General features: G+C 43.3%; 3 protein-coding genes across 6 annotated transcripts; 2 read left to right on the top strand and 1 right to left on the bottom strand.

Annotated features, from left to right (window-relative positions):
- The first annotated feature begins 13,415 nt into the window (after positions 1–13,415).
- Positions 13,416–37,852, top strand: LOC139380428 (serine/threonine kinase 17b (apoptosis-inducing)). 2 transcript variants are annotated; one of them, XM_071123090.1, is made up of 8 exons: positions 13,416–13,676; positions 13,956–14,063; positions 32,631–32,843; positions 33,759–33,897; positions 35,766–35,892; positions 36,020–36,068; positions 36,225–36,404; positions 36,557–37,852. In XM_071123090.1, exons 2-8 carry the CDS (start codon positions 14,026–14,028, stop codon positions 36,804–36,806), a joined length of 996 nt encoding a protein of 331 aa, XP_070979191.1. In that variant the 5' UTR covers positions 13,416–13,676; positions 13,956–14,025; the 3' UTR covers positions 36,807–37,852. The 2 variants fall into 2 exon arrangements, with proteins under 2 accessions (XP_070979191.1, XP_070979190.1); XM_071123089.1 differs by having other exon boundaries at positions 13,639–13,676; positions 13,923–14,063.
- Positions 37,834–52,115, top strand: LOC139380429 (formiminotransferase cyclodeaminase N-terminal like 1). 2 transcript variants are annotated; one of them, XM_071123091.1, is made up of 7 exons: positions 37,834–38,048; positions 39,439–39,570; positions 47,532–47,650; positions 47,801–47,896; positions 48,201–48,356; positions 50,703–50,891; positions 51,166–52,107. In XM_071123091.1, exons 2-7 carry the CDS (start codon positions 39,515–39,517, stop codon positions 51,603–51,605), a joined length of 1,056 nt encoding a protein of 351 aa, XP_070979192.1. In that variant the 5' UTR covers positions 37,834–38,048; positions 39,439–39,514; the 3' UTR covers positions 51,606–52,107. The 2 variants fall into 2 exon arrangements, with proteins under 2 accessions (XP_070979192.1, XP_070979193.1); XM_071123092.1 differs by lacking the exons at positions 37,834–38,048; positions 39,439–39,570 and adding an exon at positions 46,737–46,835 and having other exon boundaries at positions 51,166–52,115.
- Positions 41,177–46,262, bottom strand: c22h2orf69 (chromosome 22 C2orf69 homolog). 2 transcript variants are annotated; one of them, XM_071123094.1, is made up of 4 exons: positions 46,131–46,262; positions 45,702–46,000; positions 44,579–44,808; positions 41,177–42,952 (listed from the first exon to the last, which is right to left on the bottom strand). In XM_071123094.1, exons 2-4 carry the CDS (start codon positions 45,993–45,995, stop codon positions 42,475–42,477), a joined length of 1,002 nt encoding a protein of 333 aa, XP_070979195.1. In that variant the 5' UTR covers positions 45,996–46,000; positions 46,131–46,262; the 3' UTR covers positions 41,177–42,474. The 2 variants fall into 2 exon arrangements, with proteins under 2 accessions (XP_070979195.1, XP_070979194.1); XM_071123093.1 differs by having other exon boundaries at positions 42,405–42,952; positions 45,702–46,254.
- Positions 52,116–68,249: the final 16,134 nt, after the last annotated feature.

Raw genomic sequence — 68,249 nt, 5'->3', positions numbered from 1 at the left:
CTTCTTATGCTAGACTACATGAGCAAGGCTCTAAAACTGGCACACACTAACTCACGATAACAAATACAATTGTAGGGTCACTCTTTTTCAAAATAAATGAGATGCACTTTCTCATACACATATGTAGCTCCACACACACACTGAGACATTGCCTAACATGGCTCTATTTCTCACTAATGATATTGCCTCCCATCCACAACTGATGAATGTATCACATAAAAGACTGAATGTATGAAACTTCAGCACCTCTGGCTTGCTGTAGTGGGAGGAGCCTTTGCAGCCAAAGACAAATAAACACCAGGAAGTGGATCACCTAAAATTTGTTGAATATGGAAGCCAAGGCTGAAAGTGGCACCGGACACGTGCCTTGTTATGACAGACACTTTCACTCAGTGTTTTGAGGAGGGTTGGTTGGGGACCCGATAGTGGGGCGCACCCATTTCTTCCTCTTGGGTCACAGCCGAAAAGTTGTAACGAGAGACTTTGTAATGTTTATTTGGTCGGTCAAAAGAACATTCAAATGGCTAGGTGTGTTACACACAACAAAAACAGAGCTACAACTCTTAATTATATTCTATAATAGTTCCAGGATACAAACACGAGGGCAGCACATGATATGGTACTTACTTCAGTATCGTACACACAGCTATGGAAGCATATATAAGCTCGGGACATACACTACACACCTACACAGATGCTTATGATCTCTTGAAAGCACGTGTTCATCCTGGTTTTGGACTTCTCAGTGCATATCCCCTACCCAACGGACTCATTCAGACACACACACACACGCGCACGTGTTCACAGACACACCCTTTTTATGTGTGTACGCATGATTACAACTACTGTACAGAGGTCTGTGCGAGCTAGACAGACCACTCGGGCTGGAAGCCCCACTGTGATGCATTGTGGAGGAAGCCTTCATATCTCAGCCTGGCTTGAAACTGCATGCAAGGTCCATCTCAGCAACTCTGTGAGCTGCACTGAGCCCGGGACCCCTAGATGGTGTTGTTATATCTCGATATTTGCATGCAGAAATAGTGCAACACAAGTCTGTCCTTAATAACTTTTGCATGAGGATATCGCTATCGATGTTGAGAAAAGGGCGGGAGGAGCCGGATAAGAACTGTAGGGTATGCTGCTATAATGCGTTATAAATGTGTCCTTGATGAGGTGGACGCGGTCAAATAAATATTTAGTTTTTGTGCCACATTGTTTATGGCTTCACAATTGTGAAATGTTATAAGCTTTATGTTTGTTTATATGAAGGGTTATGACTAATGTTAACGAAGTACTATGGCAACACACTTTAAGGGAATTGTTTTTGTTACATTCATGAGATCACCTGTCTTGATGATAGGTCAGAGGTTAGAGGTCATGGTTCATGGCTACACAGAGAACCACACGGTGTGTGCTGGTCCTGTATGTCTCATCCTTGTGTACATGTATGTCTGCACCTGTTGTGGGTGTGTGTAAATATATTTTTTGCACTGAATGTACCAAAGGTTTGGGGCTTGCATAGTCAACCATGTCTCCCTAATTTTGTCAGGTTGACAGAATTAGGAATGACCCCAGCCTCGGCCACACATCCCCTTGAGTTTAGAGGGGCAGTTTCATGGCATGCCCAGTAACCATTCACAACTGTTTTTAAATCATTTCTGCCAATCAATACATTTTCCACGCTAAGGATTTTTCTTCTGCTGCAAATGTCCAAATAAAAATAAAGTCAGTTTTCTCCTCACCCAATGAGGACCAAGCTCACCGCCACCACCACTCCCCATGGCTGATCCAATAGGATTGGACATCTGTGTCAGAACTACTCTATGCAAAAGCTCCTGTATCTCTCCATTTCACCACCATTATTGTATTAAAAGACAATGACAAATGTCAAGTTTTAATTGGTAAGTTTTAATTAGCGATACATGAATGCGTGTTTTCTTTCTGTGTATATTTTGAGAGATGAACCAGGGGCTCAGCTAGTGGGCCCAATGTTTAGAGAGCAGCAGATGAAGATCTACAGCATACAATGGACATGGTTTTCTGTTCTATAAGATAGAGAATATCTCTTCTTCTATCCTATATATTTCTTTCTGAAGAAATAAACAAACACATCTTATTTTAACTGTGCATTCCACAAACAACATATATAGGAACAAATTTAAATACCCAGGCCCAACTAATAAATTCAAAGGCAAAGTATGTTTTTTTGCTGATCAATGATTGTATTGATGGTTTCAGCTTTTTGTGCAATACATCAGAATGACCCGGTCCTAGGGAGACAATTGTTCTGTGATCAGATAACACAATGTTATTCTCTTTCAAGTAATCGTTTTGGTATTTCACTTATGGGATACGCCCCCAGCGTATTCTTCAGAAGCCTTTGCTAAACTACACCACCCATGATTGGCTGGACTTCGAGACGTGTGAGTTGGGGAAAGGTGTCCCTCCTAAAATTTTTAAAAAAAAAGTCAGACTGTCATTGAAACACCTCGTCTCGCTTCTCATCAGAAAGCTTACCTTGACACGGCTGCATTTTCCAGAGTTAGCTAAACTGTTCACAGACGTGAGCTTAGAACTCGCTCGCCAGGCCCGATTCTCTGGAATGTGCAGTGGTTGCAATTTTCCTTTTCCTTCACCATAGTTAGAGGAAAATTATTAGAGGGAGGACCGGGTATAGCTGTGACACGGCTACCTCGTTCACGACGAAGTTGGCTGTATCCCAACAGTGATTAGTCGTTAGCAAGCTAGCCACCACGCTAGCTAGCTTTTGTGGTTTTACTTAGCTATTAGTACATTTTTCTATCTTTTCTAATCTGTCATTTCGGAAACGGTATCCGGCCATTCGAGTGCCACAGAGTGAAAGCTAGAAATTTAGCATCCCAGCTATGGCAACAAAATAATCTCCCATTCCAAACGAAGGGAAGCTCCTGGCACGACTCTGTACCTGTGGAAACAAGATATCGGCCAAGGACACCCACTTGGTGTGCTCCGCTTGCCTTGGGCTGCAACATGGCCGGGAAGTGTCAGCCTCCATTGGCTTCTGTCCACACTGTGCCCTCTTCACTGTGACTATTCCATGTGAGAAATTGCCAATAAACTGAAGATCTCGTACAACGCTGTCTACTACTCCTTTCACAGAACAGCGCAAACTGGCTCCAACCAGAATAGAAAGAGGAATGGGATGCCCCGGTGCACAACTGAGCAAGAGGACAAGCACATTAGTGTCTAGTTTGAGAAACGGATGCCTCACAAGTCCTCAACTGGCAGCTTCATTAAATAGTACCTGCAAAACACCAGTCTCAACGTCAACAGTGAAGAGGCGACTTGGGATGCTGGCCTTCTAGGCAGAGTTGCAAAGAAAAAGCCATATCTCAGGCTGGCCAACAAAAATAAAATATTAAGAATGGCAAAAGAACACAGACACTGGACAGAGGAAGATCGGAAAAAGTGTTACGGACAGACAAATCTAAGTTTGAGGTGTTCGGATCCCAAAGAAGAACATTCGTGAGGCGCAGAAGAAATTACAAGATGCTTGGAGCAGTGCTTGACGCCATCTGTCAAGCATGGTGGAGTTAATGTGATGGTCTGGAGGGGTTTTGGTGGTGGTAAAGTGGGAGATTTGAACAGGGTAAAAGGGATTTTGAAGGGAGGCTATCACTGGATTTTGCAATGCCATGCCATACACTGAATTTGAGCCAGTTTCCTCCTACAACAGGACAATGACCCAAAGCACAGCTCCAAACAATGCAATACCGATTTATGGAAGAAGCAGTCAGCTGGCCAGCACAGTCACCGGATCTCAACCCTATTAATCTGTTGTGGGAGCAGCTTGACAGTATGGTACGTAAGAAGTGCCCATCAAGCCAATCCAACGCGTGGGAGGTGCTTCAGGAAGCATGGGGTGAAATCTCTTCAGATTACCTCAACAAACTGACAACTAGAATGCCAAAAGTCTGAAAGGCTGTAATTGCTACATATGGAGGATTCTTTGACGAAAGCAATGTTTGAAGGACACAATTATTTCAATTAAAAATCTTTACTTATAACCTTGTCAACATCTTGACTATATTTTCTATTCCTTTTTCATTGAAAACAAGGACATTTCTAAGTGACCCCAAACTTTTGAAGGGTAGTGTATGTATATTTGTAAACAGCTGGTGCATGAACTCTAAGGAAGTCTCAAGATTTTACTCTACCTCAGGCGAGGATCTCATGATAAGCTGTAGACCACAATATTTACCAAGACAGTATTCATCTATATTCTTTGAAACTGTCTATTTACCGCCATAAACTGATACTGGCACTAAGACCACACTCAATGAGCTGTATATGGCCGTAAGCAAACAGCAAAACGCGGCGGTGCTCCTAGTGACCGGGGACTTTAATGCAGGGAAACTATAATCCGTTTTACCATAATTCTACCAGCATATTAAACGTGTGACCAGAGGGGAAAAAAACTCTAGACCATCTTTACTCCACACACAGAGACGCGTACAAAGCTCTCCCTCGCACTCCATTTGGAAAATCTGACCATATCTTCCTGTTTCCTTCTTACATGCAAAAACGTTCCGGGATTTGTCCGAAGGCATTGAGGAGTACACCACATCTGTCACTGGCTTCATCAATAAGTGCATTGATGATGTCTTCCCCACAGTGACCGTAAGTACATACCCAAACCAGAAGCCATGGATGACAGGCAACATCTGCACTGAGCTAAAGGGTAACGCTGATGCTTTCAAGGAGTGGGACTCTAACCCGTAAGCTTATAAGAAATCCGACGAACCATCAAACAGCCAAAGCGTCAAAACAGGACTAAGATTGAATGGTACTATACTGGCTTCGACACTCGTCAGATGTGGCAGAGCTTGCAAACTATTACAGACTACAAAGGGAAGTTCCGGACGACGTTCTCTGTAGCCTATGTAAGACCTTTTAAACAGGTCAACATTCACAAGGCCGCAGGGCCAGACGGATTACCATAACGTGTACTCTGAGTATGCACAGACCAACTAGCAAGTGTCGTCACTGACATTTTCAACCTCTCCCTGACGGAGTCTAATACCAACACCCTGGACCCACTCCAATTTACATACCGCCCCAACAGATCCACATATGATGTAATCTCTATTGCACTCCACACTGCCCTTTTCCACCTAGACAAAAGGAGCACCTATGTGAGAATGCTATTCATTGACTACAGCTCAGCGTTCAACACCATAGTGCCCTCAAAGCTCATCGCTAAGCTAAGAACAATGGGACTAAACACCTCCCTCTGCAACTGGATTCTGGACTTCCTGATGGACTACCCCCAGATGGTAAGGGTAGGTAACAACGCATCCGCCACGCTGGTCCTCAACAGGGGGGCCCTTCAGGGGTGTGTGCTCAGTCCCCTCATGTACTCCCTGTTCGCTCATGACTGTGTGGCCAGGCACGACTCCAGCACCATCATCAAGTTTGTCTACCATACAACAGTGGTAGGCCTGATTACCCACAATGATGAGACAGCCTGTAGGGAGGAGGTCAGAGATCTAGCCGTGTGGTGCCAGGACAACAACCTCTCCCGCTATGTGATCAAGACAAAGGACATGATTGTGAACTACAGGAAAAGGAGGACCGAGCAGGACCTGTCGTGGCTGAATCAGAATTAGTTAGGTAACATTGATAAATAAGATGTAAATGAAACATAATCATGCTTATGTGAGATATGTCAATAGAATGTCTTCTTTTGGATAATACTGTTGGCAGTTTGCAGTTATCCCTTCTCTGCTAGGGCTTAGTCACTTGGGGCCCAGAGAGGGGAGAGGTCAGGCTTGTCTTCATATGTCAATGTATCTGTTAAACCATGTGATGCTATGAAGAATATCAGAAGGGGAGGAGGACAGAATGGAGGTTTGTCTTCTTATGGGAATGTGTCTAACTATTGTATGTCCCCTCTGAGGTTGCCCTTATCTTGCTTTAGTATATAACCTAAGAGGTTCACTGTCTTTTCTGATCTTGTCCAGGAGGGGGTGTATTTGAGATGGGAGTATCTAGAATTGACAATTCTGGATGAGGTAATGGTTTGGTACTATATTGTACCAAGAACAAGATAAGAACTTTGTTTAGGAGACCAAACTGAATGATAATTTATAGCTAATGCTATCTGACTATGGGATACTCCTCTTTCAAGTAAAAGGTTATTTGTGAACTGTTCCTGAGATCTGTGTTTCGTCATGTGAGTTGAGATGGGTGTGTCTTGGCTATAAATGATACTAAGAACTGTTTTGTAGGGACTGAGAATTCATTTATAGACACTGAATTGATCTGAGAGTCAAAAAGGGCTATGGTGAAGCTCATATTATTAAAGATGCACTTTCTAATATAACTCTGACTTGTGTGTGGTTTGCTCTCTCAATGTTTAGTAATACAGGAAATTACCACGACAGACCCCATTCTCCTCAACAGGGCTATAGTGGAGCAGGTTGAGAGCTTCAAGTTCCTTGGCGTCCACATCAACAAAAAACTATCATGGTCCAAACACACCAAGACCGCCGTGAATAGGGCACGACAAAGCCTATTCCCCTTCAGGAGACTGAAAAGATTTGGCAAAGGTCCTCAGATCATCAAATGGTTCTATAGTTGCACCATCGAGTGGTTGCATCACGGCCTGGTATGGCAAATGCTCGTCCTCCGACCGCAAGGCACTACAGAGGGTAGAGCGTATAGCCCAGTACATCACTGGGGCCAAGCTTCCTGCCATCCAGGACCTCTACCAGGCGGTGTCGGAGGAAGGCCCTAAAAATGGTCAAATATTCCAGCCACCCTAGTCATAGAATGTTCTCTCTGCTACCGCATGTGAAGCGGTCCCGGAGCGCCAAGTCTAGATATAAATACTTCTTAACAGCTTCTATCACCAAGCCATAAGACTCCTGAACAGCTAATCAAATGGCTACCCAGACTATTTGCATTTCACCCCCCCCCCCTTTACGCTGCTGCTGCTCTGTTTACTATCTATTCATAGGCACTTTAAGTCTACCTACATAACTAAATAAATAACTTCACAGATCTTCATTGTAAAGTGTTTAAACACTGTTTCCCATGATTGTTCAATGAACCATAAACAATTAATGAACATACACCTGTGGAACGGTTGTTAAGACACTAACAGCTTACAGACGGTAGGCAATTAAGGTCACAGTTATGAAAACATAGGACACTATGAGGCCTTTCTACTGACTCTGAAAAACACCAAAAGAAAGATGCTCAGGGTCCCTGCTCATCTGCGTGAACATGCCTTAGGCATTGCAATGTCCGTACTGTGAGACTCCTAAGCCAGCGCTACAGGGAGACCACGTGTGGCAGACCATGGCAGACCACGTGTAACAATACCTGCACAGGATTGATACATCCGAACATCACACCTGCGGGACAGGTACAGGATGGCAACAACAACTGCCCGAGTGACACCAGGAATGCACAATCCCTCCATCAGTGCTCAGACTGTCCACAATAGGCTGAGAGATTCTGGACTGAGGGCTTGTAGGCCTGTTGTAAGGCAGGTCCTCACCAGATATAACCAGCAACAACGTCGTCTATGGGCACAAACCCACCATCGCTGGACCAGATAGGACTGGCAATAAGTGCTCTTCATTGACGAGTCGCGGTTTTGTCTCACCAGGGGTGATAGTCGGATTTGCGTTTGTCGTCGAAGGAATGAGCATTACACCGAGGCTTGTAATGTGGTGCGGGATCAATTTGGAGGTGGACAGTCTGCCATGGTCTGGAGCAGTGTGTCACAGCATCATTGTACTGAGCTTGCTGTCATTGCAGAAAATCTAAACACTGCGTTACAGGGAAGACATCCTCCTCCCTCATGTAGTACCCTTCCTGCAGGCTCATCCTGATATGACCCTCCAGCATGACAATGCCACCAGCCATACTGCTCGTTCTGTGCATGATTTCCTACAGGACAGGAATGTCAGTGTTCTCCCATGGCCATCGAGGAGCCCGGATCTCAATCCCATTGGGCACGTCTCGGACCTGTTGGATCGGAGGGTGAGGGCTAGGGTCATTCCCCCCAGAAATGTCCGGGAACTTGCAGGTGGCTTGGTGGAAGAGTGGGTTAACATCTCACAGCAAGAACTGTCAAATCTGGTGCAGTCCATGAGGAGGAGACGCACTGCAGTACTTAATGCAGCTGGTAGCCACACCAGATACTGACTGTTACTTTTGATTTTGACCCCCCCCCCCCCCTTTGTTCAGGGACACATTATTCCATTTCTGTTAGTCACATGTCTGTGGAACTTGTTCAGTTTATGTCTGTTGTTGAATCTTGTTTTGTTCATACAAATATTTACACATGTTAAGTTGAGGACAGTGAGAAGATGTTACATCTTACCTCAATTGCCTTGACTAACCAGTTCCCCACACATTTGACTCTGTACTGGTACCCACTGTAAATAGCCTTGCTCCTGTTATTTTACTGCTGCTCTTTAATTATTTGTTACTTTTATTTTTTACTTGACACTTATTTTTCTTACCTGCATTGTTTGTTTTTCCCCACCCAAAATTGTATTTTTTGTTAAAATCTTTACCCCTATCCAATTGGTAGTTAGTCTTGTCTCATCGGCTGCAACTCCCGTACGGACTCGAAGGTCGAGAGCTGTGCGTCCTCTGAAACACAACCTAACGCACTGCTTCTGGACACAATGCCCACTTAACCTGAATTTGGCCCATGTGACAAGTAAATTTGACTTGATGTCCCACTACGAGGGTACCCAAAGTCCAACGGGCGGACATGCAATTACTACCAGTCTTTCAGAAGGCCTGGAGGAGGTTACCCATACCTGGAGTACACCTTTCTCCTCCAAGAACCCTATCCAAGGCGGGTCGGTGTTGGACTGTGTTGACATGGAAGGGATTGGGCTTGCCCACATGCCCCCCATCCAACCACTGGTGGCTTCCCATCAACACCCTAGCCAGAAGTCCTCCATGACCTCAACTGGCCCCACCTTACCAACCAAGTACAAGCACTTCCAGTCCTCCCCGACAGAGAAGGTCTACAAGTTAGTCACCACAGGGGTGAGGGATGTCAGTACCCAATGTCAGTTCACACTAAAAAGATGTTACCACTAGCGCAGCCAAGCTACAGGCCAAGTGCGCAGTCAGACATGTTTCTGACTAAATCAAAACAAACAGCGTGCCTGCCTACAACACCACCAGAGGGCACTACTGCTTTTTCTGTAGTGATAGGCCACATAAGCGTTTTCCCGCTGCAGACCAGCCGAGCATGCGCAGTGCGTTTTCTACTGTCAAATACCCTTCCCCTGACAGAGGGTGCTGCTGCAATTTGCAGTCACCCCACCTCGATTAGAGAGATTTATATACACTCGGGCTCCGGGGGAACCTGCGTGTGTCCTCTGGGAGCAAATCGCAACGCTACAGAACAGTCAGCTGCTCTTGGAACACCTGACATTTCTAGGTTTCAGAATAAACACAGCGAAGAGCATTCTAATTCCCACGAAAACTGTTTCTAGGTTTAACCCTAGATTAGGTATCATTCAAAGCTTGCCTTTCAGTGAAACGTATAAGAACATTCCAGAATTGCCTAGCACTGTTTCGCACAGGGTACCTGGTTTCTTTCAAAACATGCCTGAGGCTGCTAGGTTTGATGGCATCCGCTTTAGTAGTCATCCCATTAGGACGCTTGAAAATGAGAGGGTTTCAACGCTGAGTCTGAGCCCAATATGTCACAAACATCCGTGTACAAATCTCCATAAGTTGCACTGCACTCCTGGAGACACCCAACATTTCTTTAACAAGGTGTCCAGATGGGCACTGTTTATCCAGAAAAGTAGTCAAGATTGACTAATCTCTCTTGGGTTGGGGTGCGACCCTACTCGCTTGAGTAGCCTCGTTTCACTTACAAAAATTAAATTAAACCAATCTAGTGTTCAGCGAAATAACACAATGTCAAATACAGGTAACCTAGTCAAATAATTAACATTCAATCACATTAACCGTTACTCTCTCGCGGGAATTCCACTAATGGTCCATATGTAGCCAAACGTAGTTGCTGCTCATGTTGGTATCTGTACTGATGGCACAAAAGCCATGACAGGGAGACATAGTGGAGTGGTAACGTGCGTGCAAGCAGTTGCTCCCAACGCCACTTGGGTACACTGCAGCATCAACCGAGAGGCTCTTGCTTGCCAAGGAAATGCCTGACAGCTTGAAAGATGTTTTGGACACAACAGTAAAAATGGGTAACTTTGTTAAAGCAAAGCCCCTGAACTCTCGTGTATTTTCTACACTATGCAATTATATGGGCAGCAACCATGTAACGCTTTTTTTTTTTAATTGAGAGACGGAGCTTAAAGTTTTCTTTACTGACCATAATTTTCACTTGTCTGACCGCTTGCATGATGACGAGTTTCTCACACGACTGGCCTATCTTGGTGATGTTTTTTCTCGCCTGAATGATCTGAATCTAGGATTACAGGGACTCTCCGCAACTAGAGTGGGGCAAAAAAGTATTTAGTCAGCCACCAATTGTGCAAGTTCTCTCACTTAAAAAGATGAGAGAGGCCTGTAATTTTCATCATAGGTACACTTCAACTATGACAGACAAAATTAGGAAAAAAAATCCAGAAAATCTCATTTGATTTATTTGCAAATTATGGTGGAAGATAAACTTTTGTTATTGACCAAATACTTATCTCAATACTTTGTTATATACCCTTTGTTGGCAATGACAGAGGTCAAACATTTTCTGTAAATCTTCACAAGGTTTTCACACACTGTTGCTGGTATTTAGGATCATTCCTCCATGCAGATCTCCTCTAGAGCAGTGATGTTTTGGGGCTGTTGCTGGGCAACATGGACTTTCAACTCCCTCCAAAGATTTTCTATGGGGTTGAGATTTGGAGACTGGCTAGGCCACTCCAGGACCTTGAAATGCTTCTTACGAAGCCACTCCTTCGTTGCCCGGGCGGTGTGTTTGGGATCATTGTCATGCTGAAAGACCCAGCCACATTTCATCTTCAATGCCCTTGCTGACTCAAAATCTCACGATACATGGCCCCATTCATTCTTTCCTTTACACGAATCAGTCGTCCTGGTCCCTTTGCAGAAAAACGGCCCCAAAGCATGATGTTTCCACCCCCATGCTTCACAGTAGGTATGGTGTTCTTTGGATGCAACTCAGCATTCTTTGTCCTCCAAACACGACGAGTTGAGTTTTACCAAAAAGTTATATTTTGGTTTCATCTGACCATATGACAGTCTCCCAATCTTCTTCTGGATCATCCAAATGCTCTCTAGCAAACTTCAGACGGGCCTGGACATGTACTGGCTTAAGCAGGGGGACACGTCTGGCACTGCAGGATTTAAGTCCCTGGAGGCGTAGTGTGTTACTGATGGTAGGCTTTCTTACTTTGGTCCCAACTCTCTGCAGGTCATTCACTTGGTCCCCCCGTGTGGTTCTGGGATTTTTGCTCACTGTTCTTGTGATCATTTTGACCCCACGGGGTGAGATCTTGCGTGGAGCCCCAGATCGAGGGAGATTATCAGTGGTCTTGTATGTCTTCCATTTCCTAATAATTGCTCCCACAGTTGATTTCTTCAAACCAAGCTGCTTACCTATTGCAGATTCAGTCTTCCCAGCCTGGTGCAGGTCTACAATTTTGTTTCTGGTGTCCTTTGACAGCTCTTTGGTCTTGGCCATAGCGGAGTTTGGAGTGTGACTGTTTGAGGTTGTGGACAGGTGTCTTTTATACTGATAACAAGTTCAAACAGGTGCCATTAATACAGGTAACGAGTGGAGGATAGAGGAGCCTCTTAAAGAAGAAGTTACAGGTCTGTGAGAGACAGAAATCTTGCTTGTTTGTAGGTGACCAAATACTTCTTTCCCACCATAATTTGCAAATAAATTCATTAAAAATCCTACAATGTGATTTTCTGGATTTTTTTTTCTCATTTGGCTGTCATAGTTGAAGTGTACCTATGATGAAAATTTACAGGCCTCTCATCTTTTTAAGTGGGAGAACTTGCACAATTGGTGGCTGACTAAATACCTTTTTGCCCCACTGTATATTCAATATGCGGGACAAAATTGAAGCTATGATTGAGAAGTTGGAGCTCTTCTCTGTCTGCATTAACAAGGACAACACACAGGTCTTTCCATCCATTTATTAGATTTTTTGTGTGCAAATGAACTCAAGTTTGCGGACAATGCCAAATGTGATATAGTGAAGCACCTGAGTGAGTTGGGTGCGCAATTACGCAGCTACTTTACCCGAAACGGATGACCGAAACAACCTGGATTCAGTTATCCCTTTCATGCCCTGCCTCCAGTCCACTTACTGATATCTGAACACGAGAGCCTCATCATCATTAATAGTCTGGGTAGCTATTTGATTAGATATTCAGGAGTCTTTTGGCTTGGGGGTAAAAGCTGTTAAGAAGTCTTTTGGAACTAGGCTTGGCGCTCCGGTAACGCTTACCTTGTGGTCATAAGAGATGGTGGCAGAAACATTTATGTACAAAATAAGTTACAAATAACACAAAAAAGACACACACAATAGCACAATTTGTTAGGGGACCGTAAAACGGCAGCCATCTCTTCTGGCACCATTAAGTATTCCAGCGAGTTGGGACACTAAAAACTGTAATATTTTATGTTTCACCTAGTCGTGGCTGAACGACGACATGAATAACGAACAGCAGACAGGTTTACGCTTTTGTGGCAGGACAGAACAGCCGCCTCTGGTAAGATTAGATATGTGTATTTGTAAACAACAGCTGGTGTACGAAATCTAAGGAAGTCTCTAGGTTTTGCAAATACTGAAAAGCTAACTTTAGGTTACAACCGTAACCCCGGTTCTCTGATAGTATGAGTGAGGTATTTCACCAGACCACCCCCCTTGCATGAGTGAGGAAGAGCTGTTGCTAATTTTGAATTACTCAGACACTGTGTGGGACCTTTTTATAGGGTAGGAAGACACCCTTCCCCGATGCACACGTCCCGATGTCCAGTCAATCATGGCTGGTGTAGTGTAATAAAAGCTTCTGACAAATATGCTGGGGGCGTAGCCCACAAGTAAAATACCTCACTCATACTATAGAGAACCGGGGTTACGGTCGTAACCTAAGGTGTTTTACTTTGAATATAACCACCAGAGGGCATCAGGGGTCACAGGTTCACGTCGATGAGCCGTCTCTTTGACAACCTTTCCAAAAAATGTGTTAATACCTAACAAATGATTTAAATGAACACCCAGTCAAGTTAGAAGTATAAATTAAGTTACTACTGATGCATGGGTTAAAATATTTATTGTATTATTAAAATTGAGATTAAGTTGAAAAGGCGTAGACACGTCGCGCCTGCGCAGAACGAGGCGACAAAATGTCAAAACCGTCCGAACGAGATTGGTCGCAATCTAAATTTGAAGACGTGTTGCTCACATCAACGGGAGGAAGGATTTTATCCAGATGCTAGCTAGGCACTAAACTCGCTTATTAATGAACACAGTCAATAGGGAAAGTTTAAGTTGTTTGTCAATCAACCCGATAAGTGACAATTCGTGATGTATAGTTAGCTGTCTATTAAAGAAAAGTAAAAGGGAGCTAGTACGGTTGTTTAGATGGATAGCTAGCTAGCGAACGGTAGCCGTTGTTCTTCGTGACCTGTCTTTCAAGTAACTAACCAGCTGTTCTACTACTAACTAGTTATTATCCACAGCTAAAGCATCTCAAACTAGCTAGCTATTAGCTAGTAACTTAGTTAACGTTACTATGTAGCTATCCAGCTAATAGTTACAACATTGGCTAACTAAATAACTTTCAGCTAACTGGTTTAGCACTGGCTAAACACATTAGCTACTAGCTGGCTAGATAGTCTACGGCCTTGATTCGGCTTGACAGGTGCTAATTTATTGCCACAGTGAAGTCCGGCTAACAACAACGATGTCTCGCAGGCGGATTGACGGCCGCAATGGACCGACTGGGCTATTTGGAGAAATTCAAACCCATATCAATACGGAACCGATGGACAGTGTTTATGACATCACTGGCGAGTTGGGCAGGTGAGCCAATGTTACAATGTCCCCTTTTCAAACTTTCTCATTCCATCAACCCATTCTCTCAGTTCTTGTTATGACTCCAATGCATTCCATTGGCCTTTTGCATCCGAGAGAGCTAACGTTAGTGAGCTAATACTTACTCTCATCCTATCAAGGCTGGATACCATATTTAGCTATAACAACTATAAATCTAACTGTATTTGTTACATGCTTCGTAAACAACAGGTGTAGTATACTAACAGTGAACTGCTTATTTCCGGGCCCTTCCCAACAATGCATAGAGAGGGGGGGGGTGGGGGTGGTTGTGTGTGTGTGTTAAAATAAAATAATAAAAGAAGGAATAAATACACAAGGGGTAGCAGTACCAAGTCCATGTGCAGGGGTACAAGGTAATTGAGGTGTGTGTATGTATATACAGTGCCTTGCGAAAGTATTCGGCCCCCTTGAACTTTGCGACCTTTTGCCACATTTCAGGCTTCAAACATAAAGATATAAAACTGTATTTTTTTCTGACGAATCAACAACAAGTGGGACATAATCATGAAGTGGAACGACATTTATTGGATATTTCAAACTTTTTTAACAATTCAAAAACTGAAAAATTGGGCGTGCAAAATTATTCAGCCCCTTTACTTTCAGTGCAGCAAACTATCCAGAAGTTCAGTGAGGATCTCTGAATGATCCAATGTTGACCTAAATGACTAATGATGATAAATACAATCCACCTGTGTGTAATCAAGTCTCCGTATAAATGCACCTGCACTGTGATAGGCAAAACGTTATGTTTGGCGTAAAAGCAACACAGCTGAACACACCATCCCCACTGTCAAACATGGTGGTGGCAGCATCATGGTTTGGGCCTGCTTTTCTTTAGCAGGGACAGGGAAGATGGTTAAAATTGATGGGAAGATGGATGGAGCCAAATACAGGACCATTCTGGAAGAGAACCTGATGGAGTCTGCAAAAGACCTGAGACTGGGACGGAGATTTGTCTTCCAACAAGACAATGATCCAAAACATAAAGCAAAATCTACAATGAAATGGTTCAAAAATAAACATATCCAGGTGTTAGAATGGCCAAGTCAAAGTCCAGACCTGAATCCAATCGAGAATCTGTGGAAAGAACTGAAAACTGCTGTTCACAAATGCTCTCCATCCAACCTCACTGAGCTCGAGCTGTTTTGCAAGGAGGAATTACAATTTTTTCCCGTCTCTCGATGTGCAAAACTGATAGAGACATACCCCAAGCGACTTACAGCTGTAATCGCAGCAAAAGGTGGCGCTACAAAGTATTAACTTAAGGGGGCTGAATAATTTTGCACGCCCAATTTTTCAGTTTTTGATTTGTTAAAAAAGTTTGAAATATCCAATAAATGTCGTTCCACTTCATGATTGTGTCCCACTTGTTGTTGATTCTTCCCAAAAAAATACAGTTTTAATAATTTATGTTTGAAGCCTGAAATATGGCAAAAGGTCGCAAAGTTCAAGGGGGCCGAATACTTTCACAAGGCACTGTATGTAGGTGTATATATGTATGTGTGTATATTTTGCTGCATCTCAGGGCTTGAGGCTACAGACACCCTGGTTCATATTCAGGCTGTATCACAACCGGCCGTGATTGGGAGTCCCATAGGGCAGCGCAAAATGGCCCAGCGTCGTCCGGGTTTGGCTGGTGTAGGTCGTCAATGTAAATAAGAATTTGTTCTTAACTCAATTGCCTAGTTAAATGTAAAAATATACTGTAAGTAGGTATAAAGTGACTAGGCAACAGGATAGATAATGAACAGTAACAGCAACATATGTGATGAGTCAAAAGAGTTAGTGCAAAAAGGGGCAATGCAGATAGTCTGGGTAACCATTGGTTAGCTATTTAGCAGTCTTATGGCTTGAGGGTAGAAGCTGTTCAGGGTCCTGTTGGTTCCAGACTTGGCGCATCGCTAATGCTTGCCGTGTGGTAGCAGATAGAACAGTCTATGACTTGGGTGGCCGGAGTCTTTTGACATTTTTTTTGGGCCTTCCTCTGACACCGCCTGGTATAGAGGACATGGATGGCAGGGAGCTCGGCCCCAGTGATGCCAAGAAGTTGCTGTACCAAGCAGTGATGCAGCCAGTCGAGATGCTCTCAATGGTGCAGCTGTGTACTTTTTTTAATGTGGAACCTTGATGCTTATCACACTGTAAATGCAATTGTAGTAGGCCTATCTACAAACAGATTTGTGGGTTAAGGATTTTCTCCCAATATAATTTCTGTTATCAAATTTCAGGAAAATCCGAACTTTACATTTTTTGTTCCATATTCAAACAGGATGACCTCAGTCCTTTTGTAAGTAGATAGGTCACAAAGATGAGGCTATCCTCACAAAGAGATGTGACTATAAGTGCTGTATGTGTGCCTGTCCCAAACCTAGCATGTGTTGCCTACCATAAAGGACCCATTACTAGGTACACCCTAGCCCAAGAATGTACTCTTAAGGAGTGAAGGCAGTCCGACCGTTACTCCTTATGTTCCAAAGACCTTAAGGTATTTTCAGAGGTAGACTGGCTCTGGAAGACAAAACAGCCAAACACAGACATGAATTGATTATTAGTTGCGATACAGTTCTAGAAGCATAAAGCCCTTTACTTTCATATCACATCAAAACACTTACTGTGCACTGTTTTAGCCGGCTTCATCACAGTTGCAGCCAACAGTATTTCAGTTACAACACATTTCTGGCAGCTTTCTTCTGTTACACACGGGTGTTTGAAGCATGCCAGATAGGTAATTAGTACAGGTGGCCTCCTTTGTCTTCCAGTGAACACCTGCCAAATGCAGGTAGATTTTGTCATTGGTGGGTAAGAATGCCTTTTTCACCCAGCCACGTTGGCGGGTGGTCACACTGAGCATTTGGATATGCAAACATTCAATCTAAAGACCACATGAAGATGGTCGAATTGACAAGAAAGGCTACTAAAGTATGACTACTGTTGTGTTTCTTGGCCAGTTATATCGTTTTGTTCACAAGCTAGGTAGTTTGAGTTTGCTGCAACTGTCTGCTGCTAAGATGCTATCAGATTTTTTTTCTTCACAGACAAGACAGTGCCCAGTTACCGTGGTAACGGTCATCCCTTAAATGGGCAGGTGACATTTTTAAGGGTACATTGTGCTTCATTGACCATGGATCACTCCAAAAACATTTTTATTCATGAACTTTGAGCTGTTCCTTATCAGTAAAACTGAAATACTTTAATTGTTCTCTTTGATTTATTTGTATGCTTCTACATTTCTATTTAGGAATACATCATGTACTCCTTGTAAACAAATATCAGCATAGAGATCTGAACTTCTCTACTCCTTCCATGACAGATTGACCAGGTGAATTCAGGTAAAAGCTATGATCCCTTATTGATGTCACTTGTTAAATCCACTTCAATCAGTGTAGAGATGAAGGGGAGGAGACATGTTAAAATAAGGATTTTCAACCCTTGAGATGATTAAAACATGGATTGTGTATGTGCGCCATTCAATGGGTGAATGGGGAAAGACAAACTATTTCAGTGCCTTTAAACGGGGTATGGTAGTAGGTGCCAGGCACACCGGTCTGTGTCAAGAACTGCAACGCTGCTGGGTTTTTCATGCTCAACAGTTTCCTGTGTGTATCAAGAATGGTCCACCACCTAAAGGACAACTCTGGGCTGCGTTGGAGTCAACATGGGCCAGCATCCTTGTTGAACGCTTACGAGAACTTGCAGAGTCCATGCCCAACCAATTGAGGCTGTTTTTAGGGAAAAGGGGGGAGGGGGCTGCAACTTTATATTAGTAAGGTGTTCCTAATGTTTGGTATACTCAATGCAATATAATAAAAAGGTTTTTGTGGCAGTGCAGGCACTTTGTTGAACAGTTGTAGAACTGTTTATTTGTTTTTACTTTTCCATCTAAATTAGTGTTGTCACGATACCAAGATTTAATAATGATATGATACCAGGCGAAGTATCACTTTACTGAGTAGCCTAGCGCCCTGTTCGCCCACCCGCTTGTTCCCATTTTCTAAACGTTATGCTACACAAACTGATTCACTCTTCTATTCAATACAACAAATATTTAATTGAACCTCACTCTGTTCACTGTATAATAGAATGCTGCATAGGAAAAATAGCATAATTAAATTGTTGCCAGCAGCAGAGTTGGTCACCAACCCCCTGGAAAACATGAACACAGCATAACCAGCTTTGCTATAGGGTGAGTCAAATGGTCAGAGTGGGGTGTTCTCTCATTATGTGTCTGGAAGTAGCTAGCCAATATGGGGCAGTTAGCTTGGGTGCTTGACTGCAGTTGAGGTCAGAACGTTCGGATCAACCCGACTCATCGGCCAGAGCGTCCAGTGTGCTCTCTGAATGCGAAACATTCTGAATTTACAAATGGACAATCTGACAGCACAGTTGCAGTCACCAACGCTCTGAATAACATAATAGCCTAACCAGCTCTGCTAGGGTGAGTAATGTTCAGTGAGCTGTTGTCTCTCACTTAGATGTCTGGAAGTAGCTAGCAAGTTAGCTTGGATGCTTGACTGCTGCTGTTAGTACATTCGGATGAACCCTTAAAGAGATGGGTGGGGCTAAAGCTTAAGAGGGTGTGAACAATGTTGAATGGGTGTAGACAAAGAAGGGCTCTCCAATAGTAGTTTCAAAACATTCAAAGACCATTTTCTCAAACGTGAGTTTACAAGATTCACTATCAACGCATAATTACTTTCCACTTTGTTCCTCAACTGTAGTGTATGATGTACAATTTTGTAGCTCTGAGTCTACTTTTATCCCATGTAAAAAACGCAATATCAAAGTTTGCTATGTAAGACGGATTCAAATTTTTATTTTTTATAATAATAATTGAAGCCGGTCGTTCACATATAAGGTCCCACAGTTGACCGTGCATGTCAGAGTGAAAACCAAGCCATGAGGTCGAATGAATTCACCGTAGAGCTCCAAGACAGGATTGTGTTGGCACAGATGTGGGGAAGGGTACCAAAAAATGTCTGCAGCATTGAAGGTCCCCAAGAACAGAATGGCCTCCATTCTTAAATGGAAGAAATTTCGGAACAACTAAGACTTTCTAGAGCTTGGCCGCCTGGCCAAACTGAGCAATCGGGGGAGAAGGGCCTTGGTCCGGGAGGTGACCAAGAACCCGATGGTCACTCTGACAGCGCTCCAGAGTTCCTATGTGGAGATGGGAGAACCTTCCAGTAGGACAACAAGCACTCCACCAATCGGGCCTTTATGGTAGAGAGGCCAGACTGAAGCCACTCCTCAGTAAAAGGCACATGACCGCCCTCTTGGAGTTTGCCAAATGGCACTTAAAGGACTCTCTGACCATGAGAAACAATATTCTCTGGTCTGATGAAACCAAGATTGAACTCTTTGGCCTGAATGCCAAGCTTCACGTCTGGAGGAAACCTAGCACCATCCCTACGGTGAAGCATGTTGGTTGCAGCATCATGCTGTGGGGATGTTTTTCAGCAGCAGGGACTGGGAGACAAGTCCGGATCAAGAGGAAAGATGAACGGGGCAAAGTACAGAGAGATCCTTGATGAAAACCTTCTCCAGAGCGCTCAGGACCTCAGACTGGGGTGAAGGTTCACCTTCCAACAGGACAACGACCCTAAGCACACAGCCAAGACAACGCAGGAGTGGCTTCAAGACAAGTCTCTGAATGTCCTTGAGTGGCCCAGCCAGAGCCCGGACTTGAACCTGATCGAAAATCTCTGAAAATAGCTGTGCTGTGACGCTCCACATCCAACCTGACAGCGCTTGAGAGCATATGCAGAGTAGAATGGGAGATACTCCCCAAATACAGGTGTGCCAAGCTTGTGGTGTCATACTCAAGAAGACTCTTGGCTATAATTGCTGCCAAAGGTGCTTCAACAAGATATTGAGTAAAGGGTCTGAATGCTTATGTGAATGTGATATTTCAGTTTTGATTTAATACATTTGCTAAAATGATAACTGTTTATGCTTTGTCATTATGGGGTTTTGTCAATTAATCAATTAGGCTAACGTAACAAAGTGGAAAAAGTCAAGGGGTTTGAATACTTTTCGAATACATTGTACATGCATGTAAGGAGCCACATAAAGATTTATATTTTTTATACAGTTGAATATTTGAATCCTACCTCATGAGTAGCAGACCCTTTTCCTTTCTTCCTGTGCCAATCAAATTTGCTTAGACCTACTGTCAAGTCACCAGGTTGTTTGTTACTAGGCCAATTTTTTTAACCTTTATTTATCTAGGCAAGTCAGTTAAGAAATTCTTATTTTCAATGCACGTGAGAATCTCCAGATTCTGAACAAAAATACGTTAGGTGGCTTACTGAAAGATTCAATGGGATGGAGGACTTCAGTCGCTGTTCAAATCTTAATTTTCTTAGGTTTCCCTGAATGCTGTGGAATAACGGGAATGGAAGAATTCCTGGAAAAGGTAATACCACAACTACTGGGCCAGGAGAATTTTACACAGGCTCCCATAACAAACGAGCACATCCAACAGGTGACCCGAGAGGGGACACGATCAGTAAACCAAGGGGCATCATCGCCAAGTCCCTTAACTATAGGAACAAAGATAAAGTTCTGACTGGCCATCAAAGCCAAAAAGTCAGGAGTCAGACCTTTTGATGTATGGGGCCATCGGATCTATATCAACGCCGACATGAGCAGAGCCCTCTACATGAAAAAGCTATAAAGAAAAAGCTATGGGGAAAAATGAGTCCTGTTTTCTCTGGTGTACCCCACACAACTATGGGTCAAATGGCAGGGAAGAGACATCACACTGAAATCAGCTAAATAAATCGGGTTCCTGGATATAGAATGGTAGAAATAGCAATGAATGAACTGTATAGATTAGGGCAGCTTTTTAACAGATGATGTACGACAGATGCAATACTCGACTAAGCCTACTGAAATGAGGTGAAAGATGGACATTTACACCCCACCACATCAGATACAAAAGAAGGGTATGTGTTGTAAATCCCTTCACTTACAGGCCTAATTGAAAAAACAATCACAGCACCACTCGGGCAATCTGTCTAAATGAATAACACTTTAATGACAATTGGCTATGCAGCTTAATGACAACTCATTAATTGGTAGTCTATAGCCATAATCCATTTATTTAAGTAATGAACTGACGAGGGAATAGGACATGATTGCTATGATCTGGACAACAAAAAAAAAATGCTCCCCAGCTTATAGGCTACACTACATGGCCAAAAGTATGTGGATTTGGCTATTGCGGCCACACCCGTTGCTGACAGGTGTATAAAATCGAGCACACCGTCATGCAATCTCCATAGACAAACAAGTAGTAGAAGGGCCCATACTGAAGAGCTCAGTGACTTTCAACGTGACACCATAGGATGCCACCTTTCCAACAAGTCAGTTTGTACAATCTCTGCCCTGCTAGAGCTGCCATACAAGGAACTATTTCTGGGAACTTTGAATTGTCAAGAGGTGTAAAACAAGGTTGGCTATGTCACCATACCTATTATGGCCATTCAATTGTTTTCTTTAAAAATCAGATCTAATGATAACATCAAGGGGCAAAAAAATAAGGGTTTAGAGACAAGTATCAATGTACGCCGATGCTTAAAGTTTTCTCTTGAGTTAAACCTTGAAGGGCCTCATTGAGGACTTGGATAATTTCTCGAGTTTCTCTGGACTATAACCTGACTATGTTAAGTGTATATTGCAGATTGGCCTCTAAAAGATAAACTTTAAATTGTCATGTGGTCTCCCGATTTTAAATGGGCAGATGGTGAAGTCGATATGCTTGGTGTTCATATCCCTTGAAAAGTTCAGCGATCTTGCAACTTTGATCGAATATACTGAACAAAAATATAAACGCAACATGCAACAATTTCAACAATTTTACTGAGGTTACAAGAAAAGCGGTCAATTTAATTAAATAAATTAGGCCCCAATCTATGGATTTCACATGACTGGGCAGTGGCGCAGCCAGGCCCAGCCAATTAGAATATGTTTTTTTCTCACAAAAGGGTTTTATTACAGAGACAAGTACTATTCAGTTTCATCAGCTGTCTGGGTGGCTTGTCTCGGATGATCCCTCGGGTGAAGAAGCTGGATGTGGAGGTCCTGGGCTGGTGTGGTTACACGTGGTCTGCGGTTGTGAGGCCGGTTGGACGTACTGCCAAATTCTCTAAATTGGAGGCGCCTTATGATAGATAAATTAACATTCAATTCTCTGGGAACAGCTCCGGTGGACATTCCTGCAGTCAGCATGCCAATTGCACAATCCCTCAACTTGAGACATTGGTGGCGTTGTGTGACAAAACTGCACACCTATGTTAACTCATCACGGCTTTGCCACAAAATAATTAGTCTAAGGAAATGCCTATTCCAATTTTATCTGCCACCCATTGAAACATCTAATGGCTCAATGATTAGTATAAATCCAAAAATGTATCCATGTCTTACAGTAAAAATATTTGACAGCAATATCGTATAAAGTTTTTGATGTCCCAATACCTTGGTATCGGGTCTGAACTGACATATGACACAATTCAAATCAAATCAAATTTTATTTGTCACATACACATGGTTAGCAGATGTTAATGCGAGTGTAGCGAAATGCTTGTGCTTCTAGTTCCGACAATGCAGTAATAACAAGTAATCTAACTAACAATTCCAAAACTACTGTCTTGTACACAGTGTAAGGGGATAAAGAATATGTACATAAGGATATATGAATGAGTGATGGTACAGAGCAGCATAGGCAAGATACAGTAGATGGTATCGGGTACAGTATGTACAAATGAGATGAGTATGTAAACAAAGTGGCATAGTATAGTATAAAGTGGCTAGTGATACATGTATTACATAAGGATACCGTCGATGATATAGAGTACAGTATATACGTATGCATATGAGATGAATAATGTAGGGTAAGTAACATTTATATAAGGTAGCATTGTTTAAAGTGGCTAGTGATATATTTACATCATTTCCCATCAATTCCCATTATTAAAGTGGCTGGAGTTGAGTCAGTGTGTTGGCAGCAGCCACTCAGTGTTAGTGGTGGCTGTTTAACAGTCTGATGGCCTTGAGATAGAAGCTGTTTTTCAGTCTCTCGGTCCCAGCTTTGATGCACCTGTACTGACCTCGCCTTCTGGATGATAGCGGGGTGAACAGGCAGTGGCTCGGGTGGTTGATGTCCTTGATGATCTTTATGGCCTTCCTGTGACATCGGGTGGTGTAGGTGTCCTGGAGGGCAGGTAGTTTGCCCCCGGTGATGCGTTGTGCAGACCTCACTACCCTCTGGAGAGCCTTACGGTTGAGGGCGGTGCAGTTGCCATACCAGGCGGTGATACAGCCCGCCAGGATGCTCTCGATTGTGCATCTGTAGAAGTTTGTGAGTGCTTTTGGTGACAAGCCAAATTTCTTCAGCCTCCTGAGGTTGAAGAGGCGCTGCTGCGCCTTCTTCACGATGCTGTCTGTGTGAGTGGACCAATTCAGTTTGTCTGTGATGTGTATGCCGAGGAACTTAAAACTTGCTACCCTCTCCACTACTGTTCCATCGATGTGGATAGGGGGGTGTTCCCTCTGCTGTTTCCTGAAGTCCACAATCATCTCCTTAGTTTTGTTGACGTTGAGTGTGAGGTTGTTTTCCTGACACCACACTCCGAGGGCCCTCACCTCCTCCCTGTAGGCCGTCTCATCGTTGTTGGTAATCAAGCCTACCACTGTTGTGTCGTCCGCAAACTTGATGATTGAGTTGGAGGCGTGCGTGGCCACGCAGTCGTGGGTGAACAGGGAGTACAGGAGAGGGCTCAGAACGCAACCTTGTGGGGCCCCAGTGTTGAGGATCAGCGGGGAGGAGATGTTGTTGCCTACCCTCACCACCTGGGGGCGGCCCGTCAGGAAGTCCAGTACCCAGTTGCACAGGGCGGGGTCGAGACCCAGGGTCTCGAGCTTGATGACGAGCTTGGAGGGTACTATGGTGTTGAATGCCGAGCTGTAGTCGATGAACAGCATTCTCACATAGGTATTCCTCTTGTCCAGATGGGTTAGGGCAGTGTGCAGTGTGGTTGAGATTGCATCGTCTGTGGACCTATTTGGGCGGTAAGCAAATTGGAGTGGGTCTAGGGTGTCAGGTAGGGTGGAGGTGATATGGTCCTTGACTAGTCTCTCAAAGCACTTCATGATGACGGATGTGAGTGCTACGGGGCGGTAGTCATTTAGCTCAGTTACCTTAGCTTTCTTGGGAACAGGAACGATGGTGGCCCTCTTGAAGCATGTGGGAACAGCAGACTGGTATAGGGATTGATTGAATATGTCCGTAAACACACCGGCCAGCTGGTCTGCGCATGCTCTGAGGGCGCGGCTGGGGATGCCATCTGGGCCTGCAGCCTTGCGAGGGTTAACACGTTTAAATGTCTTACTCACCTCGGCTGCAGTGAAGGAGAGACCGCATGTTTTCGTTGCAGGCCGTGTCAGTGGCACTGTATTGTCCTCAAAGCGGGCAAAAAAGTTATTTAGTCTGCCTGGGAGCAAGACATCCTGGTCCGTGACTGGGCTGGGTTTCTTCCTGTAGTCCGTGATTGACTGTAGACCCTGCCACATGCCTCTTGTGTCTGAGCCGTTGAATTGAGATTCTACTTTGTCTCTGTACTGGTGCTTAGCTTGTTTGATAGCCTTGCGGAGGGAATAGCTGCACTGTTTGTATTCGGTCATGTTACCAGACACCTTGCCCTGATTAAAAGCAGTGGTTCGCGCTTTCAGTTTCACACGAATGCTGCCATCAATCCACGGTTTCTGGTTAGGGAATGTTTTAATCGTTGCTATGGGAACGACATCTTCAACGCACGTTCTAATGAACTCGCACACCGAATCAGCGTATTCGTCAATGTTGTTATCTGACGCAATACGAAACATCTCCCAGTCCACGTGATGGAAGCAGTCTTGGAGTGTGGAGTCAGCTTGGTCGGACCAGCGTTGGACAGACCTCAGCGTGGGAGCCTCTTGTTTTAGTTTCTGTCTGTAGGCAGGGATCAACAAAATGGAGTCGTGGTCAGCTTTTCCGAAAGGGGGGCGGGGCAGGGCCTTATATGCGTCGCGGAAGTTAGAGTAACAATGGTCCAAGGTCTTTCCTCCCCTGGTTGCGCAATCGATATGCTGATAAAATTTGGGGAGTCTTGTTTTCAGATTAGCCTTGTTAAAATCCCCAGCTACAATGAATGCAGCCTCCGGATAAATTGTTTCCAGTTTGCAGAGAGTTAAATAAAGTTCGTTCAGAGCCATCGATGTGTCTGCTTGGGGGGGGATATATACGGCTGTGATTATAATCGAAGAGAATTCTCTTGGTAGATAATGCGGTCTACATTTGATTGTGAGGAATTCTAAATCAGGTGAACAGAAGGATTTGAGTTCCTGTATGTTTCTTTCATCGCACCATGTCACGTTAGTCATAAGGCATACGCCCCCGCCCCTCTTTTTACCAGAAAGATGTTTTTTCCTGTCTGCGCGATGCATGGAGAAACCTGTTGGCTGCACCGCTTCGGATAGCGTCTCTCCAGTAAGCCACGTTTCCGTGAAGCAAAGAACGTTACAGTCTCTGATGTCCCTCTGGAATGCTACCCTTGCTCGGATTTCATCAACCTTGTTGTCAAGAGACTGGACATTGGCAAGAAGAATGCTAGGGAGTGGTGCGCGCTGTGCCCGTCTCCGGAGTCTGACCAGAAGACCGCCTCGTTTCCCTCTCTTTCGGAGTCGTTTTTTTGGGTCGCTGCATAGGATCCACTCCGTTGTCCTGTTTGTAAGGCAGAACACAGGATCCGCGTCGCGAAAAACATATTCTTGGTCGTACTGATGGTGAGTTGATGCTGATCTTATATTCAGTAGTTCTTCTCGACTGTATGTAATGAAACCTAAGATGACCTGGGGTACTAATGTAAGAAATAACACGTAAAAAAACAAAAAACTGCATAGTTTCCTAGGAACGCGAAGCGAGGCGGCCATCTCTGTCGGCGCCGGAAGTAACATATTCACACAATCAATCTGTTCTTTTCCATTTAAGCTATTATATAAAACACTTAATACAAAGGAGTGCTCAATATATGGGACATTGAACAGTCAGCCTTGTGCACGAGGAAACAGAATCAATAGAACATTTTATGGTACTGTCCATCGGTGGCTCGCTTTTGAAGTCAAGTCTAGGAATGGTTGTTATATCAGGATTCAGATGGACCTGCAAACTGTATTGTTAGGGGTTCTGAAAAACCACAATGGGTCAATTGGAAATATCATTATACTCTTGGGTAAAGTATTTATTTTTAGGGTATATTTGTAGAAATAGTACAAATAGGTAGGTCCAGGACTCTTCTATGAGTCCTATAGTAAAATGTAGGAATATATTGCAAAAGAAAATAGCAAAATTGCATTATACTGGGAAAGATGGGTTAATCTGTGGACATCGGTGGGTTGGAGTTAAGATCAGAATGACTGGTGGATTGGCTGCTGTGGGTTAAAATCCAGCATTTGGAGAAAGAGGAATTTATGTATCATTATTTAATTACAGGTAACTTAGATGTGAGTGACATAATAGCTTTAAGTAGAAGTATTGTAGTCCGAAGTGAGCGTCAATGAATGGCCTAGGGTACATCCCATCCCTGGTGTCTCATCTTACTAGTGCAATGCAGGACGAAGGAAGCAAGGATGTGTGGAAACTAGACTTGAGCTCAGCCACAGAGAGAGGAAATAGACTAAAATGGTCTTCTTCCTGTTTGTGTGTGTACAGGGTGGCAATTTGAGTTTTCCCTAGATTGTGAAATTGTCAATTCAATGTTAATTTACAGTACAAACTAGGTTTGGGCAGTATGCAGATTTTCATATTGTTATACCGTCCTTCTCTCATCCCGGGATTTACGGTATTATCATTTTAGTACACAAGGGGGTGCCCAAAAAACACAAAGCCCATTGGGCATCTATTACCAGAATGCTAACAAAATGAATAGAGAATTTCCATAAAGGCTGCTAGCTAAATAGGCTAGTGAGCACAAACGAAAATAAACTAATTGCAATGACAGGCAGTTATACATATCAGTATTAGCTACCGGATATAATTTTTGGTTAGTTTGGACATATACAAGCAAATGTGAACGAGAGACATTGTGCGAATGAACAAAATTTTGACACATGCTTGTGTGAAGGAAGAATAGTACTGGCTCTGGAGCAGCATGTGTACCTGTTTTGGTCAGAGAAGAGTGGAGAGGAGCAGACAGGCCGAGAACAGAGAGGATAAAAACGCAAGGAAATCAAGCAGTGGGAGCTGTACAGAACTCATTTTCAAACACTGCAGAAAGCGAACACTATATGATTCCCTGTCACCTTATTAATTCAGCCACTTGCTTAGATAACGCAAGCAGTCATTTTTACTTGCTAATTAATGTAGAATTCTGTGTTTTTGACGCAGGAGAAAACGGATCTAAAATGCCTCTTGTAATTTCTGCTCGGTATCAACCTTCATTTTGTGCTTTAGTTGCACTTCACGTGGATGAGAATTCACAAACAGTCATTCTATCAGTAGACAGTGCTTTTCTCCATTTAAAATTAAAGATTAACTTAAAGAAACCTTATGTTTCTTAGGTGTGTCCAAACGTTGGACTGGTACTGTACCTGTTGCTGCTAATGACCAAAAAGAGCTTCTGGGTATCAGAACAGCTATCACTCACCTCAAACTGGATGAAGATTTTTTTTTTCTATAATGAGTCCGACGTGAAGGATATACTCTTTCTCCAAGACCAAGCCAAAATCCCTATCATTTGATTGAAGAAAAGACAGAGGTACACGTGGAGGCAATCGGAGTGCCTTGTGAGAATTTTTCAGCAAGTGGATAACCCGCCTCAACAATTTTGAGACTGTCCTACCTACCATTTTTGAGACTGTCCTACCAACGGGACATTAATTAATACAGTGCCTTGCGAAAGTATTCGGCCCCCTTGAACTTTGCGACCTTTTGCCACATTTCAGGCTTCAAACATAAAGATATAAAACTGTATTTTTTTGTGAAGAATCAACAACAAGTGGGACACAATCATGAAGTGGAACGACATTTATTGGATATTTCAAACTTTTTTAACAAATCAAAAACTGAAATATTGGTCGTGCAAAATTATTCAGCCCCCTTAAGTTAATACTTTGTAGCGCCACCTTTTGCTGCGATTAGAGCTGTAAGTCGCTTGGGGTAGGTCTCTATCAGTTTTGCACATCGAGAGACTGAATTTTTCCCATTCCTCCTTGCAAAACAGCTCGAGCTCAGTGAGGTTGGATGGAGAGCATTTGTGAACAGCAGTTTTCAGTTCTTTCCACAGATTCTCGATTGGATTCAGGTCTGGACTTTGACTTGGCCATTCTAACACCTGGATATGTTTATTTTTGAACCATTCCATTGTAGATTTTGCTTTATGTTTTGGATCATTGTCTTGTTGGAAGACAAATCTCCGTCCCAGTCTCAGGTCTTTTGCAGACTCCATCAGGTTTTCTTCCAGAATGGTCCTGTATTTGGCTCCATCCATCTCATCAATTTTAACCATCTTCCCTGTCCCTGCTGAAGAAAAGCAGGCCCAAACCATGATGCTGCCACCACCATGTTTGACAGTGGGGATGGTGTGTTCAGCTGTGTTGCTTTTACGCCAAACATAACGTTTTGCATTGTTGCCAAAAAGTTCCATTTTGGTTTCATCTGATCAGAGCACCTTCTTCCACATGTTTGGTGTGTCTCCCAGGTGGCTTGTGGCAAACTTTAAACGACACTTTTTATGGATATCTTTAAGAAATGGCTTTCTTCTTGCCACTCTTCCATAAAGGCCAGATTTGTGCAATATACGACTGATTGTTGTCCTATGGACAGAGTCTCCCACCTCAGCTGTAGATCTCTGCAGTTCATCCAGAGTGATCATGGGCCTCTTGGCTGCATCTCTGATCAGTCTTCTCCTTGTATGAGCTGAAAGTTTAGAGGGACGGCCAGGTCTTGGTAGATTTGCAGTGGTCTGATACTCCTTCCATTTCAATATTATCGCTTGCACAGTGCTCATTGGGATGTTTAAAGCTTGGGAAATCTTTTTGTATCCAAATCCGGCTTTAAACTTCTTCACAACAGTATCTCGGACCTGCCTGGTTTGTTCCTTGTTCTTCAGGATGCTCTCTGCGCTTTTAACGGACCTCTGAGACTATCACAGTGCAGGTGCATTTATACGGAGACTTGATTACACACAGGTGGATTGTATTTATCATCATTAGTCATTTAGGTCAACATTGGATCATTCAGAGATCCTCACTGAACTTCTGGAGAGAGTTTGCTGCACTGAAAGTAAAGGGGCTGAATAATTTTGCACGCCCAATTTTTCAGTTTTTGATTTGTTAAAAAAGTTTGAAATATCCAATAAATGTCGTTCCACTTCATGATTGTGTCCCACTTGTTGTTGATTCTTCACAAAAAAATACAGTTTTATATCTTTATGTTTGAAGCCTGAAATGTGGCAAAAGGTCGCAAAGTTCAAGGGGGCCGAATACAGTGCCTTGCGAAAGTATATTATGTTTCACCGAGTCGTGGCTGAATGACGACATGGATAATATACAGTCGGCGGGACAAATTCTGCGTCTGGTAAGATGGGTGATGGGATGTGTCTATTTGTCAATAACAGCTGCTGCACGATATTTAATATTAAGGAAGTCTCTAGGTATTGCTCACCTGAAGTAGAGTACCTCATGATAAGCTGTAGACCACCCTATCTACCAGGATAGTTTTCATCTATATTTTTCGTAGCTGTGTATTTATCACTACATACCGATGCTGGTACTAAGATATCACTCAATGAGCTGTTTTAATGCCATAAGCAAACAAGAAAATGCTCATCCATAAGCGGCGCTCCTAGTGGTCGGGGACTTTAATGCAGTCAAACTTAAATCTGTTTGACCAGAATGTCACATGCAACTAGAGTGAAAAAAAACTCTAGACCACCTTTACTCCACACACAGAGACGCATACAAATCTCTCCCTCGCTCTCCATTTGGCAAATCTGACTATAAGTCTATCCTCCTGATTCCTACTTGCAAGCCAAAACTGAAGCAGGAAGTACCAGTGACTCGCTCAATACAGAAGATGTCAGATGCGGATGCTATGCTACAGGTCTGTTTTGCTAGCACAGACTGGAATATGTTCTGGAATTCATCCAATGTCATTGAGGAGTATACCACATCAGTCACTGGCTTCATCAATAAGTGCTTTGATGACAACGTCCCGAGCTACAGGCTAGAGCTATGCCCTCAGACGAACCATCAAACAGGCAAAGCGTCAATACAGGACTAAGATTGAATCCTACTAGAACTGCTCTGACGCTCGTCGGATGCAGGGCTTAAAATCGATTACGGAATGCAAAGGGAACCCAGCCACTAGCTGCCCAGTGACACAAGCCTTCCAGATGGGCTAAATGTTTTTATGCTGGTTTCGAGGCAAGCAACCCTGAAGCATGCATGAGAGCACCAGTTGTCCCAGACGACTGATCACGCTCGCCGTAGCCAATGTGAGTAAGATCTTCAAACAGGTCAACATTCACTAGGCTGCGGGGCCAGACGATTACCAGGATGTGTACTTAAAGCATGCGCGGACCATCTGGCAAGTGACTTCACTGACATTTTCAACCTCTCCCTGACCGAGTCTGTAATACCTACATGTTTCAAGGAGACCACCATAGTCCCTGTGCCCAAGAAAGCGAACGTAACCTGCCTAAATGACTACAGCCCCGTAGCACTCATGTTGGTAGCCATGACTTGCTTTGAAAGGCTGGTCATGTCTCACCAATACCATCATCCCGGAAACCCTAGACCCACTCCAATTCACGTACTGCCCCAACAGATCCACAGATGATGCAATCTCTATTGCACTCCACACTGCCCTTTCCCACCTGGACAAAAGAACACCTATATGAGATTGCTATTCATTGACTACAGCTCTGCGTTCAATACCATAGTGCCCACAAAGCTCATCCCTAAGCTAAGCACCCTTGGACTAAACACTTCCTTCCACAACTGGATCCTGGACTTCGTGACGGGCCGCCCCCAGGTGGTAAGGGTAAGCAACAATACATTTACCGTGCTGATTCTCAATACGAGGGCCCCTCGGGTGCATGCTTAATCCCCTCCTGTACTCCCTGTTCACCCACGACTGCATTGCCAGGCACGACTCCAACACCATCATGTCGTTTGCTGGTGACACAACAGTAGTAGGCCTGATCACCGACAACGATGAGACAGCCTATAGCAGGCCTGGGCTTCTCCAGTCCTCGGGGGCCTGATTGACCCCAATCTTTTGACCCAGCTAACACACCTGCCTCCAATAATCACCTAATCATGATCTTCAGTGTGATGCCAATCAGGCCCAGAGGACTGGAATTTGCCAGGCCTGGTCTATTGGGAGGTCAGCAGCGACGACAACAACCTCTACATCAATGTGAGCAAGACAAAGTAGCTGAAAAATCTACCAGCCACTCAGATTTTTTCAAATATTTTTTTTCAGCAGGAATTATAGCAAAACACCAAAAAGGCAGATGAGCATGCTTTGTAATGTTTCTAAAACAATAAATGTATTACTAGTAATAAGGAATGTGGTATATTGTTTAATTTCATTTTTTGTGACCATAGTCTTTTAACCAAACTATGAGACCATTTTCACCTGCCCCTTTACGCACAGGAGATTAAGTAGTAATGCAACTCGAGTTATGTTTGTGCCTGTGAGATAGCTGGCTAGCATTGTAGCATTGTCTTTTCCTTAGCAGTTGAAACGCAAACATTGAAAAACAACCTAACTTGTGAACAAAACAATGTAAAGAGCCAAGAAACACAAGGGCAATGTCTCACTTCAGTAGACTTTCGTTTCAAGTAAATTAGACTATCTTTCACTTAGCTCTTCATGTGCGCACATCCCCCAGCTAGGCAGTGTTGCAACGCAAGGTGCGATGGTCTATATAGGATTCGACTATTTGAGCAATTCATTTAACAACTATGAAACAAATACTTTGAAAACAGCTATTACAGTAGTTATTTCACTGCAAATGCTAAGGTGGCAGGTGAAATTGATTTTGGCATTGGCGGGTAAGATGTCTATCTGCATGTGGCAGGTGTTCATTTCAGATCCTGATTACCACAACTTGTTATAGTAGGGTGTGGGTATGGAGTGGCCTCATTTGAACCCTTTTCACACTACTAAACCAAGCTATAGGCTTACTGAGCTGGCCGGGTTATGCATCCACCGAGTTGCTGTAACGGTGCTTGACAAGACAATGTGAGAAAAAAATATCAAAGCCGCCACAGTACGGTTTGGTTGGCAGTGCACCGTGGTTGTTGACTATAAGTCACTCTGGATAAATAATATATGCAGACACATTTATCCAAAGCGAAATGTAATGTTTGTCTAAATGTAAATATTAACTGATGTCATATTGTAACAAAGTTGTCTCCTTCAGCGTAGACTAAAATGACGCAGATAGTGTGTGATGAATGACTCGGCCCTCCCTTCGTCCTCTGTGCCAGGGGGAAATTTGCGGTGGTGAAGCGGTGCGTGGAGAGGTCCACAGGGAAGGTGTTTGCCGCCAAGTTCCTTCGGAAGCGGCGGCGGGGCCGAGACTGCCGGGCCGAGGTGGTGCACGAGATGGGTGTGCTGGAGGCGGCCCGCAACAACCCTCGCGTGGTTAACCTGTACGCTGCCTATGAGACAGACCACGACATCATCCTGCTGCTGGAGTAGTGAGTTATGGCCAACTTTTAGATTGCACTCAATGCTATCAGTTCAATCAGTAGCAATTTTAAAGGTTTGTTGTTCACACATCCACCCCATCAGCTTCCTCCATTATATCTGTCAAGTCCTTAACCCATCTTTCAAATCCGCTATTTATGTATGTTTCTATTTTTTTTTTTAAATGTAAACCTATCTTTGTACTGTACAGAGGCTATTTAAGAAAGTTTCTCATATCTGAGACAGTATGTGTGATTATGCCTTGAACTTCATTGGAATCGGTACTAATTTACACTGAATCCAAAAAAACAGAAAGTAGAATGAAGAATGCAGATGGGCTGCAATCCACATTCTGTGCTTAAAGGGACACTTATGGATTTTGCCAATGAGGCCCGTTATCTACTTCCCTGGAGTCCGATGAACTCGTTGATACTATTATTTCTCTGCGTGCAGTTTGAAGAAAGTTACTAATTAGCGCGATACCCATAGACTTCCAGTCATGCGCTAACGTTAGTTAGCATTGGCTCGCAAATCTACCTCTATATTTCTTACTACCGGAGACAGACATAAAAATGATATCTACAAGTTCATCTGACACTGGGGAAGTAGATAAAGGGAAACCCCACCCTTAGCACTCTTGTGTATTCTGAGAGTCAATAGACATGTTTCCACCCTCCCTGTTTGTTTCATTGAGTTTTGAGAAAAGCCTTTCTAATCCTGCCCTGAAAGCAAAGTGCCTTTTAGAACTGAAAGGGGAAGGCTATTCCATTGGAAATACCCAATTATCTGTTGCCTGACCTGAAATTATATGAAACAAGCTTATACACTCAGCTGAGTCTCAACACCTAGGTTTTATGGATGCAATCATGCAACAAAGTTTTATGATAGTTTGTGTTAGACACTGTGACACTCTCTCTGTGTGACAGTGCGGCGGGGGGTGAGATCTTTGACCACTGTGACTGTGATGAGCTGCTCCCAGAGGGCCAAATCACACGGCTGATCAGACAGACGCTGGAGGGCGTCCACCTCCTCCACCAGACCAGCGTGGTGCACCTGGACCTCAAGGTCTATCCTTCCACACCTCTTAATATACAGTGCCTTGCGAAAGTATTCGGCCCCGTTGAACTTTGCGACCTTTTGCCACATTTCAGGCTTCAAACATAAAGATATAAAACTGTATTTTTTTGTGAAGAATCAACAACAAGTGGGACACAATCATGAAGTGGAACGACATTTATTGGATATTTAACTTTTTTAACAAATCAAAAACTGAAAAATTGGGCGTGCAAAATTATTCAACCCCTTTAAGTTAATACTTTGTAGCGCCACCTTTTGCTTTCGATTACAGCTGTAAGTCGCTTGGGGTATGTCTCTATCAGTTTTGCACATCGAGAGACTGACATTTTTTCCCATTCCTCCTTGCAAAACAGCTCGAGCTCAGTGAGGTTGGATGGAGAGCATTTGTGAACAGCAGTTTTCAGTTCTTTCCACAGATTCTCGATTGGATTCAGGTCTGGACTTTGACTTGGCCATTCTAACACCTGAATATGTTTATTTTTGAACCATTCCATTGTAGATTTTGCTTTATGTTTTGGATCATTGTCTTGTTGGAAGACAAATCTCCGTCCCAGTCTCAGGCCTTTTGCAGACTCCATCAGGTTTTCTTCCAGAATGGTCCTGTATTTGGCTCCATCCATCTTCCCATCAATTTTAACCATCTTCCCTGTCCCTGCTGAAGAAAAGCAGGCCCAAACCATGATGCTGCCACCACCATGTTTGACAGTGGGGATGGTATGTTCAGGGTGACATTGTTGCCAAAAAGTTCAATTTTGGTTTCATCTGACCAGAGCACCTTCTTCCACATGTTTGGTGTGTCTCCCAGGTGGCTTGTGGCAAACTTTAAACAACACTTTTTATGGATATCTTTAAGAAATGGCTTTCTTCTTGCCACTCTTCCATAAAGGCCAGATTTGTGCAATATACAACTGATTGTTGTCCTATGGACAGTCTCCCACCTCAGCTGTAGATCTCTGCAGTTCATCCAGAGTGATCATGGGCCTCTTGGCTGCATCTCTGATCAGTCTTCTCCTTGTATGAGCTGAAAGTTTAGAGGGACGGCCAGGTCTTGGTAGATTTGCATGGTCTGATACTCCTTCCATTTCAATATTATCGCTTGCACAGTGCTCCTTGGGATGTTTAAAGCTTTAAAGCTTTTTGTATCCAAATCCGGCTTTAAACTTCTTCACAACAGTATCTCGGACCTGCCTGGTGTGTTCCTTGTTCTTCATGATGCTCTCTGCGCTTTTGACGGACCTCTGAGACTATCACAGTGCAGGTGCATTTATACAGAGACTTGATTACACACAGGTGGATTGTATTTATCATTAGTCATTTAGGTCAACATTGGATCATTCAGAGATCCTCACTGAACTTCTGGAGAGAGTTTGCTGCACTGAAAGTAAAGGGGCTGAATAATTTTGCACGCCCAATTTTTCAGTTTTTGAATTGTTAAAAAAGTTTGAAATATCCAATAAATGTCGTTCCACTTCATGATTGTGTCCCACTTGTTGTTGATTCTTCACAAAAAAATACAGTTTTATATCTTTATGTTTGAAGCCTGAAATGTGGCAAAAGGTCGCAAAGTTCAAGGGGGCCGAATACTTTCGCAAGGCACTGTATATAAGCAGAAGTGCACTGTGCACATACAAACATATGTACATACACCTAAAATACACCTCTCAACCCTATTTGCTCTCTTATGCAAGTGGTGATGTAAAGATGAATATCTTTGCTGCAATCACAATCTCATGCATGAAGTATTGTGAATGACTGGACCAGCTGTATACAGCTGTATTATGACAGCTGTATTATGACTCTGCACAACTTTGTTACCCTTTTGGACTACTCACCCAATCCCTCCCTCTTTCTTTCAGCCCCAGAACATCCTTCTAACCAGCCTGGCACCGCTGGGGGACATAAAGATTGTGGACTTTGGCCTGGCACGCAAACTGGGCATGGTCGGAGAGCTCCGAGAGATCTTGGGCACGCCCGAGTACGTGGGTAAGGCAACGTCCATGTAACATGCACAATGTTCCTTCAACCAGCTGCAATTAAGTCTGACATTCTACAATAACAATGTTGTGATGTAATCATATGGCCTCTCTCGTTCTCCCTTTTCTCACCTTAGCTCCAGAGATCCTGAACTATGAACCTATTACAACGGCAACTGACTTGTGGTGAGTCATCAATATTAACACAATGACTGTGGATTTATGTCCGTGCCTGCCTAAGGCACTTGTGTGAAGTATGTATGTTTGCAGGTCAACACATGTGTGCACCCTCTGACGCATTTGTACTAACTGTATTCTGGGTGTGTGTTATGTGTTCTTCAGGAGTGTGGGAGTGATTGCCTACATGCTGGTGACGGGTGAGTCTCCATTTGCAGGGGATGACAAGCAGGAGACGTACCTGAACGTGTCCCAGGTCAATGTGGACTATAGCCAAGAGGCCTTCTCCAGGGTGTCGGAGCTCGCTGTCGACTTCATCCGCAAGCTGCTGGTCAAAACTCCAGAGTAAGTGGGACTATCACCAGCCAGTAAAGGTTCAGGGAATTCTAATGGTTAAATCACTGCTACTGACAGGAAGCATTGTAGCAAATGCTTTTGTGCTTTTCATTTCTATTAATTGGTTTTGACCTTGGTCCGTCTTCACCCTCTCCACACAGGGACCGGCCCAGTGCAGCCGACTGCATGACCCACCCTTGGCTGTGGCAGCAGCATCAATACCCAAGTACCGAGCCTGTCCTGCCACGAACCCCCCGTGAGAGGAGCAGCGGTACCAAGTGGGCTGCCCCAGCCGAGGACCCAGAGGACAAGGAGAACTTCACCTTGGACTCACCCCACACCCAGGCCAAGAGGTTTCGCTTTGAGGAGGAGACACCTGCCACCACCAATGGTGGAGACGGGGACTTCTGAGGGGGAAAGAGCGACTCAGGCGCACCCCTCCCACAAGCTCCTATTTTGCTTTTATTGGTTTTATGCAGCAAGGAACCTGCCGGCAAGTGTCACCTACCCAAGAGCGCTTCTGTCCTGTTCTACTGCTCGCCAGTATCCAAGAGCGCCCAGCCAAACCAAAGATAGCCAGCTTCCTTTGTGATCTAATGTCAATTCGTCACTGTTTCTGTGTAGTTCGTGTTTCTAAATAATGCATTGATTTAAGATTAGTATTCTATTTTATTGTGAGCTGATTTGGTCATTTCTAGTGTCTTTGTTTTGTCAGGTATATTTTGTCCCTGAATTTAAAGAATGAGGCCAGATATAGCTCAAGGGAAATTTATGCAATACTGTTTTGCCACAAGTAACTTTTAAAGGAGACATTTAAATAGTCAACAAATTATTACTTGACCATTTTTGCCAGGCCAGTAAGTGGTCGTCAGTGTTCTTAGTATTTTGTGCTAAAATCATTCGACAGAACACTGAACTGTGCAGATATGGGCTAAATCAGACTTTGAGGAAGTGAAAGTAAAGTACGTCCTCACACTATGTCCTTGTTTGCCTGACCCAAGCTGTACATTACCTCCCTACTGTCAAACAAGCTTCAGGCCATGGCTTGCGCACATTATATTCTGTGACATTGTGACATTCCCTTATCTTGCTCTCCAGCACGCCACATCTCAAAGCACAGTATGATGTCATCTTAGACAGGTTGTCTATGCACAGTACCAAGCCCTGGCCTGCATAATTAGTAAGCCAACAAGTCACACTGGTGTCTGTCTATAACATTTACAGTTTACTGTTAACCCCAACTCTTCCTCTGATTTACAATTCCACAGTAATAGAGATTTAAGAGGGTTCTGTAAAAAGGTGACTCATGGACAGTAAACACCACACCCCACCCATGCTTACTCGAATGTCTTCAAATGTTTTCAGTTCCTCTTGAGTCATTTGCTTAGGGGAACTGTGACTGAAGCATTTAACTATTTATCATCTGGGTATTTAATTTGCTTACTCAACTGGAAAAAGTTGTTTTGCATTACATGTTATTTTTGTGTAACTTGAACACAATGTATTTCCTGATATTTACTGAAGTAATTTTAATCTGCATTCCTTTAATTGGTATTAAAAAGCTACTGTGGGTTTTTTTTATGGCTAGGAAGCCTTAAGTTTAATGGGAGTCGGGTAGATTTGGCAATCATAACAGATTGTCTGTGTATGAAGGTGAGTTTATTCAGTCTTACTCCTCTGTTCATTCCATTTCCTCATCTCAGGGCAAATTACCATTCACTTTGGTCGTAACTACAGTGTGCCTCTTTATATTTGCTCTTTAAATACGTTTTATATTCTAATCTGATTCTCAATATATTTATGTAATGGGATGGTGTTTTGTTTATATTTAGATGTACATATGTGTGTGCTTTATTTAACTGGATTCAGATGGGTTTATTAAGAAGATACGGGTTGTATGGGATAGTATTGATGGCACTGCTTAACAAAAAGCTGTTTTGGTAAGGTGACATGAAATTGAAATATGCTTTGGTGGTGAATGTGGGATTTGCATGAAAGGTTTGGAAAAGTGATTAGAGATGGATTTAAAAGAGAAAAGATGGTTATGAGGATAGGGTATGACATTGAGATGGTTACAGAGAATGAGAACACATTGATTACGGAAGTGATGTATGTAAAGGTTTTGACTGAGATATTTGTACAGTTTTACCAGCAGAGCACTTCCATGTAGAAAATGAAAGTGCTCTTTTGTTGTTGTTCCCCATCCATTTGTGAATTTATGAAAGAATAACCCACCCTGAAGAATTTTTGTGAACCCTAACTGCCAGCAGACCTCAGCTGAACATGTCACTTTGTTCAAGGAGGTGCAAAGACCACATATCCTTGTTTGTTGTGGTCCTCAAGGTTTCCCAGAGATGTCACTGCCCTGGCACACACAATAGCCTTTGTCTTCGAGAGGGCTGTCTCCAGTCACGGCCATGCTCTCATTGTATGCTGTCATCCTAAAGGAGAACTGGAACACCAATACGTCATTAATAAGTGGTTCAGTAGTCAGTACTGTCCTCCGTTTAAAGACAGACACTTAAATGAAAACCAGACGTCCGAGGCACTGCTGACACCAATCGGCACAAAGTGGACTTGTACAACTTGATTATATTTGTAAGATCTCCACTGCTGATTTCATTTTGTATGGCTGTCTGAATTTACTTTTACATACAGATACTAGTCAAGTGACCTGTGTGTTCTCTGGGGACAAAGGTGACCAGTTTGCACTTCACATTCCTGTGGTGAGATCTTCTCCCACTTTACCAGGGTAATACTGAAGGAAACATCTGAGTCAAACTCATACCAGTTAGAAGCACAAGCAATAACCTTCAGACCGATGTTTATTGCACATTTGATAGATTTGTGGGTATATTCCATTTGTTTTTAGAATGGATCATTTCAAATCCCCATTTGTATCTTCTGATCAACATCAATCTAATATTTAGGTGTCATCAGCAAACAAGAATGCTCATTAAAGATGATAGAAAACCTACATGGTGGATGGAGTCTGTCTACTTTTTTTCTACATTTTGTCTTATCTCAATGGGTTCCCTCTCAGGTGCGAAGACCACAAGAAACATTTGTGGACAACATCTGCAGAGAATGGTCTTTAAACAGAGAAACTACCGGCGGCCATGAACAACAGAACTAAGGCATGCCATCATCTAGGGCATTGTGCTGCCAAAAGCAAGTAAGCAATTATCTCCATTGTTCTGCCATCTACTGATGAGGAAACATTGCCTCCTAGTGCTGATGGCCATGTGTCACATGTTTTTTTTTATATAGAAAAAAAGCTAAATCATCTTAAAGTAATATCAAAACAAATAAGGAGTTGATTGCAGTTGATTTGGCAATGACATTGACACACATGCCCCTATCACTCCCATTGACTTTCAGGATGAGGAACCATCTAACATCAAGTTGTAAAATCCTGAACTTCCCCTCTAAGCTCCACTTAAAACTTATCCATTTTCACTTATCCATTGTGGATGCACAAGTTGTAAGGACTTAGCTAGTACAGGTGTTTAATGACCGTATGTTACTTTATAATCAATGTTGTAATTGATAAGTTATGTGGACACCTTCAAATTAGTGGATTCGGTTATTTCAGCCACACGTTGCTGACAGGTGTGTAACATCGACAAACATTGGCAGTATAATGGCCTTACTGAAGAGCTCAATGACGTTCAACGTGACATAGGATGCCACCTTTTTAACAAGTTAGTTTGTCAAATTTCTGCCCTGCTAGAGCTGCCCTGGTCAACGAAGTGCTGGTATTGTGAAGTGGAAACATCTAGAAGCAACAGCGGCTCAGCCACGAAGTGGTAGGCCACACATGCTCACAGAACGGGACCGCCGAGTGCTGAAGTGTGTAAAAAAAAAGAAGTATGTCCTCGTATGCAACACTCACTCTTGAGATCCAACTTCCACTAGAAGCAACGTCAGCACAATAACTGTTTGTAGGGAGCTTCCGGAAATGTGTTTCCATGGCCGAGCAGCCGAACACAAGCCTAAAATCCCCATGTGCAATGCCAAGCTTCGGCTGGAGTGGTGTAAAGCTCAATGCTCTTGATTTGACTCTGGAGCAGTGGAAACGCATTCTTTGGCGGGATGAATCACGCTTAACCATCTGGCAATACAACGGACAAATCTGGGTTTCGCGGATGCCAGGAGAACGCTATCTGCCGCAATGCATAGAGCCAGCTGTAATGTTTGGTGGAGGAGGAATAATGGTCTGGGGTTGTTTTTCATGGTTCAGACTAGGCCCCTTAGTTCCAGTGAAGGGAAATCTTAATGCAATGACATTCTAGACAATTTTGTGGCAACAGTTTGAGGAAGGCCCTTTACTGTTTCAGCATGACAATCCCCCCCCCCCATGCACAAAGATGTCCATGCAGAAGTGGTTTGTTGAGATCGGTGTGGAAGAACTTGACTGGCCTGAATTGGAACGCCGACTGCGAGCCCAACATCAGTGCCCGCCCTCACTAATGCTCGTGGCTGAATGGAAGCAAGTCCCGGCAGCACTGTTCCAACATCTAGTGGAAAGCCTTCCCAGAAGAGTGGAGGCTGCTATGGCAGCAAAGGGGGACCAACTCCATATTAATGCCCATGATTTTGGAATGAGATGTTCGACTAGCAGGTGTCAACATACTTTTGGTCATGTAGTGTACCTTAAAATGCATTTTGCATCATGATTGCATGCATGCAGCTAGGTATAATCAATCATTTACAAATATAAAAAGTGTTTATGACTGAAATAACCACTATACACACACACACATTCCAACAGTATTGTATCTTTTAAGAGTTGTTCATTTATTTCTAAATGGGCAAATCATACAACAGCAGCTATGGAATAGCATGTCTTGAACAAAAACAGCATTTGAAAAATGGAATGGCTATGAAGTAGAAAAGTACATTCATTGCATTTCAGTAGCCATTGAAACAATCACCAGAAATCCAGCATGGTAGGTAATGCAAAAGCAGATCTATAAGCTTACCAAGAGATATCACTCTAGTCTATTAGAATACAGTATGAATGCTGAACATCAGCCTGCAAGATAAATTTAAGCTAACCTCCAACTCAAAGTCCATCACTGAACATAAATCAATTTACAAGACGGGACATTCTGACCCAAGCAACATCAGGAAATGTAGTTGTTCCACACAAACACCACCAAGTGTTCCTTGGTGAAACAGAGGCCCACTCCAAGTCACCACAGTATGTCACTTGACATCAAGACAAAGTTCAATGGAAGGAGCTGCTGCACTTGAGGAATAGTCAACTGTTGCCCCCGAAATATTGCAAGAAAATAAACTTTACTCAACCACATTGGACATTGGATCAAAGCTACTTTTTAGATTACAATCAATGTGTTGTATTTCACAAAAAGGCAAAGATTACAATCAAGGTTAGATAATCTGACAATTGACAGGTCTGGCTCTTGATCTTAAGACATGCTCCGGAACTTTAGCGGCTAGTAAGTACAGCATTTTTTAAACCTTTCGCTATGGGCTGGATGTTAAAGTGTAGTTCATACATGCATAATCTATGAGCAGAATTACTGTACTACCTAAATTAAACATGAAATCCCTAGTTAGAAAGTGACTTTACTGGAGGTTGTGCGGTGCCATTTCCCCAATTTTTTTCATTAAAGGTTTGATTTTGTGCTACATACTCTTTAAAAGGTGCATTCTGTCAAATGATCACATGCAAATAGCCCTTATTCGGTACAATATGCAAACTTTGTCTATGGTAAAGGCCAATCTAGTAGAAGTAAGGAAATACATTCCTAGGAGAAACGACTGAGGGGTGTCTAGATAAGGGCAATGCGTTCCAATTGGGATCTGCATGCTTGGATTTTAAAGTAAATTATATTTGAGCCCTTAGATCATGAAATATGAGGTCTAGGGAGATAGGGATAGTGATAGATTGACTTCTGCATGAAAGGAAGAACCAAGAGGGATGAATGAGACCCAACTAGCTTTAGCCCCTTGCATTAAACCAGAAATGTGCAAATTGAATCAAGCTTTGACAGTATTTTTATTTTTTTTACTTTGCATGCCAATAGACAATCAGGAATGAACAAACGCCTCAGAAATCCTGGATGATCCGGAAGTGGTTCTCGATGGATGCGGGCTCATCCTCAAAGTGCATCTTCTGGCTGAGTCGGGCCCCTAGATCCTCAAGTTTCTTGACAAAGCGCCCATGCTCTCGGCCCACCCAGGCTCGCATGGGGTCACGCACCTCGTACGGTGTCACGTGGGCGTGGACCGCAACCCCGCTGGCCGCCAGTTCCCCCAGCACCCGCTTGTCAGTCACCCAGGTCTCGCTGCCTCCCGGGTGGCCACCGTCCAGCCAGTACATGTCTGAAAGGCGCTCCACAAATGGCCCCACCTCCGGGTCAGCCCGTGCCCTCGCCAGCTCGTACACCATCTGGTTGAGCACCACACAGCCTTTGCTGAAGCCCACCACGGCCAAGGAGAAACCCGGGGCGACTGTGTCGCCACCCCTTTGAAGCGGGAGGGGGTTGGGCAAGCCAGCGCGCTCCATGCCGTTGCTCAGCAGTGCCCTACAAATCAGTTATAATTGAGTCATTTGGCAGATTATCTAAAGCAATTTACAGTAAGTTGATACAACTGCATTCAGATCCCTTGACTTTTTCCCACATTTTTTTAAACATTAGACTTAAAATCCATTTTAGATTTTTTTTAAACAATCCTCAATCTACACACAATACCCCATAATGACAAAGTAAAAACAGGTTTAGAAATGTTTGTTAATTTATTTAAAAAAAAACACATTTACATAAGTATTCAGACTCAGTACTTTGTTGAAGCACCTTTGGCAGCAATTACAGCCTCAAGTCTTCTTGGGTATTATGCTAGAAGCATGGCACACCTGTATTTGGAGAGTTTCTCCCATTCTTCTCTGTAGATCCTCAAGCACTGTCTGGTTGGTTGGGGAGCGTCACTGCACAGCTATTTTCAGGTCTCTCCAGAGATGTTCGATCAGGTTCTCGTCCAGGTTCTGGCTGGACCACTCAAGGACATTCGACTTGTGCCAAAGCCACTCCTGCGTTGCCTTGGCTGTGTGCTTAGGGTTGTTGTCCTGTTAGAAGGTGAACCTTCGCTCCAGTTTGAGGTCCTGAGTGCTCTGGAGCAGGTTTTCATCAAGGATCTCTGTACTTTATTCCATTCATCTTTCCCTCGATCCTGACTAGTCTCCCAGTCCCTGTTGCTGAAAAACATCCCCCAAAAACATCCCCACAGTATGCTGCTGCCACCAATCACCGTAGGGATTGTGCCAGGTTTCCTCCAGATGTGACGCTTGGCATTCAGGCCAAAGAGTTGAATCTAGGTTTCATCAGACCAGAGAATATTGTTTCTCATGGTCTTAGAGTCTTTATGTGCCTTTTGGCAAACTCCAAGCGGGCTGTCACGTGCCTTTTTACTGAGGAGTGGCTTCCGTCTGGTGGAGTGCTGCAGAGATGGTTGTCCTTCTGGAAGGTTCTCCCATCCTCACAGTGGATCATCGGGTTCTTGGTCACCTTCCTGATCAAGGCCCTTCTCCCCCGATTGCTAAGTTTGGTCGGGTGGCCAGCTCTAGGAAGAGTCTTGGTGGTTCAACATTTCTTCCATTTAAGAATGGAGGCCACTGTGTTCTTGGGGACCTTCAATGCTGCAGTAATTTTTTGCTATCTTTCCCCAGACATGTGCCTCGACACAATCCAGTCTCGGAGCCCTCCTTTTGACATCATGGCTTGGTTTTTGCTTTGATGTCAACTTGGGGACCTTATAGACAGGTGTGTGCCTCTCCAAATCATGTCCAATCAATTGAATTTAGCACAGGTGGACTCCAATCAAGTTGATGAAACATCTCAAGGATGATCAATAGAAACAGGATGCACCTGGGGCCAATTTTGAGTCTCATAGTAAAGGGTCTGAATACTTAGGTAAATAAGGTATTTTAAAAAATCATACAAGTTCGCAAAAATGTCTAAACCTGTTTCCGCTTTGTCATTATGGGGTACAGTGTGTAGATTGAGGAAAAATAAATCAATTTTAGAATAAGGCTGCAATGTAACAAAATGTGGAAAAAGTCAAGGGGTCTGAACATTTAACAAATGCACTCTAGGTAGGTAGTGAGTGTTAGTGACAAACACAGTGCTAGAATAAAACATTATGAGATGGGATACCTCAGGTGGCGAAATGCTCCGTAGTCAGGTGAGTGCTCGGGCGCTCCAAACAGGTTGCTCTCCACAAAGTTGTGATAGCAGCTGAACTTGTGCAGGTACATGCGGGAGGCTCGAATCACCCACACGTGGCGGTCAGGGAAGCGGCGACCCAGGGTGAGGGCGACGTTCTCCAGGCTCCAGGATAGCCACTGCGCCCCCTCTGGCTGGAGCGACATCTCCTGCTGGAAATTCTAGGGATGAGAGATGGACAGAGGAACAGTGGTGTACGAGATAGACGGGAGGAGTGAGTTGGGTGGAGGCAGAGAGAAGTGGGGAAAAGGAGAGGGGGTCAGTGAAAATAGACAGATGGGGGTGAGGGTGGGGGAGATGGACAGAAGGGAAGGGGTCGAAGAGGGAGAAAGAAAGATGGGGTGAGTCACCTGGCTCAAAGCAGCTTAAGAAGGGTTCATGTTTTTGTGCATCATGGCAACGAAATAACAACAGCATCAATTGGGAGATAAGACCCCCTGCAGTTCACCTAACAATGACCATGAACTAATTCTGAGAAAAAAAAGGCTACCCCTTCCGTCAAGTCTCAAGTCTAACCTCATGTCTTTGGTCCTTGGGTGAAAGACCAAACTTACTAAACTAGTTTTTAAACTATCCTCCTCCCAATTGAGTTTAACACATCAGGTGAAAGAGTGGTCCCTAATGTGATCATGGTGTGGGGTTGCATACAATGAACACATTCATTAACAATTGCTGAGCATCCCACTCGCAACAACCCGAGAATACTAACATTCCCTCGGAAATACTAAGACACCCTTGGAATCATAACATTTTAGTAGGCTAGCCTGTTGGAACTCTTGGAATGGATGTTATTATTTGTGGGCAGGAGTATGTGAATTCGACACTCCACTTGAAATGTAAACAACCATAGCTCTAACCAATTTGGCTAACAGAAACGGCTAAAGGCCGTTGCTGGCTATGCAACGGCCTTTCACCTTCATGCTTGGCATCAATTGGCATACGTGTATAATGTTACCAACCTGCATAACGTCATGACAAATGGCTGAGATGTTCATTTGATGGCGAAATAAGTGATATTAAAATGTACCTGCCTGACAAAACCCACACCTCTCACCTGTATGTCTCCAGGGAAAAACACAACATGTGCACTGCGATCTTCGGCGTCTGAACCGCACCGTCCCTGTGAATCCGAAGTAACGTTACTGAGTAGAAGCAAGTCGTTGACTCGGTCCGGTTGGCATCCCGGAATGTCGACCAGTCTCCGCAGTCGCGGCGGGCTCCCAGGGCGTGTTTCCTGGACTCCAGGCAGACAATGCTCTGGAGGCTCGAATGGCGATGAACCTACTGCAGCGCTCATTGCTTTGACTGCACAATGAAAGCCCGTTGCAACTCCACGAGCGGTTATCATGGGGGCTAAAACCGGATTAATGTAGTTTAGACGCAAATGCATGGCCAGTTAATGTACAGCATCCGAGGCAGACATACGACAATGAACGTGCAAAACGATGCAACATCGACAACATAGTCATAAACAACTTTCTACCTTATGTCGTTGTAGTTCCTCCTCAACATCGTTGTTTATCCTGGACGTTGATAATTTTGTCAACCTGGGTGACGCTAAAGCGAGTACTGTTGTTGTCTTTGCATTTTGGTCCTCCACGTGTCGCTGTTTGCCAAGGACGTCAGCACGGGAACCAGCCCTCATCCGGTTCCTGTAAGCAAAATACGAATTGCGCATGATCACAGCAAAAGACCGTACAATATAAAGATGGGCAGAAACTGCTTCTCCAATAGAAAACCCCGATCACGCTTGTTGTAGGCGAAGTCATGGTGTCTTTTGCTTGCTAAACTCATGCGCTGAAAAACGTAATCGGTTCTAACGGTCGTCTCGCGCCAAACTGCGCATGTGCAGACCGTGAAATCAAAGGCAGACCTTCAAAAAGTTGTTTTGGATGAAAACGTGTCAGTTGGTCACTTTTATGAGGTTGGCGGCCCGACTCAAGGTTGTGCTTTTAGATTTTGAGAAAATTGACAACTAAGGAAGAATTTGTCACTTCTCTAAATGACCCTGGCCTGTTTTGCATGCCTTCCCGGAAGTCTCGCGATGTTGTCTCTCGATTTATAAACTCAATGGTTGAAGTTTGAATTTACTACTGAGTTACTAAACCCAGAGGTGCAACATCGCGAGAGGCTTCCGGGAACGCTTGAGAAGCAGACCAAGCCGGGGGTTGAGAAGTCAATTACAGAAGTGACTAATTATTCCTTAGTTGTTAATTTTCACAAAATCTAAAGGCACAACTTAGATTCGAGCCAATGTTTTAAGTACTTGAACATCTTATTTCGCTAACCTCGTGAAAGTAACAAACTGCCACGTTTTCATTTATATAAAAAATAACTTTTGTATCGAAGTTGTGCCTTTGATTTGACAGCCTGCACCAGCGCAATATGGCGCGACAGTTAGCCCAGATGATGTGTTTCTGCGCATGCTTTTAGTTTAGCCGACGTTACCATTACAGTGTTTACAAGTGTGATCAGGTTTTTCTATGGTTTCCACATCTCTCGTGCGGGCCTGATAAATAGCCATAATGTAATACTTGCGTTCTAATAACCTAGTGACGACCGCTTTCTATTGGAGAGGCAGTTTCTGAATCACAGATTATGCAACGTGTATACATTTTTCGCCTTACAGTAGACACTTGATTGACTGTGTTGGCATTTTTCGTGGTTATTAGAACGCAAGTATTACATTATGGCTTCATATTTAAATGGAGTAAAACAGATAATCCCAAAATGAGAACTTTTCAAGCATCAGAATATAGTAGAGAGACCCAAGGAAATACAGTACAGTTGTCAAATAACTGGTGTTTAGCTACAATTTGTATCTGGTGAAATAGACCACTGCAAAATCAGCCTACCTAAAGTTCAGTGACATGGGTTCCTTCAGGGGGATGGCTCATAGTGCCATAGGCCAGCGTCTGGTCGCCTGCCTCCTCAATGTCTCAGAAGCCCGCAGGAAGGAATTGGTGGAAACAGTGGCCAGGGCAGCTGTATTTGACAGTAATGGTGAGTTACCTGTGTAAAAATGTTTCATTGTTCACTGCATATATATATGCAGTAACATAGTGATAGGAGTGAAAAATAGTTATGATTTAACAAAATATGATGGTTTCTTCGTGGATTTATGCATCTTTCCGATTGTATGCATCTTTTCAGGCGGACGGCGAGAAGGGACAACAGTGCTCAACATCTTTAATGATCACGACTACAACCGGTCTGTCATCACCATCGTGGCCAGTATTGACTGCATTAGTGAGTATCTGTCCTTTTTATTGGGGAAAAACAACAACTACACTAAGGGACATTTCCTACAGGCTTTGTTCAGGATCACAATGTTACAATAAATATGACAAGTACTTAGCAAAGGTCTTCATTATCCTCCGACAATCTTTTACTCTTATGAGGGGCAGTGGTATAGTAACCCCTGAACACTGCTGCCTAAACATTTTTCAAGCAGACCAGGAATTAAGCACCCTAATTTAACCAATAACTGAACTGTGATTTCACTTGTGTCATTCCAATAATAGAAGGCGTTGTCAATGTGTTTCTGTTGCAGAGGAGGCAGTGCTGTCTGCGTGTGAGCAGGCCTGTCGAATGATTGACATGAGTGCCTATGCAGGCGGCCACCCAACGATGGGCGCTGTGGACCTGGTGCCCCTCTACCCTCTGGGAGAGGAGGTGGGACTGGGGGACTGTGCCAAGGAAGCTAGAGGTGTGTGTGTGTGTGTGTGTGCGTGTGCCTGCATGTATGTGTCTACACTTTAAAGCTTTGACCCCCTTTTTCTCTCTTCTCAGTTCATCATGTTGTATGCTGTATACGTGTGAATTGTGAGGCGACTCATGCAGTGTACAGTGTCTTCAGAAAGTATTCATACCCCTTGACCTATTCCACATTTTGTTGTTACAGCCTGAATTCAAAATTGATTACTCTTTTTTTCTCACCCATTTACACACAATACCCGATTCACTTATTTGTTTGTAAACAGTTAACAATCTAATTGGCTACCACATGTTCTTGTCAAACTTTCAACAGAGTAGCTAGCAAGCAACAAGATATGCCAAATAACTCAGATTTGACCATTCAAACACAAATCACATTGCCAGGAATCAGATTTATGTCTGACCTCAAACCACTTACGACAGTGGTATGAAATGTGTCTCGAAATATCCGATTAATTTGCATTTTTGGCTGTTCAGCTTTCAGGAAAAGGAACCGATTCGAATCGGATATGCACACATTTCACTTCAAACTGCCAATGTGAACAGGCTTATGAGTTTTCCACATCTGGATTGTGTAACATTTGCCCATTATTCTTTTCAAAATTCTTGCTACCATTTTCAGGTCTTGCCATAGATTTTCAAGTTAATTTATTTTTAATAGTTTTTTAGTTTGTTTTTTTATCCCTTTTTTTATCCCATTTTCATGGTATCCAATTGGTACAGTATAAGTCGGAACTTTATACACGCCTTAGCCAAATACATTTAAACTAAGTTTTTCACAATTCCTGACATTTAATCCTAGTAAAAATTCCCTGTCTTAGGTCAGTTAGGATCACCACTTTATTTTAAGAATGTGAAATGTCAGAATAATAGTAGAGAGAATTATTCTTTTCAGCTTTTATTTCTTTCATCCCATTCCCAGTGGGTCAGAAGTTTTACGTAAACTCAATTAGTATTTTGTAGCATTGCCTTTCAATTCTTTAACTTGGGTCAAACATTTCGGGTAGCCTTCCACAAGCTTCCCACAATAAGTTGGGAGAATTTTGTCCCATTCCTTGTCACAGAGCTGGTGTAACTGAGTCAGGTTTGTAGGCCTCCTTGCTCGCACACGCTGTTTCAGTTCTGCCCACAAATTTTCTATAGGATTAAATTTTCAAATTTTCTATAGGATTGAGGTCAGGGCTTTGTGATGGCGGCTCCAATACCTTGACTTTGTTGTCCTTAAGCCATTTTGTCACAACTTTGGAAATATGCTTGGGGTCATTGTCCATTTGGAAGACCCATTTGCGACCAAGCTTTAACTTCCTGACTGATGTCTTGAGATGTTGCTTCAATATATACACATAATTTTCCTCCCTCATGATGCCATCTATTTTGTGAAATGCCCCAGTCCCTCCTGCAGCAAAGCACCCACACAACATGATGCTGCCACCCCCGTGCTTCAAGGTTGAGATGGTGTTCTTCAGCTTGCAAGCATCCCCTTTTTCCTCCGAACTTAACGATGGTCATTTTGGCCAAACAGTTCTATTTTTGTTGCATCAGCCAGAGGACATTTCTCCAAAAAGTACGATCTTTGTCCCCATGTGCAGTTGCAAACCGATATAGGACTCGTTTCACTGTGGATATAGATACTTTTGTACCTGTTTCCTCCAGCATCTTCACTAGGTCCTTTGCTGTTGTTGTGGGATTGATTTGCACTTTTCGCACCAAAGTACGTTAATCTCTAGGAGACTGAACACGTCTCCTTCCTGAGCGGTATGATGGCTGCGTGGTCCCATGGTGTTTATACTTGCGTACTATTGTTTGTACAGATGAACGTGGTACCTTCAGGCATTTGGAAATTGCTCCCAAGGATGAACCAGACTTGTGGAGGTTCACAATTTTTTTTCTGAGGTCTTGGCTGATTTCTTTTGACTTTGCCATGATGTCAAGCAAAGAGGCCCTGAGTTTGTAGGTAGGCCTTGAAATACATCCACAGGTACACCTCCAATTGGGTCAAATGTTGTCAATCAGAAGCTTCTAAAGCTATGACACCATTTTCTAGAATTCCCCAAGCTGTTTAAAGGCACAGTCAACTAGTGTATGTAAACTTCTGATCAACTGAAATTGTGATATAGTGAATTACAAGTAAAATAATCTGTTTGTAAACAATTTTTTGGAAAAATGACTTGTGTCGTCATGCACAAAGTAGATGTCCTAACCGACTTGCCAAAACTATAGTTTGTTAGCAAGAAATTTGTGAAGTGGTTGAAAAATGAGTTTTAATGACTCCAACCTAAGTGTATGTAAACTTCCGACTTCAACTGTATGTGTTAACCCATCCTCTCACCCTGTCCAGCGGTGGCTGCTGGGCTGACTGAACGGGTCAGTGGCACCAGTGCTTTCTTCTTTGGTTGGGCAGACTCACCCCAGCACCGAGGCCTGGCGCAGAGACGCAAGGAGATGGGCTGGTTCAGGAAGAATCCAGACACAGGAGCCAGCCGACCAGACGTGGGGCCCCTGCCACAGAAACGATATGGCCTCACAGGTTAGCACTCGCTTAGGGCTTGGCGGTTGGTGGATGTCCTGTTTACGCAAATACTGAGAGGTGATTTTTAAAACATAGGGTTAGGCTAGATTTGCATGTTTCATTCTGAGGACAGGCCCTCAGTGCCCCCACATTACACTCTCATGAAGTATAGCACAGAGAGAGCGTACCCAGTAGCCACTAATTGGGCACATTTGAAAATAACCGTATCTCTGCACCGTCTTGTGTCTTTTTGTCTGATCTTCTGACCTGTGACCCCACCTTTGCCATGCAGGCGTCGGAGCTAGTCCCTACGTCATGAACTGCAACGTCACCATCGACACCCAGGACCTGGCTCTAGGGCGCAGCATCGCCATGTCGATTAGGGAGTCTACTCCTGGGGGAATACCGGGGGTGCAAGTGCTGGCCCTGCCACACGAGGGTGCCGTGGAGATAGCCTGCAATGTGGAGAGCATGAAGGGGAACCCTCCTAGCCAGGTTGGGGGGAGGGTCGAGCCGTGGCCCACCTTCAGTATTGGTGGGCAGCCATACTGCCACGCCCCAGCATCTCTTATCACAGCCAGGGTGGCAGAGCTGGTAGGACGGCAGGGGGTGGCCACTAAGGGCACGGCGCTGGTGGGGTTCACGCCCTATGAGTGCAGAGGCCTGGCAGAGAAAGCTTTGTCATTGGGCATCGCTGAGTTCTGGAAAGAACTGCGCAGGTTACACATGTAACCTTCCAAACTTTACTACAAAACCTCAACATGTTGTATTATTCAGGTTGATTGAACGAAGAATGTAAAAGGACATGCAAGCTGTTATCGGCAAGGTTTAAAGCATATGAATTGCAGAAATGCACGACTATTACACAACAGTTTTGAATCTGTGGGCTCTGGATTTGATGTAGCACATTTGAACAAGGATATTGTACAGAGAATCTCATTTAGTGTGGTGATCATGGTTGAAAACTTCAATGCCATAGACCTTAACTGTGATCATCTTAATATAAGTACTCATCAAGACACAAAGGGACAAATTACCAATTTGGAGTTGAGGTAATACTTTTTTGTAAATCATTTAACGATGTCAGTGGGATACCTACACAATTAATTTTGTTAAGCATGCATATCCCAAGTCAGAGTAACACTGAAAGTGCTGCAAAATGTTGCAATTTATTGTTCTATTAACAGGTTAATCCTTCTTTATTTGACTTTAAAGAATAAACATGACTTTACTATAACTTTACTATTTTCATATTATTGTTTATAATTCTACCAAAAAATATATATTATCATGAAATATATTAAAGGTGCGTTCTGTAACATTCTCATGTTCAAAACTCTAAAACTACCATTAAGATTGGACTCAATGAGAGTAAAAAAAGCAACTGTGTATCCAGACCAAAGTGTGTACACACCTCGTGTTGTAAGACGTGGTCTAGCGTCAGACAGGAAAGTTCTGGCCACCTTCAGACAAACAAACGTGCACTCTGTTTGGCATGGTAGAGTTCTTCGCCGGGACGTGTCAAAACGCATAGACATTTGTTTGCTCTGTCTTCAGGACAATACAGTGCCACTGCCTTAATCCTTATCCCAGTCTGCTGTTCCCACATGCGTCAAGAGGGCCACCATTGTTCCTGTTCCCAAGAAAGCTACGGTAACTGAGCTAAACGACTACCGCCCCGTAGCACTCACTTCCGTCATCATCAAGTGCTTTGAGAGACTAGTCAAGGACCATATCACCTCCACCCTACCTGACACCCTAGACCCACTCCAATTTGCTTACCGCCCCAATAGGTCCACAGACGACGCAATCGCAACCACACTGCACACTGCCCTAACCCATCTGAAAAAGAGGAATACCTATGTGAGAATGCTGTTCATCGACTACAGCTCAGCATTTAACACCATAGTACCATCAAAACTCGTCATCAAGCTCGAGACCTTGGGTCTCGACCCCGCCCTGTGCAACTGGGTACTAGACTTCTTGACGGGCCGCCCCCAGGGTGGTGAGGGTAGGTAACAACATCTCCACCCCGCTGATCCTCAACACTGGGGCCCCATAAGGGTGCGTTCTGAGCCCTCTCCTGTACTCCCTGTTCACCCACGACTGCGTGGCCATGCACGGCTCCAACTCAATCATCAAGTTTGCGGACGACACTACAGTGGTAGGTTTGATTACCAACAACGACGAGACTGCTTACAGGGAGGATGTGAGGGCCCTCGAAGTGTGGTGTCAGGAAAATAACCTCACACTCAACGTCAACAAAACAAAAAAGGAGATGATTGTGGACTTCAGGAAACAGCAGAGAGAGTACCCCCCCCTATCCACATCGACGGGACAGTAGTGGAGAGGGTAGTAAGTTTTAAGTTCCTCGGCATACACATCACTGACAAACTGAATTGGTCCACCCACACAGACAGTGTTGTGAAGAAGGCGCAGCAGCGCCTCTTCAACCTCAGGAGGCTGAAGAAATTTGGCTTGTCACCAAAAGCACTCACAAACTTCTACTGATGAACAATCGAGAGCATCCTGTCGGGCTGTATCACCGCCTGGTACGGCAACTGCTCCGCCCACAACCGTAAGGCTCTCCAGAGGGTAGTGAGGTCTGCACAACGCATCACCTGGGGCAAACTACCTGCCCTCCAGGACACCTACACCACCCGATGTCACAGGAAGGCCATAAAGATCATCAAGGGCAACAACCACCCGAGCCACTGCCTGTTCACCCCGCTATCATCCAGAAGGCGAGGTCAGTACAGGTGCATCAAAGCAGGGACCGAGAGACTGAAAAACAGCTTCTATCTCAAGGCCATCAGACTGTTAAACAGCCACCACTAACATTGAGTGGCTGCTGCCAACATACTGAATCAATCCAGCCACTTTAATAATGGAAATTGATGTAAAAAATGTATCACTAGCCACTTTAAACAATGCCACTTAATATAATGTTTACATACCCTACATTACTCATCTCATATGTATATGTTTATACTGTACTCTACAGTGCCTTGCGAAAGTATTCGGCCCCCTTGAACTTTGCGACCTTTTGCCACATTTCAGGCTTCAAACATAAAGATATAAAACTGTATTTTTTTGTGAAGAATCAACAACAAGTGGGACACAATCATGAAGTGGAACGACATTTATTGGATATTTCAAACTTTTTTAACAAATCAAAAACTGAAAAATTGGGCGTGCAAAATTATTCAGCCCCCTTAAGTTAATACTTTGTAGCGCCACCTTTTGCTGCGATTACAGCTGTAAGTCGCTTGGGGTATGTCTCTATCAGTTTTGCACATCGAGAGACTGAAATTTTTTCCCATTCCTCCTTGCAAAACAGCTCGAGCTCAGTGAGGTTGGATGGAGAGCATTTGTGAACAGCAGTTTTCAGTTCTTTCCACAGATTCTCGATTGGATTCAGGTCTGGACTTTGACTTGGCCATTCTAACACCTGGATATGTTTATTTTTGAACCATTCCATTGTAGATTTTGCTTTATGTTTTGGATCATTGTCTTGTTGGAAGACAAATCTCCGTCCCAGTCTCAGGTCTTTTGCAGACTCCATCAGGTTTTCTTCCAGAATGGTCCTGTATTTGGCTCCATCCATCTTCCCATCAATTTTAACCATCTTCCCTGTCCCTGCTGAAGAAAAGCAGGCCCAAACCATGATGCTGCCACCACCATGTTTGACAGTGGGGATGGTGTGTACAGGGTGTTGCTTTTACGCCAAACATAACTTTTTGCATTGTTGCCAAAAAGTTCAATTTTGGTTTCATCTGACCAGAGCACCTTCTTCCACATGTTTGGTGTGTCTCCCAGGTGGCTTGTGGCAAACTTTAAACAACACTTTTTATGGATATCTTTAAGAAATGGCTTTCTTCTTGCCACTCTTCCATAAAGGCCAGATTTGTGCAATATACGACTGATTGTTGTCCTATGGACAGAGTCTCCCACCTCAGCTGTAGATCTCTGCAGTTCATCCAGAGTGATCATGGGCCTCTTGGCTGCATCTCTGATCAGTCTTCTCCTTGTATGAGCTGAAAGTTTAGAGGGACGGCCAGGTCTTGGTAGATTTGCAGTGGTCTGATACTCCTTCCATTTCAATATTATCGCTTGCACAGTGCTCATTGGGATGTTTAAAGCTTGGGAAATCTTTTTGTATCCAAATCCGGCTTTAAACTTCTTCACAACAGTATCTCGGACCTGCCTGGTGTGTTCCTTGTTCTTCATGATGCTCTCTGCGCTTTTAACGGACCTCTGAGACTATCACAGTGCAGGTGCATTTATACGGAGACTTGATTACGCACAGGCGGATTGTATTTATCATCATTAGTCATTTAGGTCAACATTGGATCATTCAGAGATCCTCACTGAACTTCTGGAGAGAGTTTGCTGCACTGAAAGTAAAGGGGCTGAATAATTTTGCACGCCCAATTTTTCAGTTTTTGATTTGTTAAAAAAGTTTGAAATATCCAATAAATGTCATTCCACTTCATGATTGTGTCCCACTTGTTGTTGATTCTTCACAAAAAAAATACAGTTTTATATCTTTATGTTTGAAGCCTGAAATGTGGCAAAAGGTCGCAAAGTTCAAGGGGGCCGAATACTTTCGCAAGGCACTGTATATCATCTACTGCATCTTGCATGTACATGTATCACTAGCCACTTTAAACCATGCCACTTTATGTTTATATATATACCCTACATTACTCATCTTATATGTATATACTGTACTCTATACCATCTACTGCATCTTGCCTATGCCGTTCTGTACCATCACTCATTCATATATCTTTATGGACATATTCTTTATCCCTTTACACTTGTGTGTATAAGGTAGTAGTTGTGGAATTGTTAGGTTAGATTACTCGTTGGTTAGTACTTCATTGTTGGAACTAGAAGCACAAGCATTTCGCTACACTCGCATTAACATCTGCTAACCATGTGTATGTGACAAATAACATTTGATTTGAGTTATGTCATTATTGCCTTTTGTGATTGGATTTAAAATTTTCATAGAAATGGCTCACTCCAAAAGTGGTCAAGGATAGGGTTAAGTTTAGGGGTGGTGCTTAAACTATTCAAGATAATATGTTCTAATGTCCTCCACTTTGGAATTTGGGCGATGGTCAGGTCACTTCCTGTTTGGTATAAATAAGAAACTGTGTTTACAGATGGGTCCTTGGTAATTTCCTGTAATTAAGCATACATCGCTTTTAGTCAGTCAATCTTCTGAAGGCAATTTTTGCCATCCAAGATACAGATGCATAATACCCTAGAGAATCAATGTTATGTATTCATATAAAGCATGCACTTTCACTATACGTTCAACTAATTGCATAAAGTATGCCAATTAAATGAATCTATACTGAACACAAATATAAACACAACATGTAAAGTGTTGGTCCCATGTTTCATGAACTGAAATTAAAGATCCCGGAAATGTTCCATACGCACAAAGCTTATTTCTCTCAAATTTTGGGCACAAATGTGTTTTTAATCCCTGTTAGTGAGCATTTCTCCTTTGCCAAAATAATTCATCCACCTGGCAGGTGTGGCATATAAAGAAGCTGATTAAACAGCATGATAATTACACAGTTGCACCTTGTGCTGGGGTCAATAAAAGGCCATTAAAAAATGTGCAGTTTTGTCACACATCACAATGCCACAGATGTCTCAAGTTTTGAGGGAGCGTGCAATTGGAATCCTGACTGCAGGAATGTCCACACGAGCTGTTGCCAGTTCATTTATTTACCATAAGCCGCCTCAGATGTTGTTTTGGAGAGAGAGTGTGGGCGAGTGGTTTGCAGATGTCAAAGTTGTGAACAGAGTGCCCCATGATGGCAGTGGGGTTATGGTATGGACAGGCATAAAGCTACGGACAACGAACACAGTTGCATTTTATCGATAGCAATTTAAATGCACAAAAATACTGTGATGAAATCCTGAGGTCCACTGTGAGGACCATTTTTTAAAGGAATCTGTGACCAACAGATGCATATCTGTATTCCCAATCATGTAAAATCCGTAGATTAGGGCCTAATAAATGTAGTTAAAATCTATGAAATTGTTGCATGTTTTGTTTATATTTTTGTTCAGTGTAGCTTGGCTACAAGAGGGATATGTACTGTATGCATGTCCACTATGCATTGTGATAATTCTACTTATTTAATTCACGTTATTACTCATTTATAATTTCATCTTCACATTTTCATGTTTTTAATTGTCTTTGTGTATCTGTGCACTGTGAAATTTGAGTGTTACATTACAGAGTACTGTAGTGTGTATTGTGAGGCTATTTGCCTCCCTTCTGACTCACAGTATTAACCATTTGATGACATGCTGGGGAATTTGGCTAGATGACAAGATAGTGCTGGGACGAGATGATTACACTCATTGGTTACATGAGGGCAGTTCAATCGAGTACAGGCTTAACTGAATGAACAACAAAGGTGGAATTTTATTAAATAGTTTCGGGATTGGCTTCGTCTCTGAAGGAAGATCCTCAAAGCTAGATGATGTGATGCCATCAGCCCCACATACACCCCCCCCCCCCCACACACCTCCTGAAAACCCTGCACAGCTAAATCAAGTGCACCTAAAGTAACTGAAAGGAAACATCATATTATTTTGACCCTGGTCTGTTTTACATACATTTGAAAGCCCACAAGCGATCTGATGGTGTGAGCTATCAATGCATTCCAGAGATATAATTTGATGTTGCACCCTTGTATGCATGCACCATCGTTATGAATTTATGTACTTGCATGGTTTGTGTACTTTAGGTATGAATTTTCCTACAGTAGGCTATATTTGTTTGCATTGGCGTTTAAATGCATTTGTACTTTCCCTCTTAATGTGTGCACATTAATCTCTTTGAGCCTCCAGCTGAGGCTCTTAGTCATACAGTTAATGCAGCCATGCAGCTTCATCTCATCAGTACAGTACATACTGCACAACACACACAAATACACACTCCCTGCCAGCCTTGGGAGCATCAGGCCCCAATGTAGGTCACAGCATAAGCCCAGGGGTAGTCCTCCCAACACTCTCACACACACGTATGGACTTGTACATGGAACCCTATTCACATTTTTGCTATTTTAACTTCCAAACAGTATCTACCTCAAACTCATATATTAGCACTCACTCTGCACTTTGTTTTGAAAAGCTACCTAATGTAATCTAAGCAGCTGTCACTCATGTCCCCATGTATTAGCTTACTTTTATGGGATGAAAATGGTCCAGGTAATGTGTGGCATCTGGTGGCTTAGGACATGTTTGTCAGCCACAAGTCTGAAGTCTCATGTATTTCCCTCATGTAAAGGAAATCAACTGATTGAGCATTAGATAGATAGGTACTTTATTTATTCCCAGGGAAATGTAATTTAAGCTTCTCTCGGTCTCGAGCTCACTCGGGCTCTCTCTCTGCTTCCCTCTCTCACTGTCTTGTTTTTTGCTCTTTTCCTCACTCTCTTTTCCTCCCTCTCTATCAATCTACACCCCACCCTCCCTCCCTATTAACCTCATTAGGCCTAGTGAGTCACTTCTGATAGCCCTAATGACTGTAAATGCAACCATGCTAGATTCTAGGTTGACACTTCCTTCTATAAGGACTTTCAAGGAGGGCCCTTTTAGATACTCACTAGAAAGTGTAGATTAGGTAGTCACTAGGCAAACAGACATTATGATAGAGTAGCATTGGTTGTCTGTTACTGTATATTTCATAGCAATAATATACTGTAGATATTATATCAAATCAGGTGTTAATGTTACAGCCCTTATTTTCACTATAAATATTCATATCTAATAAAATGTTCACTGTAAACATTTCATTGTAATAATCCAGTGTTTTTAGAGTTTTGTGCCTTTTTAGTTCTTCAATAGATGCGCCATAGGATTCTTTCGACATGAGTTAGCCTGACAGTGTTTCAACTGAGTGTCATGTGACATGATACAGACATAAAGGATCTGATTTATTTACAACAGTTTCCAACGTACTATTAATAATATTCCAGAGCAGTTATTTTTTTCTCTCTCTGCCCTGTCAAATGCATAGATAACTCCGTCATCAGTGCATCTTTTATTAAATCATACGACTCCGCTGAAGAAGGACTAATAAATGATATGCGCAAATGGGCAACCATTCATAAGCAAGTTATTAAGCTGATATGTGAAACATAACATTTTTTTCTTAAGTAAGGTGTTTTCGCTGTGATTTTATCATTTTATTTCGGATAATTTGAGACCTGAGGCCAATTCAGTCGTTACAGCATAACATTATCTTCCTCGGCAGTACCCAAAAGTCAAACGCATTCCTTTTAAACCTCATTTACTCTGCCAATTCAAAGAAAGTAATGTATACCGTTGGTCAAATATCTTGGAACTACCTTTTGACGCAGTGTTAGAATAATTGCCCTTCTCATGTAAAGTATTATGAATGTATTGTGATTTTGAAGTAGCTTTGGAGGAAACTTAAGTCTATCATGGTCACTCTCATTAAAATAGTCCAAAATGCAACGGCTATCCTCACCCGCCTTGCAGGAGCAGAACGTGCCACCTATGAAGTCAGCAGTCCCCAACCCCCACCCTGAACACATGTTATACATCCGCTGGGCACAGGCTGAGCATAACGCTGAGACACAGCTGAGAATAGGGAGAGAAAGAGAGGGAGAGAAAGAGAGGGGGCACTGAAGTGGAAGTATGAGTGAGCATCAGAGAGAAGGACAGAAATAGAGCGCTAAAGGAATGAATTGCAGAGGGAGGATCAGAGAGAGAGAGCAATGGTGGTGCACATGGGTTTATGGTATTGTTGCAAGAGCCTTTTCTGTCATTTTCTGTGGACATGAACCTCACGTGGATTCCCAGTGGATTTCCCTGCAATTCCTCCCTGGATCTAAACAGCTGTTGAAGACTTGAAGACCAAACCATGCCTTCTCTTCATTGTAGCTTCAACATGGGACCTTGACTGGGTTCCCTGGCTGGATTCTTACTACCACGGATACCCTTCACAATTTTTTATTTAACTCTATCTTAGTCCAAATGTGATCAAAATACCTATTTTTCAAGGGAGACCTGACGACGAAGGATGGCGCTATGTGGCACCTCCACTAAGCACCACCCCTCAGTGCATGCTCTGCATTGAAGATTCCTCCATGTGCTATCTATACTGACGTCCCTAATCGTGGATAGCCACTGACAGGGTAAGATGCTGCCATGATGGCTGCTTTGAATTAATGGCTGTCATGTAGAAATGTAAGACTGTTCAGTGTGGCATTGAATTACCACATCGTAGGTGTGTTATACATGGCCTGAGAATTGCTCTGGTAGCACCTATCTAAGCAAGTCTGCACACACATCCAAAAAGGCGATTACAGAATTTTGAGAAGTACGTAGTCATGTGTTGAAAGTGCGTAGCAGCCGATATGTGATATATTGCTTCCTGATGAATAGGTAGTCTCATACAATAGAAATGGAAGACTATGGCAACAACACCACAGCAGCCCTGAATAGGACAGAGCACTTACTCAACAGTGGATGTGATGTGGCTCAGGGCAAGGGGATGGTCAATGTCCACAGCTAGATTTTCATGCTTGGCCCGTCAAGGCACACAATCGACTATGTGGACAAGGGAGACTGAGAAATGCATTTAGGAAGAGTCTACATTTTTTGGATACAGTACAGTAATTAGTCAAAAAAAATTCTGGATACAGTACAACAAGAAGATGATAGACAGTGAAACATAGATATGTATGCATATGGTAGTGTGCATACATTTTTATTTAATTAAATCAAATAGTTTATGTAATCAAGGTGTTGTTTATGTAATCAAGACATATGTGCGTGCTGCAGCAAGCAATAGCTTGGGAACTATGATGGCTAGCCCCGCTCATACAGACGTAGCGGTGTTGTAACCAAGCTAAATGTAATGCACACCCACACAACAATTATTAGATGTCGAGGTTAAGTTCATTTTCAGCTGACTTCGGAGGTTTAAACAACAGTTTTTTATACTTTATTTTAGAACATTACTGGAGTTGTTTCCAGAACAGTTGGTCCAGCAGAGGACACTGCCGTAATGTCTGTTAGCACTACTGCTGAATCTGAGAAGTGGGGGGGACATAGTTGGTTCTGGGTTCTGGAATAAAACAGCACAGTACACTGTATTAAGACAAATTAAGTCAAATTATTAAGTTGTCTGGGTTGCAGCTGCATGTGATTTACTGAAGATGTATGTATTTAAATGCTCCGGGGGAAGGTCCCAAGGCCAATGTGAGAGGAAGAGGAAAGCTTCCTCAATTATACCAATTTACCCCCTACCCAGAGGAAGACATTTAATGACACTTTTCTGGCCCAAGTCTTTCCATATAAGCACACATACAGAAAATTGCTGCTGCTGACAAGACAGTAATGGAATGACTGTAGGCCCATCCTCAGTTGTTCCCATACCATGGGCTCAATTTAGGACTGTGGCTTACATGTTTGCACACATTTAAGTATTGCTCACGTAAGGTTCAACATAATCTTACTCTTATATTTTCACTTGTCATGGGAACAATTTGTGAGGATAATGTGGAACTACACAGCAAATTCTCTAGTAAAAAATACAGTGCCTTGCGAAAGTATTCGGCCCCCTTGAACTTTGCGACCTTTTGCCACATTTCAGGCTTCAAACATATTTTTTGTGAATCAACAACAAGTGGGACACAATCATGAAGTGGAACGACATTTATTGGATATTTCAAACTTTTTTAACAAATCAAAAACTGAAAAATTGGGCGTTCAAAATTATTCAGCCCCCTTAAGTTAATACTTTGTAGCGCCACCTTTTGCTGCGATTACAGCTGTAAGTCGCTTGGGGTATGTCTCTATCAGTTTTGCACATTCGAGAGACTGACATTTTTTCCCATTCCTCCTTGCAAAACAGCTCGAGCTCAGTGAGGTTGGATGGAGAGCATTTGTGGACAGCAGTTTTCAGTTCTTTCCACAGATTCTCGATTGGATTCAGGTCTGGACTTTGACTTGGCCATTCTAACACCTGGATATGTTTATTTTTGTCACGTTCTGACCATCGTTCGTGTGTGTTTTCCTTGTTTTAGTGTTGGTCAGGACGTGAACTGGGTGGGCATTTTATGTTGGATGTCTTGTTTGTCTATTTCTATGTCTGGCCTGATATGGTTCTCAATCAGAGGCAGGTGTTAGTCATTGTCTCTGATTGGGAACCATATTTAGGTAGCCTGGGTTTCACTGTGTGGTTGTGGGTGATTGTTCCTGTCTATGTGTTTTCACCAGATAGGCTGTTTAGGTTTTCGTTACGTTCTTTATTTTTGTAGTGTTTGTATTGATTCGTGGTTTACGTTTGTTTATTAAAACATGGATCGAAATCTACACGCTGCATTTTGGTCCGACTCTCCTTCTCATCAAGAAAACCGTTACAATTTTTGAACCATTCCATTGTAGATTTTGCTTTATGTTTTGGATCATTGTCTTGTTGGAAGACAAATCTCCGTCCCAGTCTCAGGTCTTTTGCAGACTCCATCAGGTTTTCTTCCAGAATGGTCCTGTATTTGAAATGCAAGAGATAGGTCCTGTATTAGTTCAATTTTGGTTTCATCTGACCAGAGCACCTTCTTCCACATGTTTGGTGTGTCTCCCAGGTGCCTTTTGGCAAACTTTAAACAACACTTTTTATGGATATCTTTAAGAAATGGCTTTCTTCTTGCCACTCTTCCATAAAGGCCAGATTTGTGCAATATACGACTGATTGTTGTCCTATGGACAGAGTCTCCCACCTCAGCTGTAGATCTCTGCAGTTCATCCAGAGTGATCATGGGCCTCTTGGCTGCATCTCTGATCAGTCTTCTCCTTGTATGAGCTGAAAGTTTAGAGGGACGGCCAGGTCTTGGTAGATTTGCAGTGGTCTGATACTCCTTCCATTTCAATATTATCGCTTGCACAGTGCTCCTTGGGATGTTTAAAGCTTGGGAAATCTTTTTGTATCCAAATCCGGCTTTAAACTTCTTCACAACAGTATCTCGGACCTGCCTGGTGTGTTCCTTGTTCTTCATGATGCTCTCTGCGCTTTTAACGGACCTCTGAGACTATCACAGTGCAGGTGCATTTATACGGAGACTTGATTACACACAGGTGGATTGTATTTATCATCATTAGTCATTTAGGTCAACAGTGGATCATTCAGAGATCCTCACTGAACTTCTGGAGAGAGTTTGCTGCACTGAAAGTAAAGGGGCTGAATAATTTTGCACGCCCAATTTTTCAGTTTTTGAATTGTTAAAAAAGTTTGAAATATCCAATAAATGTCGTTCCACTTCATGATTGTGTCCCACTTGTTGTTGATTCTTCACAAAAAAATACAGTTTTATATCTTTATGTTTGAAGCCTGAAATGTGGCAAAAGGTCGCAAAGTTCAAGGGGGCCGAATACTTTCGCAAGGCACTGTATATGAAAAAAGAACACTGTTAAATCAACACTGACAGTGGACCCATATATTGTTGTGGCCAAAAGTTTTGAGAATGACACAAATATTAATTTTCACAAAGTCTGCTGCCTCAGTCTGTATGATGGCAATTTGCATATACTCCAGAATGTTATGAAGAGTGATCAGATGAATTGCATTTAATTGCAAAGTCCCTCTTTGCTATGCAAATGAACTGAGTCCCCCAAAAACATTTCCACTGCATTTCAACCCTGCCACAAAAAGACCAGCTGACATCATGTCAGTGATTCTCTTGTTAACACAGGTGTGAGTGTTGACGAGGACAAGGCTGGAGATCACTCTGTCATGCTGATTGAGTTCGAATAACAGACTGGAAGCTTCAAACGGAGGGTGGTGCTTGGAATCATTGTTCTTCCTCTGTCAAAAATGGTTACCTGCAAGGAACACGTGCCGTCATCATTGCACAAAAAGGGCTTCGCAGGCAAGGATATTGCTGCCAGTAAGATTGCACCTAAATCAACCATTTATCGGATCATCAAGAACTTCAGGGAGAATGGTTCAATTGTTGAAGGCTTCAGGGCGCCCAAGAAAGTCCAGCAAGCGCCAGGACCGTCTCTCCTAAAGTTGATTCAGCTGTGGGATCGGGGCACCACCAGTACAGAGCTTGCTCAGGAATGGCAGCAGGCAGGTGTGAGTGCATCTGCACGCACAGTGAGGCGAAGACTTTTGGATGATGGCCTGGTGTCACGACTTCCTCCAAAGTTGGTTCCTCCCCTTGTTCGGGAGGCGTTCGGCGATCAACGTCACCGGCTTTCTAGCCATCGCCGCTCCATTTTTCATATGTCCATTTGTCCATTTGTCTTGTTCCATACACACCTGATTTTCATTCCCCAATCAATCTACATGTATTTAGTCCTCTGTTCCCCATCATGTCTTTGTGTGTAATTGTTCATTGTTTATGGTGTATGTTCATGTAACGGATGTGAAACGGCTAGCTTAGTTAACGGTGCACGCTAAATAGCGTTTCAATCGGTGACGTCACTTACTCTGAGACCTTGAAGTAGTAGTTCTCCTTGCTCTGCAAGGGCCGCGGCTTTTGTGGAGCGATGGGTAACGATGTTTCGTGGGTGACTGTTGTTGATGTGTGCAGAGGGTCCCTGGTTCGCGCCCGGGTATGGGCGAGGGGACGGTCTAAAGTCATTTTTGTGCCTATTGTTGAAAGGAATAAAAGTGTGCATATTTACTCTACTCTGCTCTCCTGCACCTGACTTTGCCTCCCTTACACCGCCATAACACCTGGTGTCAAGAAGGGCAGCAAAGAAGCCACTTCTCACCAGGAAAAACTGCTGAGGACTGGGGTAAAGTCATTTTCTCTGAAGAATCCCCTTTCCGATTGTTTGGGGCATCCTGAAATGTCCGGAGAAGACAAGGTGAGCGCTACCATCAGTCCTGTGTCATGCCAACAGTAAAGCATCCTGAGACCATTCATGTGTGGGGTTGCTTCTCAGCCAAGGGAGTGGGCTCACTCACAATTTTGCCTGAGAACACAGCCATGAATAAAGAATGGTACTAACACATCCTCCGAGAGCAACTTCTCCCAACCATCCAGGAACAGTTTGGTGACAAACAATGCCTTTTCCAGCATGATGGAGGACCTTGCCATAAGGCAAAAGTGATAACTAAGTGGCTCTGGGAACAAAACATCAATATTTTGGGTCCATGGCCAGGAAATCCACAGACATGAATCCCATTGCAAACTTGTGGTCAATCCTCAAGAGGCGGGTGGACAAACAAAAACCCACAAATTCTGACAAACTCCAAGCATTGATTATGCAAGAATGGGCTGCCATCAGTCAGGATGTGGCCAGAAGTTAATTAACAGCATGGCCGCGACTGTACAAATGGCAACAGTGTTAAATTAGCGTGCTGCTAAAGCCTTATTCAAATATTTCCCAGTGTCTTGCCTTACCCAGAGTTACCACCCATGACTGTATTTTTTATTGACAGACATGGTTGTTGCATTCATCCATTTTCAGCCCTATGAACTTCACCAATTGAGATCCTATGGGAATATGTTATAATAAATACAGTGCCTTCGGAAAGTATTCAGACCCCTTGACTTTTTCCACATTTCGTTACATTACATTTCCTCAGCAATCTACACACAATACACCATAATGACAAAGTGAAAACAGTTTTTTAGAAATTGTAGCAAATGTATTAAAAACAAAAAACAGATACCTTATTGACATAAGTAAAAATGTTAACACAATAGCATATGTATTTCAATATCTATGTTTGTGCATGCACATTGCTTAATTAAAAGTCCCAGGGCCACTTGATTTCTGAAACGTAGGACCTCTTTAGGTATCAATTTTATATAATATATTTCTAAAAAAATACATATATATAATTTGATGAAACATTGAATTTGGCCATCGTTTTATTTCCCCAAAGAAACGCATTGTATAACAGATTCATTCAGAACTGAGTGCTCGGATTGGGGTGTAAGTTTTTTAGCATAGCCTGAAGGTAGGTAGGGGCAGTTCCGCTTTCTGTTCTGTAGGTAAGCACCATGGTCTTGTAGCCAGTTGAGTGTGTTAAGGAGCTGGGTAACATGAGAAGTTTGGAAGGTTGAAAACCAGGCAGCCTGTAGCGTTCTGGATAAGTTGCAGGGGTTTGATGACAAAGCGAGGAGCCCAGCCAACAGCGAGTTGCGGTAGTCCAGATGGGAGAGGACAAGTGCCTGAATTAGGACTTGCGCCACTTCATGTGTGAGGTAAGGTTGTACTCTACGGATGTTGTAGAGCATGAACCTGCAGGACTGAGTCACTGCTTTGATGTTTGCAGAGAACAACAGGGTGTTTTCCAGGGTCACGCCAAGGTTCTTTGCACTTTGGGAGGGTGACACTGTGGAGTTGTCAACCGTGATGGAGAAGTCTTTAAGCAGGCAGGCCTTCCACGGGAGAAAGCAGTTCAGTTTTGTTGAGCTTGAGGTGGTGGGCGGATATCCAAGTTGAGATATCTACCAGGCATGCAGAGATGCGTGTTGCCACCTGGGTGTCAGAAAGGGGGAAGGACAAAAGTAGTTGAGTGTAGTTTCAACGAGTAAAATCACATTCATATCTATTCCTCAGAGATCGTAGAAGGTAACAAGACTTCACTATTTCATTAGGGGTGTAGTATATCCTATAGGACACCATATTTGGTCAGAGAGCGACGCCTTCATAGCACGCCGATGACGCGGGTGGCCATCTCTTGTATCTTTGTCAAATAAGCACCATTTGGGATCAAACAAAGCTAGCTCGATAGCCAATGAGCCGGGCTTTACAGGAGTACCCGGAAACCCTGTATATGTTGTAAAATGTAGCTTCTAACCTTGTATGACAGCATGCATTTTCATTTTGAACAAAAATTATAAGGATATTCAGAGTTATGAAAACTGGTTGTTTTGCAAATGTTGAACTTATAATATGGCTAGTAATACTTGGAAAGCCTACAACAAAGTCCAAGTATAGAGATTTGATGATATTCTTGCAGAAAAATGGAATATGAATGCAAATGTCTCCTTCACAATTTGCCCAAATGTACATGGGGACTTCACACTAAAAGTCTCAGTCATACTCCAAGTAATCCATCTGAAACATTGCACATACACTGCTGCCATCTTGTGGACACTATCGGCATTACAACCGGAGTGATGGCTATAAACAGAGACCTATCTCTTGCATTTCAAAGATGGTGGTAAAAAAACACTGGTTGTTTTTTTCTTTGTATTTTATTCTATTAGATCTATTGGGTTATATTCTCCTACGTTCACTTCAAATTTCAAAGTGTGTCCTTTCAAATGGTACCAAGAATATGCATATTCTTGCTTCAGGGTCTGAGCTACAGGCAGTTAGATTTGGGTATGTCATTTAGGTGAAAATGTATAAAAGGGGGCTATCCCTAAGAGGTTTTAAGTGGCACAGAGTTTCCTAGGGTCAGAGGTAGATGCTTGAAATATAGAGAGGTAGAAAGTGGCTTTACCATCAGATACAGAGGAAGAGAAAGTAGAGTGGAGCGGAGCAGGAGGGGAGGGCCGAGCCTGCCGGCAGGAAAGGGGTCAATGCGAGTCATAGGATGTGGAAAGGGAGGAGTGTAGAGTCGAAGAGGCAGAATCAGGAGACTGGAGGGAGAAGGATTTAACAGAAGGGAGAAATGATAGGATAGAAGAGGAGTGAGTAGTGCGAGAGAGAGAGCAAAGATTGCGACGTCGCATTCATCTGGGTAGGAGCTGAGTGGTTAGGGTTGGAGGAAAGGGAGACCGAAAAGGAAACAAAGTAGTGATCAGAGACCTGGTTGGGGGGTACAGTGAGTTTAGTATGCGAGCAGCCTCTAGTAAAGATGAGGTCAAGCATATGAGGTCAGGCCTTCTTTGAGTTGGAGGGTATTGGCAAAGGGTAAGGTCAAAAGAGGCAAGGAGGGGAAAGAGAGAGTTGGAAAGAAATTAAACGAAGGCAGATGTCGGGAGGTTGAAGTCGTCAAGTATGAAGAGCGGTGAGCCATCGTCAGGAAATGCGCTTATCAAGGTGTCAAGCTCATTGATGAACTCTCCAAGTGCACCTGGTGGATGATAGATGACAATAATGTTAAGCTTGAGTGGACAAGTGACAGTGACAGCATGGAATTTAAATGAGGAGATGGACAGGTGAGAGATAGAGAAAATCTCCACTAATGAGAAATGAGTAGACCCATGCCACCAGCACGACAACCAGATGCTTTCGGACTATGAGAGAAAACATAGTCAGATGAAGAAAGAGCAGCTGGAGTAGCAGTGTTCTCTGGGGTGATTCATGTCTCCATCAGGGACAAAAAGTAAAGGGGCTGAAGGGCAGCATAGGCTTAGCTGAACTTTGTGTTCTAGACTGCAGATTGCC

This window comes from Oncorhynchus clarkii, chromosome 22 (assembly GCF_045791955.1).
Source record: "Oncorhynchus clarkii lewisi isolate Uvic-CL-2024 chromosome 22, UVic_Ocla_1.0, whole genome shotgun sequence".
Lineage (NCBI taxonomy): Eukaryota > Metazoa > Chordata > Actinopteri > Salmoniformes > Salmonidae > Oncorhynchus > Oncorhynchus clarkii.
Note: the sequence above shows the minus strand (reverse complement) of the source record. Positions and strands in the feature narration are given on the sequence as shown.

What these genes read in the sequence shown, in the direction of transcription:
- LOC139380428 (XM_071123089.1), top strand. Translation starts at nt 13,945, where the DNA reads ATGTCTCGCAGGCGGATTGACGGCCGCAATGGACCGACTGGGCTATTT. An exon ending in ATCATCCTGCTGCTGGAGTA is followed by an intron (nt 32,844 to 33,758) that starts GTGAGTTATGGC and finishes TCTGTGTGACAG; the next exon opens with TGCGGCGGGGGGTGAGATCT. An exon ending in GGGCACGCCCGAGTACGTGG is followed by an intron (nt 35,893 to 36,019) that starts GTAAGGCAACGT and finishes TTCTCACCTTAG; the next exon opens with CTCCAGAGATCCTGAACTAT.
- LOC139380429 (XM_071123091.1), top strand. Translation starts at nt 39,515, where the DNA reads ATGAACAACAGAACTAAGGCATGCCATCATCTAGGGCATTGTGCTGCC. An exon ending in AGCTGTATTTGACAGTAATG is followed by an intron (nt 47,651 to 47,800) that starts GTGAGTTACCTG and finishes GCATCTTTTCAG; the next exon opens with GCGGACGGCGAGAAGGGACA. An exon ending in GGCCAGTATTGACTGCATTA is followed by an intron (nt 47,897 to 48,200) that starts GTGAGTATCTGT and finishes TTTCTGTTGCAG; the next exon opens with AGGAGGCAGTGCTGTCTGCG.
- c22h2orf69 (XM_071123093.1), bottom strand. Translation starts at nt 46,037, where the DNA reads ATGCATTTGCGTCTAAACTACATTAATCCGGTTTTAGCCCCCATGATA. An exon ending in TTTTCCCTGGAGACATACAG is followed by an intron (nt 44,809 to 45,701) that starts GTGAGAGGTGTG and finishes TCTCATCCCTAG; the next exon opens with AATTTCCAGCAGGAGATGTC. An exon ending in GGAGCATTTCGCCACCTGAG is followed by an intron (nt 42,953 to 44,578) that starts GTATCCCATCTC and finishes ACTGATTTGTAG; the next exon opens with GGCACTGCTGAGCAACGGCA.